The sequence below is a fragment of the Zingiber officinale genome, chromosome 4B (assembly GCF_018446385.1).
Source record: "Zingiber officinale cultivar Zhangliang chromosome 4B, Zo_v1.1, whole genome shotgun sequence".
NCBI classification, from domain to species: Eukaryota; Viridiplantae; Streptophyta; class Magnoliopsida; order Zingiberales; family Zingiberaceae; genus Zingiber; species Zingiber officinale.
The window spans coordinates 3,625,516-3,683,853 of record NC_055993.1 but is presented as its reverse complement, the minus strand read 5'-3'; the positions used below and the strand labels follow the sequence as shown (position 1 = coordinate 3,683,853).

General features: G+C 40.3%; 5 protein-coding genes across 11 annotated transcripts; 3 read left to right on the top strand and 2 right to left on the bottom strand.

Annotated features, from left to right (window-relative positions):
* The first annotated feature begins 8,162 nt into the window (after window positions 1–8,162).
* On the top strand, window positions 8,163–8,705 carry LOC121977256. The gene has a single exon (XM_042529846.1). The coding sequence runs from the start codon at window positions 8,163–8,165 to the stop codon at window positions 8,703–8,705; it is 543 nt and encodes a 180-aa protein (XP_042385780.1).
* A 9,608-nt stretch (window positions 8,706–18,313) lies between these two features.
* LOC121974460 (U11/U12 small nuclear ribonucleoprotein 65 kDa protein-like) lies at window positions 18,314–24,570 on the top strand. Of its 7 annotated transcripts, none has more exons than XM_042525526.1 (13): window positions 18,314–18,616; window positions 19,517–19,588; window positions 19,741–19,953; window positions 20,809–20,890; window positions 21,004–21,189; window positions 21,288–21,449; window positions 21,531–21,701; window positions 22,145–22,232; window positions 22,399–22,457; window positions 23,721–23,786; window positions 23,925–24,024; window positions 24,099–24,217; window positions 24,342–24,570. In XM_042525526.1, the coding sequence occupies exons 1-11, from the start codon at window positions 18,393–18,395 to the stop codon at window positions 24,006–24,008; spliced, it is 1,407 nt and encodes a 468-aa protein (XP_042381460.1). In that variant the 5' UTR covers window positions 18,314–18,392; the 3' UTR covers window positions 24,009–24,024; window positions 24,099–24,217; window positions 24,342–24,570. The 7 variants fall into 7 exon arrangements, with proteins under 7 accessions (XP_042381460.1, XP_042381462.1, XP_042381459.1 ...); XM_042525528.1 differs by having other exon boundaries at window positions 24,339–24,570; XM_042525525.1 differs by having other exon boundaries at window positions 24,309–24,570.
* A 303-nt stretch (window positions 24,571–24,873) lies between these two features.
* Window positions 24,874–33,840, top strand: LOC121977255 (mediator of RNA polymerase II transcription subunit 27-like). The gene is made up of 8 exons (XM_042529844.1): window positions 24,874–25,177; window positions 26,334–26,414; window positions 28,339–28,796; window positions 30,217–30,276; window positions 30,417–30,485; window positions 32,334–32,377; window positions 32,458–32,673; window positions 33,520–33,840. The coding sequence occupies exons 1-7, from the start codon at window positions 24,874–24,876 to the stop codon at window positions 32,618–32,620; spliced, it is 1,179 nt and encodes a 392-aa protein (XP_042385778.1). The 3' UTR covers window positions 32,621–32,673; window positions 33,520–33,840.
* A 5,029-nt stretch (window positions 33,841–38,869) lies between these two features.
* Window positions 38,870–39,307, bottom strand: LOC121977254. The gene is made up of 2 exons (XM_042529843.1): window positions 39,149–39,307; window positions 38,870–39,076 (listed from the first exon to the last, which is right to left on the bottom strand). Exons 1-2 carry the CDS (start codon window positions 39,305–39,307, stop codon window positions 38,870–38,872), a joined length of 366 nt encoding a protein of 121 aa, XP_042385777.1.
* Window positions 39,308–52,996: 13,689 nt separating this feature from the next.
* LOC121977253 (probable calcium-binding protein CML46) lies at window positions 52,997–53,509 on the bottom strand. The gene has a single exon (XM_042529842.1). It carries the CDS (start codon window positions 53,507–53,509, stop codon window positions 52,997–52,999), a length of 513 nt encoding a protein of 170 aa, XP_042385776.1.
* Window positions 53,510–58,338: the final 4,829 nt, after the last annotated feature.

Sequence of the window (58,338 nt, the reverse complement as noted above, 5' to 3'; positions counted from 1 at the left end):
AGAGCTCTGTCAACGTGTTGTTCAGGACTGCTTTTGAAGAAATACAGATCGACACCAGCGAGCTCCAGCCGGTGGCTACTTCTTCATATGACTTTACTGGTAATGAAGTAAAGCCCATGGGCCACATCAAATTGGCCATATCTTTGGGGAGCGAGCCATTAGTAAGAACCAGGAGGAGCACCTTCCTTGTAGTAGATTTGCCCTCTTCCTACAACGTTATTTTGGACCGACCAACTCTACATGAGTTCCGAGCTACTGTCTCTACTTTCCATCAGAAAATTAAGTTCCCCGTGGGAGAGCAGGTCGGGGAAGTTAGAGGAGAGTAGCGGGTTTCTCGGCGATGCTATATTGACATGATCAAAGTGGAGGCTCGCAAGGCACAGAGGACTCAGGACGGGGTCGTTCATGCCATTCAGGGGGAGTCTATGCCTATATCGGAAGAGTCCATTCCTTATGAAGAGGTCCAATTATATCCCGAACGTCGAGAAAGTCTTACTCGTGTAGCCGGTGACTTACCTCCCGAGCTCAAAGAAGAATTGATCCAGTGCTTGACCCGCAACAGAGATGTCTTCACCTGGTCCACTGAAGAATTACTAGGGGTCAAGCCTGAAGTAGCGGAGCACAAGCTACATCTCCTGTCTGACTCCCGGCCGGTCAAGCAAAAGATGAGAAACTTCTCAGCCGATCAGAATAAAATTATCTGATCTGAAGTGGACCAACTCCGAAAAGCGGGCCACGTTAGGAAAGTACAATTCCCATCCTGGCTCTTTAACGTGGTCTTGGTGGCGAAACTCAATAATAAGTGGAGGGTCTACATAGACTTCCGGGATCTCAATCGCGCTAGCCCTAAAGATTGTTATCCCTTGCCCAGAATTGATCAGCTGGTAGATTCAACCGTCGACCGTGAGAGAATTTGCATGCTGGATGCTTATCAGGGGTACCATCAAATCCCCTTGGCCTTGGAGGATCAGGAGAATGTCAGTTTTATTACGGCTGATGGTACCTTTGCTACACTGTCATGCCCTTCGGACTCAGGAATGCTGGAGCTACTTACCAAAGGATGATGGAAAAAATCTTCCAGGAGTAAGTCGAGCGTAATGTGGAAGTTTATGTGGACGACATACTCATCAAATCCCCCTTAGCTGTAAATCTGATAGCTGATGTGGAGGAGACCTGCGACACCCTCCGACAGTACGGGTTAAAATTAAATCCCCTAAAATATTTGTTTGGAGCTAAAGGTGGGAAGTTCTTGGTGTTAGAGTGTATACTAAAAGCCTAGCTTTTGTAAACGTTTATTTTTGAAATAAAAGAATCACATTGGTCAAATGTCTACATTTATTTGTTAAGTGTAGTTGTTCAATTAATTTATATTGTAGATAACATGGTGTATGGTGTCACACACAGAAGATCGTGTTATCAGTTCTTTATAAATTATAAACATCTGCTCACGACTAAGATGGAAATGAACAAAATGTTGGAATAGTCGTAGTGTAATTAGGTATTAGTTTATCTTGACTAATAAATTACATTAATACACTCTAAGTGTATTGAGTAGGACTATTTAAGATAAGTTCTATTTATACTGACTTAATAAAAGAACTAAACCTTAGTTATTATGGAAGTGTGTGCTCTTAATCCTAATATAATAACAAGCACATATATTTAATATTTATTTCTTTGACCTATCAAAGGGTGAGATTTATCTCGATAAATCAATAGGCCCGATAAGTTGGGAAATGATATTACTTATAGCGTGTGTTGTTGATTATAGAAGGAAGTTGTGTCCTTGTAATCTAGGTTGAGAATGTCCCCAAGAGGAGCTCATAAGAATTGTCATGTTAAACCCTGCAGGTGGACTTAGTTCGACATGATAATGAAGTTGAGTGGTACTACTTTTGGACTAAGACATTAATTAAAGTGAGTTGTCAATAACTCAATTAAATTAATGGACATTCGATATCTTAAACAAGGGAGACTAACACACTCATGATAAGAATGAGCCCAAAATGTAATTTGGGATTGGTGCGGTAGTGCAATAATAACTCTCTAGTGGAATGAATTATTATTGATGAACTTGAGTTGTGTGTTCGGGGCGAACACAGGATACTCAAGCTTGTCGGAAGGCCAAAACCAATTTTTCCTCTAGGTCCCTGTCGTAGTCTCAATGAAGCCTCAAATCCATCCATATAAAGCCCATCTTGGTGTCCAAGAGGGGGCCGACCCAAGGCTTGGTGACCAAGCCAAGGGTCGACCACTATCTTCTCAAAAGGGGCCGGCCACTAACAAAATTAAGAGGGTCGGCCACATAATTCAAACTAGGAGAGGTGTTTTAAATTTTTAAAATCTTCTCTTTGTAGATATCTATAAGTTTTAAAAGAGAGATTTTAAAATAAAACTTTTCTTATTTGAATTAGGCCACATGGTTTAAAATAAAGTTTAAAAGTTTTAAAACTTTCCTTTTTTAACCATCCTCATGGTTTTAGAAAAAAGGAAGAGAGTTTTAAGTTTGAAACTTTCTATTTTTGTAATCATGTTAAAAAAAGAAAATTTTAGAAGAGAAGTTTAAAATTTTAAAATTTGGTTTTAATTTTTAAAACTTTCCTTTTTTAACATCTTCATTAGGAAATTAAAAGAGAGCTTGTAAAATTTTATAATAGCTTTCCTTTTTTGCTTATAAAAATTTTTACAAGATTATTTCCTTCCTTTAAAGGGTTGGCCACCCTTGCTTGGTGCCCAAGCAAGGGGCCGGCCAATCATCCAATCAATAATTCAATCAATGATTGAATCAATCAAGGGAAACAAAAGGAAAAATAAAAGGGGAAAAGAAAAAACAAGAGGAAAATTTTTAATTTTTGTAAAACATTTCCTTATTTGCCTTGGGCAAGTAATATAAAAGAAGGAGAGGGGAGACTTCATGAGATATCAATTCTTATTCTCTTGCTTGTGCTCCCTGTAACGCCCCGGCCCGGGCGGGTCCCACCCGGACCAAACCAGGAACGACACCATAATTACCTATCGATTTGATGACTAGCTCCACAGACCACCGGAGGTCTTTTTAGCGTGCTTTGTCCTCACTCGCACGCACCCTGGAAAACTTCCCAGGAGGTCACTCATCCTCAGATTTTTCCAAGCCAAGCACGCTTAACTTTAGAGTTCTTAAGTTTGGGCTTCCGAAAAAAAAGGTGCACCTTGGTGATATGGATAGTACCATCTAACTTTTTAAGTCATACTTAACCAGAATCTCAGAACCGGGGTATTACAATCACCCCCACTTAAAGACACAACGTTCTCGTTGTGTAACCACAAATCACACCACAAACAAATCCCAGAATCTCCCTCGCTAGGTGGTGCCCTGGGTGCTCCTATCACAGGCGCACTCACGGTCGCAAGGTCGCTCTGATACCATCTGTAACGCCCCGGCCCGGGCGGGCCCCACCCGGACCAAACCAGGAACGACACCATAATTACCTATCGATTTGATGACTAGCTCCACAGACCACCGGAGGTCCTTTCAGCTTGCTTTGTCCTCACTCGCACGCACCCTGGAAAACTTCCTAGGAGGTCACCCATCCTCAGATTTTTCCAAGCCAAGCACGCTTAACTTTGGAGTTCTTAAGTTTGGGCTTCCGAAAAGGAAGGTGCACCTTGGTGATATGGATAGTACCATCTAACCTTTTAAGTCATACTTAACCAGAATCTCAGAACCGGGGTATTACACTCCCTCTTGTGGCCGACCCTCTCTTTTCCCCTTGCTCTCTTATTTCTTTGTGGTAGTGGTGGCCGGATTTTAGAGAATGAGGAAGAAGACTTTGGGTGGTATTCATCTTGGAGGATCGTCGCCCACACGACGTCCAAGAGGAGGCGAGGAATACGGTAGAAGATCTTGAGGTTACTAGCATACAAAGAAGAGGTATAACTAGTAATTATTTTCCGCATCATGCTAGTTCTTCTTTGTATGAATTCTAAACACAATAGCCATATGATTCTAGAGTTTCAGATTTGTTTCGAAGTTGTGTTTCTTTTGTTTTGTTTTTCGGATTTGTGATTCGATTGTTCTTTTCGGTTAAACCTAATGTTATTTTAGGAAATTAAATATTAAATTTCTATTAAAGACTTTGTCGAGGCAGTGGTGGATGATCTCATACCCAAGAAGGCCTAGTGCCTCGCCATGTTTGACCTGGGAGCCGATTTTAGAAATAAATATTTAATCAACTTTATAACATAGGTGGGTTTGGATCAATAGTGTTAAGTTCCGCTTGCGATCCAAATCTAAACCATTAAGAATAGATAAGTTAAATTTGGAATCAATAATGTTAAGTTCCGTTTGCGATTCCTAATTTAATTTCTAAAGAACACAATAGGTTGTTTAGGAAAGGTTCTACACTTGTATAAATTTTTTGTATAGTGGAACCGATACGATCTTCCTAGGACCAACCAACACTTGGGATACCTGGTAACTAAGTGGGAATTGAAGTCAATCCTGAGAAGGTCCAAGCACTCCAGGACATGAAGGCTCCCCAGAACTTGAAGGAGGCTCAGAAGTTGGTAGGCAGGATAACAATCCTGTCTCGGTTTATCTCCAGATCAGCAGACAAAGCAGCGCCCTTCTTCAAAGTGCTCTGAAAAGCCTCCAAATTTTAGTGGGATGAAGAATGTACGCGAGCTTTTGAAGAGCTAAAAAAATATTTGGAGACTTTGCCTTCTTTATTCAAGCCTATTACAGGAGAGCCGTTCTGGGTCTACCTGTCAGCCACCCCTAAGGCCGTGGGGGTGGTATTAGTGAAAAAGCAGGACAATTTACAACGACTGGTGTACTTTTTTAGTCATCTATTGAAGGGGGTTGAGTCTAAATAAACATCCCTGGAAAAGTTAATCTATGGATTGGTGCTCATGGCTCGACGCCTAAGGCCTTATTTTCTTGCACATCCCATCACAGTCCTGACCAATAGCTCCATGGGTAAAGCCCTTACCAATGTAGAAGTTGCGGGCTGGCTTATCAAGTGGGCGACATAATTGGGAGAGTATAATATAGCTTATCAACCTCGCACGACTATTAAAGTGTAGGCCTTGCTGATTTCCTGACTGAGATTCATCAAACTAATTCGGAAGAAACTTGGAAGGTATATGTGGATGGGTCATCCACACAGCAAGGAAGTGGTGTCGGAGTTCTTCTGATATCTCCTCAAGAAGGCATCTTGCAGCTAGCCGTGCGATTAAATTTCAGAGTCACTAATAATAAGGCAGAGTATGAAGTTTTATTGGCAGAGTTGCAAGTAGCCCGACATGTGGGAGCTACCCGAGTAATCATATACTCGGATTCTCAATTAGTAACCTGTTAGAGTGTATACTAAAAGCCTAGCTTTTGGTATAAATATTTATCTAGAAATAAGAATCACATTGGTCAAATGTCTACATTTATGATAAATGTAGTTGTTCAATTAATTTATATTGTAGATAACATGGTGTGTGGTGTCACACACAGAGGATCATGTTATCAGTACCTTATAAATTATAAACAGTAGCTCACGACCATAATGGAAAGGAACAAACCATTGAAAGGTCGTAGTGTAATTAGGTATTAGTTTATCTTAACTATATAATTACACTAGTACACTTAGAGTGTATTGAGTAGGACCATTAGAGGTCGTTTCTTTTATACTGACTTTATAAAGAAACAAAGACCTCAGTTATTATGGAAGTGTGTGCTCTTAATCCTAATATAATAACAAGCACATATATTTGATATTTATTTCTTTAATTTATCAATGGGTGAGATTTAGTTCGATGAATCAATAAGCCCGATAAGTTGGGAAATGATATCACTTATAGTGTGTGTTGTTGATTATAGAAAGAAACTGTGTCCTAGTGATCTAGGTTGAGAATGTCCCCAAGAGGAGCTCATAAGAATTGTCATGTTAAACCCTGCAGGTGGACTTAGTCCGACATGACGATGAAGTTGAGTGGTACTACTCTTGGAGCTAGATATTAATTAAGTGAGTTGTCAGTAACTTACTTAATTAGTGGACATTTGTTATCTTAAACACAGGGAGACTAACACACTCATAATGAGAAGGAGCCCAAAATGTAATTTGGGATTGGTGCGGTAGTTCAATAATAGTTTTCTAGTGGAATGAATTATTATTGATAAAATTAAGTTGTGTGTTCGGGGCGAACACGGGATGCTTAATTTTATCGGGAGACCAAAACCAATTCCTCCTCTCGGTCCCTATCGTAGCCTCTAGTATATAGAGATTTATACCCACCGCATACCCACCTTCTTACCCATCCAATGGGGCCGGCCAAGCTAGCTTGGAACCCAAGCTAGGGCCGGCCAAGACCAAGTGGATGAGCCATGAAGGTGGCCGGCCAAAAGCTTGGGTCCCAAGCTTAGGTGGCCGGCCACTAGAATATTAAAAAGGATTTTTATTAAAATTATTTCTTATGTGGATATCATGATTTTAAAAGAGAGTTAAAAAATTAAAATTTCCTTTTATAACTTTCTACAAAAGATTAAGAGAAGAGATTAATCTCTTTCCTTATTTGTAGTTTAAAAGGATGGTTTTAATTTTTGGTAAAAACTTTCCTTATTTGTAAATCATCTACATGTTTAAAAGAGAGTTTAAAATTTGAAATCTTTCCTTATTTGTTGATTAAAGGAGGATTTTAAATTTTAAGAAAACTTTCCTTTTTAATTATGTTCATGATTTAAAAGAGAGTTTAAAATTAAATATTCTCTTTATAAGTTTCTACAAAAGATTAAGAAAAGATTTGATATCTTTCCTTATTTGTAGATTAAAAGAGATTTTAATTTATAGAGATAACTTTCTTTTTATCCACATGTTTAAAAGAAAGATTTTAATTTATTAAATTTCCTTTTTATAAACCAATCATGAAGGGATAAAATTATTAGAGAAATTTTTTATAAATTTCCGGAAACAAATTAGGAAGTTTTAATTCTTGTTTAATTAAAACTCTCCTTGATTTGGGGAAATAAAGTGGCCGGCCATGTTTCAATGAGAAGAAAAATTATTTTAATTAAAATAAAATTTTCCTTTTCATGGCAAAAGAATTAAGGAAATTTTTATTAAAATTTCCTTATTTGCCAAGACCAAGGATTATAAAAGAGGAGGTAGAGGAGCCTTCATGGGTGAACAACCTCTATTATTTTCTCCCTCTTTTCTTCCTTGGTGTGGCCGGCCTCCTTCCTTTCTCTTCTCTCCATCTTGTGGCCGGACCTCTCTTCCTCATTGAAGATCAAGTGGTGGCCGGATTTTAGCTTGGAGAAGAAGGAGAGAAAGCTTACATCCCTTGGAGCTTGATTGGTGGAAAAAGATCTTCATCTCTTGGAAGCATAGTGCTTGGCCGAAACTTGAAGAAAGGAGAAGAAGGTGCTTTGGTGGTTTCTCATCTCGGAAGATCGTTGCCCACACAACGTCCGAGGTTAGAAGAGGAATACGGTAGAAGATCAAGAGGTCTTTCTAAAAGGTATAACTAGTAATTTTTCTTTCCGCATCATACTAGTTATTTTTGGAAATAATACCAAATACAAGAGGCATGCGATTCTAGTATTTCGAATATGTTTTCGATGTTGTGTTCTTTTGTTTTCTTTTTCCTTGTGATTTGATTGTTCTTTTCGGTTAACCTAAAGTTATTTTAGGAAATTAAATATTAGCTTTCCATAAAAGGTTTTGTCTAGTCGGTGGTGGTTGCTCCCATATCCAAGAAGGCCATGTGCCTCGCCACGTCAGTACTGGGAACCAATTATGGAAATTAATATTTAATGGAATTAATAACTTAAGGTGATTTGGGTTGAACGTGTTAAGTTCCGCGGGAGACCCAAGTCAAAACCTAAAAGAACGAATAGATTAAGTTTTGGATCAAACATGTTAAGTTCCGCAGGCGATCCAAAATTTAATTTAAAAGAACACATGGTAGCTAGGAAAAGGTTCAGACCTTTGTACAAAATTTTTGTACAGTGGAACCTCTAGGCTTTCCGAGTAGCAACCAACATAACCCAGCAAGTAGCAGGCAACTTTGGGATCAATAGTGATAAGCTGCAGGTATAAGGAGAGGCTTATGAGAAAATGAAAGAATAATTCAAGCAGGTCACGGTGAGCAAGATTCCGAGAACAGATAATGGCCGAGCTGACGAGTTAGCCAAAATGGCCAGTTCTCTAACCACATGGGTTTTGGACCAGTCAATAGCGCAGACCTTCCTCATAGCTCAGATAGATTTTCAGAATAACATGGACGAGCCTATTGATTGGAGAGCGCCAATGATCAATTATCTTCAACGAGGTATCCTGCCAACCGACCTTGAGGAAGCACGGCTGGTCAGGAAAAAGGCTCATGCTTACACCATGATAGAAGATCAGTTATATAAGCGAGCGTTTTCCAGGCCTTTACTCAAGTGTTTAAACATAGAAGAGGCGAGACATGCCTTACAAGAAATATATCAAGGGTGTTGTGGCAGTCAAGCTAGAGGCAGAACATTAGCTCGTCGGGTGTTGCTAGCTGGCTATTTCTGGCCTACCTTACAGAAGGATGCTCTGCAGCTGGTGAACACTTGCTTATCTTGCCAGAAACATCAGAATCTGACACATATGCCCACCTCAATGCTAAAGACGTCCATAGTTTCTTGTCCATTTGATCAGTGGGGTATGGATATTGTGGGACCATTCCCTATGGCACTCGGTCAGAAATGATTTCTGCTTGTGGCAGTGGACTACTTTTCTAAATGGGTAGAAGCCGAAGCCCTGGCCAGAATTACAAAAGGAGCGATTATTAAGTTTTTGTGGAAAAATATTTTGTGTAGATTCGGCATACCTCATAAGCTGGCATCGGATAACGGAAGACAATTTCAAGGTTGGAAGATCCAGACCTGGTGTCAAGGGTTCGACATTACCCAGGCCTTCACATCCGTAGCATACCCACAAAGTAATGGGCAAACAGAGGTTATCAACCGAGAAATTGTGCAAGGATTGAAAGTTAAGCTAGATCACGTTGAAGGAGATTGGGTAGACGAAATGTAAAGTATTCTATGGACCTACCGTACAACACCTCGGGAGAGCACAGACCTCACTCCCTTTCATCTAGTCTACGACAATGAAGCAATGGTGCCTATAGAGATCGGGATGCCTTCCACTAGAAGGATGTTGTACGACGAAGAGAATGCCGAACGGAGACTGGCAGAGCTGGATCTCATTAGTGAAATCCATGAACAGACGGTGGACAGGCTAGAAGCCTATCGACAAAGGATGAAGTAGAGTTATGATAGGAGGGTGGTTCCTCGTTTCTTCGGATAAGGGGACCTGGTCTGGAAGCGAGTGAAACTTGTGGGGGGCGTGGCCAAGTTGGCACCCCAATGGGATGAATCCTATAAAGTTATTAGAAAGTTGGCATCAGGTGCTTACTACTTGCAGGACGGCCGGGGTAGGAATCTAGACCGGCCCTACAATGCTAACTATCTGCGGTCTTACCGCACATAACCTTATCTTTTGTAAAACCCGGCCCTGATAAGTGTAAGTCTGAGGGAGGTATGATAGATCAGGTCCGGAATACTTACTCGATCGGTCAGTAAGAATGTCTACCTATTCAGGATTGTTATCTTCTTACTCTTTGAAAATCATCAAACTCATTGCGGACTCATACTCAGAGAGCGGATAACAAAAAGTGAGATAGAACATTAACAAAGTAAGATAGAACATCAAACATGGAGTAGTTCGGTTTACACAATGCACAAATACAAATTAATGAAAAGCAGAAAAGACTTCGTCAGGTATTTTGTTCAAAATACGACGATGATCTAAGAAATTTTCGGGAGGAGCAACGGTAAGATACCCTTGCTCATATAATTGCCGAAGAGCCCCTGCTGCGCCATAAGCTACGTTCATTTTCTCCTGCCCTATATATTTCTAGAGCTGAGGTAACTCTAGCCAGGCCAAAACGGGCTTGCGACAGTTCAATTTTCATGGCGAGCTGTAACGACCCGGCCTCTCGGCCGGCCCCTTGGTGGTCCCTTAGGCGGCCCACTGGCGACCTCTTATGTCGTCGACCGACGACCCTCGGCCGTGCCGTTACTTACAAGATCTTCTCACCCCTGGCCAGTGGATTTTTGCCTTCCCCAAGATTCAAACTCTAGACCTCCAGGCTAAGTACTAAATTTTATGAATCCTTGTAATCAAGTGAGCGCCATAAAAAAACATCTTTTTATTGTAACGACCCGACCCCTCTACCCCTTGGGTGGCCCAATTGGCAGCCCATTTGGCGGTCCCTTGGGCGACCCAACTGACGGCCCAACTGGCGAATAAAAGAACATAAAAAACTGGTAAGCAGAAATAAGCAGAGTAACTGAATTCTACTAAGCACAAGTACAACTAGACTAGGAAATGAAAGTGTCTGTGTCCAAAATCCAAGGTACAATGCATGAAATGATAGCGTCAAAGAGTAGGATCATCAGCTGGAGGGTCGTCAGCTGGAGGTGGTGCAAGGGGTTGCTCGGGTGCAGGCTGTCCCTGCCGACATATCTCATCCCGGAGAGAGGCAAATCCGGCAGCTATCTCAGATCGGAGGGATCGGAGGGAGCGATGGCTATCTAGAACAACCTGTCGCGTCTGAATGGACTGAACCTCGAGATGAGCGAGTCTGTCCTCGACGGAAAGTGGTGTTGAAGTCGAAGGCCCGGCTGAAGTGGAAGGCTCGGCGGAGGTGGAAGGTAATGGATCTCCGAAAAATTCCTCGGCTAAGAAGTCAGGCCACTCCTCTCCCTCGTCCGGGACAATGTCGGGAGGTGCATCCTCGACCTCTGGACCAATCGGAGCAACGACGGGCTATGGTCGACCCCTCCAGGCTAGAATCCCCTCATCGGTGATGTGAACACAGGCTAATCTAAGATTGTGCTGCCCAAACTCGTCATATAGGATAAGAGGGATCACTGTCCCTCTGGTCGTGTCTATCCTAAGGGTCGAAAAGATGTATGTCAAAATATGACAGTAGGGCATATGGACTACATGGGATGCGACTGTACTAGATGCATAAATAATGTTCTAGAACATATGTAATACTATGTCTATGTCTAAACGGTGACTCAAGGCATACAAAAGGAATGAATGCCATGGTCGCATCTTCGGGACATCCCGAGATGAGATCGGCAAGATACAGGCTATCAGGTCTCTATACATCACATACTCCTGAACCCTAAGAGAGATTGACTTGAACTCAGTCAAGCCAAGTGGTCTCTCCTCCCCGAAAAAGTACATATAGATGGTATCTAATGTAATATGGGAGTAGAGATTGCCAAATGGCATATCCCTACTAGGGTAGCATAGAAAGGGACATGTAGATGCCCTAAGCTCTAAACTAGTGCGGATGAGTGAGGGGGTAAACTGGATGTCTGTCCCACCAACTCTGGTAGAATAGGTACTATCATCAACCCTCTCGAGGTTGTGATAGAACTGTGCATTATTTGCTTGGGGAAGAAGTAGAGAAAGGAGGCAATGTTTCCTAGCATCCCTTGGAGCTTGGTTGGTGGCTGAAGTTCTTCAACTCAAGGAGTTTGTTGTTGGCTGAAACTTACTTGGAGAAGAAGGAGGCTTGGGTGGATTCTCGTCTCGGTAGATCGTCGCCAGTTATAAGTGAGCATGCTCTCACGCCCAACGACCTTTCCAGGTCGGTGTCCCAGACTCTCGCCTCAGTGCGAGTTATAAGTGAGCATGCTTTCACGCCCAACGACCTTCCAGGTCGGATCCCAGACTCTCGTCTCAGTGCGAGTTATAAGTGAGCTTGCTCTCACGGCTAATGACTGTCTCGGTCAATACTTCCTACTCTAGCCTCAATGTGAAGCCGCAAGGTATACTTTCATGCTCAATAGATCTGCAGTTATACTTTTATCGCCAATAGGAGATGCAAACAGGCGGGTCCATATGAACCACGACTTCCCACCCCTTATGGTAAGAAAAAGGCGTGGTAAGTAAATTATCCTTTCTAAATTATCATTTCTAGCAAATTCTCTTAGGGGCATGTGCATATAGAACATGATAATAGGAGAGACAAGGAAATACAGACTCACGCCCTAATAGGCAGATAATGCAGAAAACAAGGTTTATTTAATAAGAGTTGGGCAACATTTATCAAGGGTTCACACTATTACAAGAACAAGACGCCTGGTTCCTCTTCATTAGATGAGCCTGTGCTTGAGTCAGTTCTTCCTTGATGTGTTGGATGCTGCTTTGCAGATGAGTGATGGTTTCATCCTTGATCCAATTTTCCTCTTGCAGGAGGGTTACAGTATCCTCATGCTTCAGTTTCAGATAGGCAATAAAATGAGTCTGACTCCTCATGTCTGAATGACCCTTATGCTTGAGAGCTACCTCGGTTCAAGTTCTGGATTTAGCCGCCAGCCAGAGTTCTTCCATTTCCCGACGGAGAGAGGACTGAAGATCCCTACTCTGCATCATTTCAAGCAGAGCCTCATCTCTGTGATTTAGCAACTGGGTCAAATGAGTGAGTTGATAGCGTAGAGAAGATACCTCATCTGATTCCATGAATACAGAAGAAGGTAGCCTGAGGAAAGTAAGGGCAGCAGTATACGCGGCCCCTCTTTTAAAGGAGGGGGAATGTGAAGAGCTAACCTCGGAACATGTGAAGATATTTGGGAAATAGTGTAGCATTGATGGGAAAATAACAGGATCGAGGATAGCGGAGTAAACGCGCGGGCAATAAAGACTCACGTAGGAAGGGTGATAAATTCTGAGTGGGATATCGGGAAAAGGGCCAACAGCCAAAGAGACACAACGACAAGGTCAGGTGAGAACGAGACTTGGGTCTAGTCGAAGGAGGTCAGTCAGACTGGAGCCTCCTTCGACTAGACTTGAGGGGGAGACTTGTGATACGGTGCATGATAGTGGGGTTGGACAACGGACGTGGTCGGAAGTCAAGCCCACGGGGCAGTCAGAAGTCAAGCCCACGAGGCAGTCAAAAGTCAAGCTCACGTGGCGGTCAAAAGTCAAGCCTACGTGGTGGTCAAAAGTCCACCCTACGTGGAGGTTAAAAGTTCGGCCTACATGGGGTTCAAAGGGCCAGGTTATAGGATGGTCCTGGTCGGACACAAGTGACATTTCGGAGTTATGCTTACATGTCAAGTAGGAACTCGGAAGGTATGACATACAGGTCAGGACTTATAGACTTGTGACATAGGATACACGGACCAAAGCGTATAGATTGGAATGTGTAAACCAAGGATTACAGGTCAGGACTTATAGACTTGCGGCACAGGATACACGGATTAGGACGTACAGGTTGGGATATACGAATTAGGATGGACAGGATAGGATAGGCGGCTTAAGGTTTGCAGGTCAGGAACTCACAGGATAAGACAGGCAAAACAGGAGACACAGGTCAAGACGGACAGGACAGGAAACACGGATCAGGACGTACAGGTTGGGATATGCAAACTAAGGATTATACGTCAGGACAAGATACAGAACATGGCCGTGCATACAGGACGAGACTTGAGGAACGATAAACGAAGGCCTCAAATAGCAGGGCGGTAGGCGCAAGTCTGGATCTATCGGGATAGATCGAATGACAAATGCAGGGCGAGACATACAGATCTAGATTTGCGGGACAACAAACAAGCCAGGGAATGCACCAAGAAAAGGCAGGTCAGTGCATACAGGTCGAGACTTGAAGGTACGAGGACCCAGTCGAGGGTTAACAGACCAGGGCGAGCTTACACTATACGACAAGCAAGGTAGGGAATCGTAACAATCCGTCAGAGAATAATCACTGCATGTCAGAGAATATGCTAATGGTCTAGGGTTCATCGTCCATCGATTCCTTCTTAAACCTATAGGAATATGCCATGTGTCATTCACCGTTAGACAAATCCTGACACCCGACATTCTCTAACACCCGTCAGACTCCGGAAGTACGCATAGCTATATAAAAAGGGGAGCTTTGTCTCTACGCAGGTACGCTCACTCATGTTTTCACACTTGTCTTTTACTTTTCGTCCTTTCACTGTACTTTTGGGGAAAAAGTATCTGACTTGAGCGTCGGAGGGTCTGACCCGGAGACTTTTTTCCTGGTTCTTAGTCTTTAACGTAGAGACGACTTGTCTAAATGTGCGCAGAACCCTCGCGTCGTCGTCTCCGTCATCACCCCCCGTTATCCGCTCGTGAGAACGCTTCCGGTAGGTGCCAGATCAACCAGGCGCTTCCACGACTTTCCGTCAACACCAACGACAGCACAGTCAGCCTCTGCCCGACTCAGCTTCCGGACGGGATCAAATAATATACAAATACTAATTAATGGCCCTAAGTTTGATGGTAAGAATAGCTAATTCACTCAAAATTTGATTATACACGTGACACTTATCTTTTTTTTTTTTGGTAAATTAACTATAAGAAAGAAAAAAAATGAAGACTATAACAACAACCAAATCTTATTCCACTGGACGAGATATGCTGTAAAGAAAAAAAAAATACATCCTTAGAAAAACAATCCTAGAAGTACCTGACAATAAGAAGATCGAGATGACTTAGGGGGAGAGTGAAAAATCTTCATCTGATCTATATTTGATACTCCAATCTTGGCCATAAAGTCCGCACAAAAATTCTCTTCCCTTAAAGTATGTTCTAACAAAATTGTTCAATCTTTGTGTCAAATATCATACACAATATATAACGGTAAACTTATATATGCATGAGAGGCATCTCCTCTTTAATCAAAGATATAACATTGCTTGAATCTAAATAGCAAACGATGTGTGCAAATCCCAGGGACCAAGATAACGAGAGACCATGTAAAATATCTACTACGAAGGACATTAGAAAAATCGATGCAACCAACAAACCCTTAATCCAAGCACCATGAGAATTGTGAATAACACCTTCAAAACCTACTATACTCGGGTTGCCTTTGTAACTACCATCCACGTTAAGAACCATGTACTCAATGTCAAGAGAATGTCAATGTACCCATTGCTCTCGCATAATATCAGTTCTACTATTCAATTAATAAGCTTGAAGAGTGGTAGCAAAGCTATAACAGTTGATAAAAGAGTGTATACATGGATATATTTTCCTTACTAATACAAAATAATGTTTTGGACCCTCCAAGCTCACCACACACCAACCATGAAAATAAATGTACCAGGACCATGCGAATTATCTCTCAGCCAAGCAACCATATCTTGTTACGGGTTAAAATTATCACGTGACCCACACGTCATCCGAGTTAATATGTGGTGGGATGTTTACCACATGAGGTCGCGGGATCGAAACTCAGGGTAGTCGGGGCGTAAATCCCTGGTCCCTGTGCAACTCACCCCACCTGTCACATGCTAGCTCAGGATGCTGTGATTTATCTCTCTCGTGATGGCCTTAGGTCGGGTGCGGCGGGGGCGCTGGGGGCGAGCGATTTCGCCTTTTGCGATATGTTAAAATTATCACGTCCCCTCAGATGGGTCTAGTGACTAGCGCATGAAGTGTTGTCATAATGAACTCTGGGGTTCGAATCTCGATAAAGCCGAGGTAAATACCTCCTTTATGTGCTAGTCACTATTCCAAAGGTTAGTAGTCGCCCGTGATTTACCTCCTCCGTATTGACATTGGGACAAATTGACAAAAACACTAAGGACAAACGTATTCACTTTTTTGTCAAATGTTAAAATTATCACGGTAAAGATAAGGAGCAATCTATAGATTTTTTGATATTGAGCAGTCTCCTCTGATGCAGAAATTTGAACGTTGGGACAACATCATGGCAAGCTAGCCGAAAAAAAATTTCACTCGGACGCTTTTAGCTAGCTTCCAAATGATCAGCTCCACACCCCTTGGTTTATAAAGGGCATAACATTAAAATATTTTAAAAGTCAAGCATAACCTGCTTTAGTTTAACATATAAGAATCATTAATTAATGTTTTCCTCCCACGATAATACATTAGAACTCGACTTTTAAAATGAACCCACGTGTTATGAGTAACCCCCTTTATCTCTGTGAGTCATAGTGTTGTGTAAAAAGATAATCATGTATCTTTATAATAGTATAATATTATTCATTTTAATCTAGATCCTCATGATTTTACTCGAGCTCTTTTCAAAATATCTTATATCAATAAAGATATCATGCATTATTTTAACCCCATGATCTTTATCAAATATTTCTAATGTGAGACTTTGATTGAACCTTAACAATTCTTCCCTCACGAATGACTTATGGTTTGGGCCTCCCCGCGAGTATTTGGTTACTCTGACCTGCTTTGGGTCTCCCCGCAAGCATCCGTACCCGGTCATCTTGACCTACAGTCGGTCTCCCCATGAGCATTCGGTCACCTTGACCTGCTTCAAGCCTCCCTGCGAGTAGGGATGAGCAGTCAATCCGCCAAACCGACCAACCCGCTTATACCGACTCGAACCGAACCGAAAAAAATGATCCGCCGGATATAGGGCCGGATGTAGGGTCCTAATATTGCATTATCTGATCTAGTAGGGCCGGATAGTTTTTTATCCCAATAACCGAACCAACCCGATCCGATCACCCTTACTTGTAGCAACTAATGTTGATAAGCTGTTACACGTTGTAGCAACTATTGCCGATAAGCTGCTACACGTTATAATAGTTATTTCCAATTAACTGCTATAACGTGTAATGAGTGATGTCTATTATCATTTTAATTTTTTTTATTTTTTTATTATATTTATATTTATATTTTATATTTCATTGGATATAGGGTCGGATATCCAAATAACTGACAACCCGTCGGATATCTGAAACATAAGAACCGCCGGATATAGGGCCGGATGTAGGTCCCGATTTTGCATTATCTGATCTAGTAGGGCCGGATAGTTTTTTACCCTAATAACCGAACCAACCCGATCCGTGATCACCCCTACCTGCGAGCATCCGGTCACCTTGACCTATTCACCTCCCATCGAACATCTGGTCACCCCCTGACCTGCTTCAGGGCCTTTCTCACAAGTATTCGGTCATCCTGATCTGCTCCGGGTCTCCCCACGAGTATCCGGTCATCCTGCCCTGCTTCGGGGCCTTTCCCTCAAGCATCCGATCATCCTGACCTGTTTCGGGCCTCCTTGTAAGTAGCTGAATTCAGTTAATCTTGACCTGCTTCGGGTCTATCCGTGAGCATCCGGTCACCCTGATCTACTTCGAGTCTCGCCACGAATATTCAGTCACTCTGACTTGCTCCGGACCTCCTAGCAAGTATCTGATCACCCTGACCTACTCCGGGCCCACCCTCAACTTCGTTCAAAGCCCCCACATGACATCTGGTCTGGACCATGACTCTGATACCAATTGTTGTGCAAAAGGATATCTAAATATCTCCACAATAATATGATATTATTCACTTTAGCTTTAGACCCTTATGACTTTATTTTTGGGTTCTCCCTAAAAGACCTCATACTAATGAAGATATTATGTATCCTTTTAATCCTATAATTTTTATTAAATCTTTTTAATATAAAACTTTAATTGAAGTCCAATAATAGGAGTCATCATTTTATCCAAATCTCAGCCATCATTAGACTGTTCATAACCTTGAGATTAACATCCTGGATATCAACATATGACACCAAATCATACGATGGTTCAAGCGGTATCTACAGATAGTACTAGAAGAGAGTCATCTACTCGTACTGAGGGTAGATAATTTAATCCACTAAAAAAAAATAGATCGGAGATGAATCATTTATAATTATAATTGAATTATAATTATAATCCGTTCATAATTAATTATGATTCTTCTATGAATTTATCATCTCTAATTTATAATTTGAGTCAAGATAGATGATCAAATGCCACTCGGAGACCGCCCACAATGGGCAAGTGGCTAGCAGCCTAGCCCCGAGCAAGAGCCGTCTCCAATGACTTTTGTCTACTCGTCTCGATCCAAATTATAATATAAAAATAATCATAATTAATCATAATTATGATAGAATCATGACTATTATCTAACCATAATTATAAATCATCTATCCCTAACCTATGTTTCCTTATGGATAAAGCATCTAACCTCTTATTTCAATAGACCTATTATATTCCTCTCTATGAACAAATTTGACTTTTAAAAAAAGATACATTCGTTACCATAGCGCCCCATAGCCTTGATCACGGAAACCATTATAGACGTATTTACTAATTAATATTAATATGTGTAATTTCTGCCTTATATAATTGGTATATATTTTTTTATACATTTGAATTTAAAGTCGCATTATACTAAATAGTTTGTTTTGTTAATTTGGGCCGATCTGTATAAGATCGGCTCCATCAAATGAGGTCTATCTCCAGACACCACCCGTTGACGTCACCTTCAACCCTCTTTTCCTGCGCCTCTCCGTGTAGCCGAGCAGAGGCGAAGGAATACCTAATGTCGATCTTCTTCCCTCCTGCTCCGATGCCTACGATACCGGAGACAGCACCACCGCCGCCGCCTTCAAACTTAGTGCCTGAATCCGAGGAGTCATCTTCCGGCGCTGAAGCAGCGGCGACGCTCCTGGTTCGACATCTGCCGGAAGGAATGCCTCACGACCTACTATCTCGTCTGTTCTCTCACTATGGTGCCTCCAGTGTCCGGCCCTGCGCCGGTGGAAGGTCTGCTACGTGTCGCTCTGTTTGTTTCTTCTCTTTGATCTGCTTACTCCATTGCTTTGATGCCCATGGCGTGCGTGTTGTTCTTGACGCTTGTCAACTATCTATGATGGTCTGAAATAGTGTCGTCTCAGTACAGGAGGGTCTTTTTGTCTATTCTAGGGAACAACAGTGAACTATGCACAAGAAAGTTTCTCCGTGTGGATTTTGCACTTGTTCTGCTAACCTCTTGATAAATTTTGTTTGAAAAGGTCTTCGATTGTGGATTGTTTAGTTTGTTGAACACCGGGAGCATAGTTGCAGGCCAAGTAGTTTAGGTCGCGGGCTTAGTGAATAAGTATATTCGGAGCAACGCATGACATAGTGTTAGCGTCCATGATATTATCTATTTGCTCTGAAGATAGCAATACTGATCAAGTAGGGAGTTTAATGGTCTAGCTAATATATATTACAGTAGATGTCAGCAGAGGGGTCTCATGTTGTCTCATTATATATATCTTGCATGCAGTGGGACTTGGTTAATAATAACTACCTCATAATCTTTTTAACACTGAACAAGGATTTCTGGAGTGAAAATGAGAGTATCTGTTCCTGAAATACATTACTTTTCCGAATGAGGAATAACAAAAAAAAATAGTTAAGGGAATAAATGAGTCAATTTATATATATATATATATATATATATATATATATATTACATGAATGCTAGTAGGCATGTTTTCCTTCTAAAACTGAACTATTTTCATCAGTTGGGCTAGTTTGGATGAGCTGATGACTAAAGTTAAAGAATACAAGTCCTATTAACTGTGCTAAAACTCTTCTTTTGTTTGTTATGATATTCGATTCTCTTTGCTTTAGCACTATTTTACTTTCTAGTCAATGAACACTTTCTCTTTACTCTAGACTAAGGAATTGTGCCTTTGTGGATTTCAAGGATGAAGTTCTAGCCACTCAAGCACAAACTCAGTTGAACAGGTAGATGATTTAACTAATTTTTAACTGATGATACTAGTTCATGTCAAAATGATACCTTTTACAATTTGTGCCCTGCTTTCCACTGTAGTTTATGCGATCAAACTCAAGATTGTCATGGTCTCTTATTATTATTTTTTTGGAGGATTATTTAGGTTGAGATTTCTGGGAAAAGTCTTAAAAGTAGAGAGAGCCAGCAAGCCCAATTTGAAGTCTGCAGATCAGAAAAGTGATTCTCAATCAAAGAAGGATTCCACTGCAAATTCATCACATCTCAAGGAATCTTTTACAAACCAAAAGAACTTGACGACTGGTGAACCCATTGCTCCAAGGCTGGGTGTGGACTATCCTTTTCCACCACATCTCGAGTATGTTGTCCATGACAATGATTTCTCAATTATTCTCTTATTTATTAGTTGATCAATGTGTTTTTTTTTGGGAGGGGGGTTTGACAATTCAAAATTTAGTAGTTATCTTTTTTTATTAGGAATTCTAAGACTTGATGAAGAATGTGGGAGCGTAAATTATAAGCTTGGGAGGGTGAAATTATAAGTACTTACCTGATTAGACATATATAGAGAACTAGTGTGGACCATGTCCATGTTCATTGACAGCTTGCACATCCTATTCTTATCAGTTATGTAATAATATTAAAGATGTATTCTGGCTATGCATTATATTTGCTGACTGAAATATAGGTTGAATTTTCCTTGAACAGTCACTTTGTTTTCCCATGAGTTTTCTTTTCTGGGCTTGTGCTAAGAGGCCCAAGATAGTTTCAGGCTTCCAGCAACAGTCAATAAATCCAGTCCTGCTACTTTCTTGATAAGAGTATATTCGGATTACAATTTATTTTTTTATCATTATTGCAAATGATAGATATATTTGAATCCAGTAACTTACCTTATACTTCCACGTAATTACTAAAGCCATCAGTCAGAAAGCGAGTTCTCCTTTCTTTAAACATCATGGTAATACATAACTACCACCCATTGGTTACCTGTTGATTTGAGGCATGGTTGTCTGTGACGATATTTCTTCTTAAAAAGTATTTCTATATTATAGAATCACCTCTCTGTCATTGATGGATACTAGTTTAGTAATTTAAAATAAAATTAACAAGAATCTGGAAGCTAGACTAATTCTTCTGCAATTCAATTTTCTTTTAATAGATTATATGTTCTCATCAAACTATACTACTGAACTGTAAACTTCTTTTATAGGTATGCATATCCTCCTCCTGATGGAAATATATTGACCAACATTGTGAATGCACTAATTGCTGTCCCTCGATTTTATACACAGGTTGAATTGGTTTCAGCACTGTTATTTTCCACGTCATCTGTTCTATCAAAGTTAACATAGAATGGTAGACTCTTGGAATTACTGTAATGTGTAACAACATAATGTCTTTCCAGGTTTTGCATTTAATGAACAAAATGAATATTCCAGCACCATTTCGCATGGCATTGCCAACTCCACCATTACCACCCCCAATACCTGCTGCTCCACCTCCATCACCTCCTCGGCCTCCTACTACAACAGCAATGAAGTCAAATTTGAATGATTTATCCAGTGAAGAGTCTGAGATGGAATCATCAGAAGTACTTATTTACTTATAGTTCTTCCTTGATTGTAGTATTAAAATTCAACTTGTTCAAAGACTAGCTTTTTTATCCTAACTAGAAATTAACCTTTGCAGGAAGATGCTGAGAGTAGTCATCGTCAAAAGCGTAGGAGGCAAGAAGCAATTGTTGGTCCTGCAGTTGATAGAGGTGTAGCACATGAAGATGTTGGATTGAAACCTGTTTCCTTGGTTCCAAAAGAAATTCCAGTTATTAGAAAGAAAAATCCTGTATTGCAGGTTCTCATTTTCTTCACAAGCTTAATATTCTTATATGTGTTTGCACTTTGCTGGACATGATGCACCTTATTTTGATATTAGATTAAAGTTGCTCCTAAACCAGTTCTCAAGGAAACTATGGAAAAAGATATGTGTGTAAAAGAACCAGCTTTAGATAATGAGCATTTTGAGCATTCACTTATCGCTACACCACAAGAAATTGAAAGTGGAAAATTGCCTCCCGAGGAAATCCTGTCTCTTCCCATGTTCAAGGTATCATTCCTCTTTGTTTTTTGTATACAGGCTTCTTGCATCAAATTTACTAACTTTTGAAAAGGAAAAAAAATATGAATGCATGTAAGTCTATTTTGAATCTTGATGATACTGCATTTATCTGTTTACTTCATCCTTGTCCACAGTTTATTGCATATTTCCCTTGGATACAAAGAACTTGTTTTGTATTTGATTTCTTGTCCTTTTTACTTTATGCTTACTATATCTCTTAAAAACAGTATTTTGAATCTTTATGCTTAATATGTGAATTCTTTTTGGATTACTATGTTCTTCCTCTTTTTCTTTATTCCATTTCTTTAAAACTGAAGTTCACATTGGCAAATCATTTAATGGTAGTTTGGATCAGTGTATCTTATCATTATGTCCAGGCCAATATTCATGCATACTTGGTTTGATGGAATAAAAACACTTCAACCTTGCAGAATTATTCTCCTGGAGACCCTGCAAGTGTCTTGTACATTAAAAACTTGGCAAAAGATGTGGTTGTTGATGACTTCTACTTCATATTTGGTAAGTTCTCTAGAAATCAAAATGAGTTAAATATTGGGAGAGATTTCTCTTTTCTTTTGAAGTCTGATAACTGTAACTCTGTAAGTACACATACAGATTTAACTAGCTGCTCACTTTTCGTTGTGAATCCTTGTTTACTGTGCTTGTATGGGCAATCACATATCAGGGTCACTTTTTGGAAGCATTGAAGCTGCTAGAGTTGGACTCACTATTAAGTTGATGCAGGTGAGATATGTTGATTATCATGCATACTTCTTTTGATGAGAAAGTAAATTTGGATATTTTCTTTGCTGATTTCAACTGCTGTATGACTACTTTATTTTATTTTATTTTATTTTATTGTGTTTTGTGTATTTCTTATTCATGTAGATCTTGTTGATTCATTGACTGATGATAGTAGTGTTCTAACGAAACCAACCACATAATGTGGTAAGAATGTGCATAGAATGGACCCTTTCCTATCACATTTGTGCTTTTTGAGAAAGGCAGTCAAGCCAATCACTTAATATCAAAGTAGGTCTTATGACCTTGGATATAGTTCCATATAGGCATCCTAAATAGTTGGGACTAACATGCCCTCCTAATGATAGTATTCCCTTCAAATTGTGGTAATTGCCAATGTCAATATTGACACGTTAGAGTGTTAAGAATATAAATGTAACAATGATTCCTTTCCTAACAGCTCAAACTAAATGATGGTTGGTGTTCGCAACAAACAAGGTGATACTTCATCTTGTGGTCTAAAAAATGATGGCCCTGTTTGAATTTAGTGTCCAGTACGTATTATTCTTGTTTTTTAGTTAATTTGATCCAACTACTTGCCACATATGCCAACTTGTATGCCATCCAATTTCCCAAATATCATTTATGTTTCTGTGTGAGATGTTAATGGGTTCTAAAAATCTATTTAGAATTAGTAAATCAAGGTATAGTTTTAGGTGCTAATTGTTGGAGCAGAAACTCCCTTGTTGTTAAGCCTGGCACTATATCCTCATTAAGGGGCCTTTTAATATATTGATAGCCTTCATTAATCTCATCTCACTTGTATGGCTGCATAATTTGCTTGAGCTGTTAATTGTTTGTTATCTCAAACTTCAAGGAGCTGAATACGTGGTTACGTTTACATTCGGACTTGTATGAATGCTGAAATAAAACTATAGCATCAAATCTATCAATTTGGATTTATCGTTTGGAATAGTTGAGGTATCAAAACATTTTGTTGTTTTCTCAGTGTTGCTTCAGTGTCGGTGGCGTATTCATATTTACTGACAACCTTTCTTAATCTCATGCCACTTGTTTGGCTATATAACCAGGTTGAGCATATAATTATTTGACATCTTACATGAATATACTTTGATGCTTTAGCATATGCACCTAACATAATTGCTGCAATAAAATTGTATTCGATTTGGTATCTGTTGTGTCTTTACATTAATACATCGTTATAACGTCAATCTTTTTTTGTTCCTCATGTTAATTGTACATCAGGAAGGCCGCATGAGGGGTCAAGCATTCGTGACATTTCCATCTGTAGATCTTGCTCAGCATGCACTGGTGTGTGTTGAACAATAGCCTGACGTATCTGCCTCTTCTCATAGTGTTCCTCCTGGATTTACATCTTCTGTGGATACTCCCTGGGGTTTCTTCTTTTATGTAAGATTTTGATTGTTAATTTATTTTACCTTTGTGCAGAATCTAGTCAATGGATACGTCTTCAAAGGGAAGCCAATCATTATTCAATTTGGCCGTAACTCCGGTGCCGCTAAAGCAAACTGAGTCATGTTTTGTTATTGTAAGTGCAAGTGTATATATTGGATCGTCTCTTACTCACAACTCATTTTTAAATTCCTTGGATCCTTCTTTCAGAGGATAGAGTTTCATTTTACATGGTTGGACGTTTCACTAAAGTCAGGTACTCTGGAAGACCGAAATGAAAATCTCTACTGCGTCGCCGTCGCAATGTATAGTTGGACGACAGTTTTGAGGTTGGCTATATGATAATGCCCTTAGCTGGTTTATGTGAATATCATTTTTTTTTTTTATCTCTATTTCATTCCTTAAGCTTCCCACTAGCAGGTATTTTAACAACAGAGTTGTCTCAACTAGCAGGCATCTTAATCTGTGGAAGCCACAGAAGTAACAACTAGACTGCAGTGCAGTCTAAACAACTCAAACCACTTGCAGTCCGAAGAATGCAGTGTTCAGCACCGACATCAGGATGGAAAACATCACTAGCTATTCTATTATACATGAACCTTCCATTCTTGCATCAACTTCGTGTGGGACAATGTATCTTTTACTCAAAACCTTATAGAGGATTGAATTTGCTATTTAGAAAGGCCTTTTCATTTTCTACTATACAATATCATCTAACTTTAGCGCTGAGATGATTTACTGAAACATAGTTTTAATTTCAATAAATTTATGGTTACACGTAGGATAAACAATCGCACTAAATATATTTTATAAATATATTTTTATTTAAAAATGATCAACAGCTATTATTAAAACGATTTTTAAAAATAAAATATTTTTAAAAGTTTGCTTTAAATGGCATCGAGGGGAAATATATTCGCTTTCTTTACCTTGGCGAATTAATCTGCCTTATTAAGGGCTCTCAGGCAGGAGTAGGGGCGATATGATGGCGCAATTTCAGCAGTCAATCACCGCTGGGACGGCGGTTGCGACGACGCAGTCTCAGGATCTGATGGAATCGAATGGCGAAGTTTCTTCGCAGGCTCCTCCGAAGCAGGTGGCTCTGGCCATGGAGCGGCTGGCTTCCGCCGCCCGAATCATAGCCGACATTCGGCTTGGTGCCGACCGCTTGCTGGAGGCGCTGTTATTATCGGCCGACGATCCTCAGCAGTCGATTGACAGGGTCGCCCAGCTTCTCCGCAAGGAGGACACCTCGATGCGCCAGCACTTCAACGATCTCCGCGGACTCGGTGCTCTCTCCTCCCCATTCTCTTTCGTCGATCTTTTTTTTCCAGTTTATTATCCATATAGAACTTCGTGGTTTATCTCTCCCTGATCTACTGAGATCACTATACGATAAAGGCCGCGATTCTGCCAAGTACAATTCAAATTGCTTCATTTTGTTTCCTTAGGGTTTGAATCATTATCTTGATTTTTGGTTGCATTCAAACTGTTTGATTTTTTTCTCTTAGGATTTGAATCTTATTATTGATCTTTATCTGGTCACTTTTTTTTGTTGTTGTTGTATTCAAACTGTTTTTGTCATAGGCTTAGAATCTTGTTCTTGTTTTTTTTTTTCTAGTCCTTTTTTGTTCAATGTTACATCTGATTTCTTTTGTTTCTTGGTTATGATGTTGCTTCGTGGTTTCGGTAGGTTGACCTGTCAAGGATCGTTGTTGGTCCAAAATATAAGCATCTATCATCTCACATTGTTGTTGATTTAATTGTTGAATCCCTAGCCCATAGGTTTGGAACAAAATACATAATTCAGTGTGAACCTGCTCAGAGTATTATAACCATCCAGCATATTGTCTAGGAAATTGACATTCAAAAGAAAATTCAAGCTTTTTCCAGGTATATGAGTTATTAACAGTAGTAGTATATCACTCTTCTGTGAGTGAATGTCATGAGAATAAAACTATCACGCTTAAAGCTCTAGGTTTGGCTTATAAATGAAGAATTTTGCCAGTTTAATTTTGATTTGCAATACCACTTGTCCTACATTTACCGTTTTGAAAATAAACAGAAGTCTTCTGAGAAAGAGAAAAGAAAACTATAAGATCTTTGTTGTCTGCATCATCATCAACCTCTGTTAGTCCCAATTATTTGGGGTCAGTTACATAGATCTTATTCTTATATTGAATGTTGTGCAAGACTACACACTGATAATAATCAGATCTCTTAACTACAATTTATTTGTCTCCTCACACTCAATTAGACTCTTCGCTTCAACCTGTTTAGCTATAGTAAGTAGAAAGTTTATTATATTTTTTAACATTGCTGAACAAGTATTTCCATTATTTCAAACATTTTTCAGTATAAATTAATTTGTATTCTCTTCCTTTCTTAGGAAACCAACTGGAAGCTTCTGGGGTATTGAATGGGTCTACCAAGCTACGAGGTAATTCTTGGGGATTGCACATGCCCCTTGTTTGCCCGGATGGTGCAGTTGTTGCATATGCATGGAAACGACAACTTGCAGGACAGGCTGGTGCATCTGCTGTTGATAGGACTAGGTAGGATTTAATTGCAATGTTAGTTTACAATGAAGTATTTTCTCAGTGATTCTAGTACTTATTGTCTTTTCATAAATTTTGGTTTTAACTTTTATTTTTGACTCTTCATCTTTGTCAAGTTCAAGCTTCTGGTTTCATGTAGGTTACTATTTTTTACCATTAACAATTCGGATTTTTACTTTAAAAATATAAGAGTTAGTCATTTTCTCTATTTCTGTTGTTCCTTGGATATAAATATGATTGTCAACGTACTAGTCTTGTTACATTAAAATTGTCCTAAATCTTGTCTTGCTATTGGCTCTCAATGCAATGTACTACTCTGGTGCCTGCTATTTCAAGATACTTCATTGGTTGTAGGATGTCTTACCAATACACAATATTTCTAGTGCAGCAAACTACGGATAAAATATATGAATGAGTTTCAGTATCTTGATATTCTGGCAGGGTATTGTTCCCCATTTTGTTAAAAGATTTGACCTGGTAAATGCATTTGAATTGGCTTGTATCTGGGCCATAGTTGATATAATATAAAAGATCATGAATTTAAATGACTGAACATTGTCTGGTCATTTAAATTCTGATAGCTTATTGTGAAACTTCTGATGAAAAGATCAGTAGTTGAATAATTAATTGCCCTACCATGTATTGTACCAACAATTACTTCAACGCTCAGAAATTTTAGCAGATGTTGGAAATGGTATGGCGTAGCCCTACCTACTTTGTTGAAGCTATGAAAAAGTTTCATTATTTGTATTGCATTTCTAAGCACTTGCACTTCCATCTTCCATTCTGCCTATAGCTATCACTGCAATTAAGATTGAGAGGAGGATTAACAAAGAGAAATAAGGGAGGGGGAAATAAACAAATAAAGAAGCAATAGATGGATAGAGGTGAAAAGAAAGAAAAAAAAATTGTGAGAAGAAAATAATGACAGAACAAGTAGAGAGCCGCCTCAAACAGTACACTTTAGTTCATATTGGTGAATAATTGGACTGACATGCACCCAATTACCAATGTTATATATCCTGTTTCAATGTCAGGTTTGGTGGTTGGCTGGCACAACATCATTTTGGTGTCAATCAATGTATTGACTGTTAAGCACAGGAAGTGTTTGTCAGTATTGATTTGGTGGAAGGGGGGAGGAAGAGGAAGATGAAAGTGAGAATGAAGAAGGGGAGGAGGAAGAGAAAGATGAAGATGAGAATGAAAAAGGAGAGGAGGAAGATAATGATTAAGAGACGAACAAAAGAGGGAAGAGGAAGAGGAAAGAGAAAAGAAACAAGAGGTAATTCGTTACTTTACAATAGCTAGCTAGAGTTTCCTATTTACTAGACAATAGCTTCCATTTGGTCGTCCTTGTTTCAACACTAGTTTAACCGTATCCGACCTGCTCTCTTGTTTCAACACTAGTTTCAACGTTTCAGAATATTTTACTACCAATCTCTTAAATGAATATCTTCCTATGGAAACTTTCCATACCATTTACCTTGTCCTTTGTTACCCAGTTTTCATCATAGTTTCTCAATGCTGTGGCTGCTCCAGATGCCGGTTTTCAAGTGTGATAATTAAGATAATTCTTATGGCTACTATGAGGAATACAGGTTGATTTTCCTTGTTGATCCACATGGTTTATCTTCTCACCCTTCTTAGAGGAATACAGGTTAGACAAAAGGGGTAGCTTAGAGTCCCAAAACTTCCTTCTTATTCATGTGATGGAACAAGAAGCTACTGTTGCATCCAGACTGTTTTATCCATGATAATTGGAATTTGCTCTTAATGGAAGGGTTCTTAGAATTTTTTTGGAGTAAAAAGTCCACTGATATTGTCCTTACTTTAAAAGTTAAAATGGGAATGCCAGTAGAAATTTTATGATTCATTAATTATTTCCAGATTAGCTCTCAAGGCATTCACTGATCAGAAAAAGCGATTTTTCCCTCACCTAGAAGATGAAGTATCAGGAGATGGAGAGCCTGAAAATGCCAAAAAATGGTTAGACTCCCAAGGTTCTGTCAGGACTCGAAAAGCTGACCATAAGGAGAAGATGTCATTATTTGAGGTTCTCAAAGATTTGGAGTGTGAGTTCCCAAATATAAGAATCTTCACTTATCAGCGTCTAGATTGGTCAAAAAGAGCTTCTTCATTGTCCTCTATTGTAAGTGAAAATTCAGACTCATTTAAGAATCAGAGTTTGAATCACTCAAGCTACACAAGCGCTGGGGTATCTAATGTTGCTGTAGTAGATCAAGCAGCTGTGATTGAATTGCTGGTTCCTTTTATCTTCAGAGCTGTGGTATCATTGCATCCGGCAGGCTCCATAACCCCTGATGCCCTGGCATTTTTTTCTACTGATGAGGTACAATTAACGGGCTGTTTAATATTATCAATTAAGTTTACTTTTTGCTTCTTTCTTCTCTCAGACTCCCCTCAAGAGGCCTTTCTGCTCTTTTTTTCTCATCAATCTAATTTCCCTTAAACTTCAGTTTCCTTGGTTGGAAATCATTTGGTAGCTGTAGTTAATTTTTACTTTTCTCCAAACTTAATATTTGTTCAGGTTAATCAAGTTGAATATTATATTGCTGACCATCTTTATTTAGGCTTGGTTTAGAGAATCATTTCCCAAAGTGTTTCGGCCTTCAAAAGCATTTTGAGAGTTGATTAAGATGTGAAGTGAACTCATGTTCAAAGTGTTTTTATTCAAAGCACTGCATTTCTAAATTGCTTTCCAATGTTTCTTTTCCTAAGCAATTTTTGGATAGTAAAAAAAAATTAAATACTATAAATATAATTTTAAAATATAGTGAAAGACAATATTTTTAATATTTAAAAGTTAATGTTTAAATATTATTTAAATAATACAAAATAATCAAGTTTAAATTAGAATAAAATTAATATGTTAATAATGCATTAAATGATATTAAAATAAAATTAGAAAACATTTTAAAATATAATTTAATAAATAAAATAAAATGTTATTATTTAATAATTAATATTATAAGAATAACTCGTCAAAATAATAATTCAAATAACTAAGTAATATCATTATGATTAGTTTACTCTTTAAAATATATTATGATAATAAAGTATTACAAATATCAAAATCATTACCCTATTGAATAAACAAAAATTTAATATTATATGGAAATTTAAAATATTATATTAATGATTGAATATTTTTAATAAATAATTGGCTAAAAACATTTTAACATATAGGTGAACACTAACCTGGACAAAAAAATTAGTATTTTATAAACTATAATTAATATAATGGAAAGATCAATTCAATCAAAGAAATATTTGTTTTAAAATGGTGATATTACATAAATATTATTTTATATTTAAAATTAATAAAAAAAAATAAAAATGATGTGTATATAATTTATTTTAAGTTTTAATTGTTCATGTTTATTTTAATCATTTTGTTATACTGTCATTTTTATTTTAAAGCAAAAACTGTTTTCTAAAATATATTTTTACCAATCTAGATTGTAAGATTGTTTTTTCAAGCGATTTTGAGATTTAGGTCAACAAACACTTAACTACTATGCCAAATCCAGCCTTATTCACTTTGTGAGCCCACTCACTACTTTTTAATTGATTAAATTTTTGATTCAATGATTGCCATAATTTACATAGTGCTTGCGGATCAATATTTATTAGGAGGCCTGTTTCTAATCAATTCAACCATATCAAGCATGCATGCAATTGACATTTCAAGTAATCATCTCTTCTCTTTCATTTTTTCTTCTGTAATAATTGTGATTAAACTTTTCTAGGGTGGCAACTACATGCATTCAAGGGGTGTATCAGTACATCATGTGTTTAGACATGTCACAGTAAGTTTTCCATAGATTGATTTTTTTTCCTTGTGCTTAATTAACCTTTAAAATCCAGTTGGCAGAGTGAAATATGTTAACTCCTTCAGTTCTGTGAAGTGTTACAAATACATCATGCATTCAACTTTGTTCCTATGCAGGAGAATGCTGATAGAGCATTGCAGTACTTTCTCAGTGTGGAAAGTAATCATTCACTTACTCTACTTCTGGTATGTCTAACCCTCTTAGTAGGTGTCTAGGTATAGCTTTTGTAGTATGAGAATAGTGCCACATTTAGACCTTGTTTGTTTTAAAAAATTTCTTTTTGGAAAATAAATATTTTATAAATTATTTTCTTAACACATTTATATTTATTAGAGGTGAATGATGTGATAAATATATTTTTAATTTTTAAAGACTTTATTTTATTTTCTGAAAACTGCAAATTGAAAATAGATAAGGCCTTAATTTTTTATAAGATTCTCTAAATCTGCCTCTTTCGTGTCCGGACTCCATCAAGGATGTGTTTTCCTCCTTTAACTATGCTCCCGGTTGTAACATCACATGCATTATAACCTTGATTTTAAGATTGCATGAAAATGGTATAAGACAAGGTTACTGTAATACACAGAATGGTGTGGGTGCCTATGCTGTTTCAATTAGTCCTTGCTAAAAAAAATCCTAAAACTAAGCTAGTTTAGGTTGTTATTAAGAAAATCAATTTAAACAATTCAAAAAGATTGTATAATTGATATGTCCCACCTAATCAACGAGAAACACATTATCTAAACTGACCAATAAGCAAAATGTTCTCCTTGATGCAACATTCCAAAGTTTGTTATGTAAATTTTTTATCTATCAAGATTACTAATCCTGTCTGAAAGCGGTGAAAGCGGTGAAGGCGGTGAACTAGGGACGTGGCTCTGCGGTTGACCAAATGAAGATTTCACGCTGTCTTGCAACACAGAGAGCGTTAGTGTCGGGCCAGGGAAGGTGCCCTCGGCATTGGTCCTTCGACGTTGAAGTCAATGATCGGTTTGTGAGGAAGAAATAATGAAGACGAACAATAGCAAATTAGCGTGTAAAATTATAGAGCATCGCATACCTTCACTAGTGAATGGAAACTGCCTTTTATAGGGTCATTGCTGTATTTACGCATGCATCTCAAAACATTTGCACACTTCCCAAGTGTTTCTAAGAAAGGGCATGCCATAAAGTGCTTTTGTTACATTTCCTTAAATGAGCGCGCAAATCTTTGTGATTTGATATGCTAGAAGCTTCTAAAGTACGATTTGCTTACAATATATTTTCTGTCCTTTATGGCACAAACTTCCAAAATAGTAAGATATAGCGGGAACATGGGACCAGTGTTAGGTCGATCGGCCGTCACTTAGGGAGACCGCCGACTCGATCCTATGGGTTGTCATCGTTGACCCAGTCTTCACTCGGCCCCTTCCTTGACCGTAAAGGAATAGAGTGTCCGATCAGCTTACATCCCCGATCGACTGAAGCCGTCGGTTGGGTTACTCAATGATCCGCAACGAAGCTAGCCCGCCTGACCCGGGTTGAGATGCTAAGTCCAGTCGGACATTCACGTCCAACCGGCTACTTGGCCAACTCAGGCACGCCGCTTCAATTACTCCTTAACTTTGACCTCCACGTCAGCCGATCTTCACTCATTTTTTGGGGGTCCACCTTTTTCACCGTATCAATTACTGTATAAATTTTTAATCTCTTCTATCATTTTGTTGATTATTTTTTGATTCATCATATATATGATATGTTTTTTTTTTTCAATTGCTGTGGTTTTAATATTTGGTGAGCCATATTAGTTCTCCTTTTACATTTTTGAAAATAATCTTTTTTAGAAAACAAATATTCTCTTCTCATTTTATTTATTCTTAGATTTTCATTAATTCAAAAATAACTTAAATTAATCATTTTCTTCTCAATGCAAAGCTAATTGAATATTAAGGTTATATCAATCTCAAATGCATTGCGTAGTTTCACTAGGTTGATTTGTTGTTATACTTAATGGGTAAAGGCTTCTTTCATATTTAGCATTATATTTCTTGCAGCGTTGGATCTGCAGCCATCAAACATTATTTTCAAAAACATGCAGGTAATATAATGATATTTTTTTATACTATCCAATATCATATTAGTTGTTTCAGAAATTAACTGAAATCTTTTTATGCACAGTAAATGTGGTCGTCTTTTAAGGATGGACAAGTCACTAGCTTTGCTTTTGCCTCCTGTTCATCGTGCCTTTTGGGAAATGTCTGCATCCAATTCTAGCCAAATGAAATTGGCTCCAGATTCTGTTTCTGCTTATCATATTGGGTGTTCTGCTGATGAATTCTGATGAAATTAACACCTATTGTTGTCAGCTTAAAACGTCCTAAAATAGTGCTACTGGTAAGCATTTTGGAGACTTTCCTTTTACATCTGTACATGTTTTTGATTTTGGATCTTTTGCAGTTGTAGAAACTCAAGCACGATAACAGATTTGTATAAAGTTTTCCATTTATTTTATACTGTTTGTTTATTGGTGTTGTATTGACATATTACTTAATTGTAGTAAGCATGAGCATGCAATGAGAATTTCTTAGGTCTATGTAAGATAGATCATAATCAAGATCATAGTTGAAGTAGCACAGAGACAAAACTCTCACATTGACTGAGAACAACACTTATGAAGAGAGGAACGTTATTAAATTAATGGTTGGGGGATTATGGTCCCTTTTAGAGATTCTAACAAAAAAAAATCCAATAAATTTAAATATTATAGGGAAAATAAGTTTTTACCTAACTGGACTCAATCAAACTTGGAACAAATCTAGTGTGGATCCCTGTATCGACATCAATATATCCCCTGTAGATTCCTGTATTCTTCACTTCATTGACATCAATAAGATCCTTTGCAAACACAGATGAAGAGAAGAGTAGGCTTATGGCTATTTACTGTCTTTAACTCTTTCTCTCACAAACTAGTCTTAGGATTGAGCTTCTCCCAGGATGGCATATTCTTTTGTTCTCCCTACCTATCTCTTCCTAATTTTCTGTATCGATTTGCTCAGAATGATTATTCGTCACTAATAGACCATGTTAAATTTCCAGGAGTTGGTTGTTGTAGGCAATCAAACTTTATTCTTCTAACTACTGCCCAGCTACCTACTTATTTTTCAATCATTTATGTTAACACAACACTTCAACCAACTGTATTCATTGATAATTCCTTTTACTATTTTCTTTTGGCAACAGATGAAATCTGGCTAAATCTATCGACATCTTCGAGGAGACAATATCAAGTCATCCATAGGCTTCTTGAAGGCACATAATTAAGCTGAACCAACCAATAGGAAGAGGGAAGTCAGATTTAACTAGTGTTTTTCCTCTCTCCAAACAATTTTTTGAGTATTTAGTTTGCTGAGGTGAGATCAAAGTTGTCATTTCCTTTTTGTGTGGCAACTCTGAGTAGTTGTTGCCCAATCTAGTTTCCATGACAGATGAGACTTAACATGTGACCTAGACGTTCTGTAAATCCCTCTCTCTCTTCATTGATCTATGAACATTGAATGGCAATCGTATCTTCGCAGAATTGTATAATATTTTTGTAAAAACGTCTTTATGGTGGTTTATATATAGAGTTCAGATCCTTTGTCCTAAACTCTCGTATCTCCTCATTGATCGGATGGTTATGACATCCTTGAGGTGTGTGTGGCATTTTCGTGGTGTGCATGACATCCTTGAGATGTGATTTAGCTCATCTGATTAGTCAGCGGGATAGAGGGGACACGGGAGTTTGGGACAACGGATACGAACTTTATATATAATGGATGTTTATTGAATTTTTTTTAAGAAGATTATGTATTTTTTAAAAAAATTGAAAAGAACTGTTTTAAATTAAAATTAGCCATGTAAGATATTTTTAATGTACCAAAAATATTAATTTGGACTAAAAAAAAATATGCTAAGGGTCTTATTGAGAATTTTAAGAAGAATATGCTGTTTTTAATTTTAAAAGATAAATTTTGTGTTAAAATTACGCATTAATCTGCAACAACTATAGAATTCATTTTGACAGATAAAAATATTTTATTTTTTTAATATAACATAAAATATATAAGGATGCTTTTTTGTAGATCCACGAAAAATATGTTGATACAAAATAAAATAATAACAGATGCGGCTATATATATATATATATTTTTTGTTTCTATCCAAGTGCGAGTAGAAGGACGTTGGAAAATTGATGTTTATGTTGATTGGATGTTGACTGAAGGTGATACAGATCTCCAACGAGCTAAGCTTGTAATCACAGAGTCGTTAATGCCGAGTCGAGGAGGGGTTCCCCGACGATAGCCCTCCGACGCTCAAGTTAGCTACCGGCGACAAGCAAATGAAGTAGAGAAGAAATGAGCAGCAGTGTGACTGTAGCTACTGTAATGAAAAACATACCTCCGATGAAGCTTTAGGGCTTTTAATATAGAGCTCCCGGGAGGCGCGCGCGCTTCCCGAAGTGTGCACACTTCCCAAAGCATACATGGAAAGACCGTGTCAGAAAAGCGTATCTGACGCCATACCTTAACAGCCCGGGCATATCCCTGACGTGACAGTGGAAGCTTTCATCGTACGATTTTCTATCTGACCACGTCGCCGACCATGCCGCCTGTCGATGACACTGATCCCTAGGAAGATATTGTCAACTGCTCCTTTGTCTGTTATTGGGATGAGCGGGAGGGTCGCTCGGCCAGTCTGCCGTCTGGGTGATGCAACAACTGGGTCGAGCGTCCCGAGCGGGAGAGTCACTCGGCTAGTCTGTCGTCCGGGTGATACAATAGTCGGGTCGAGCGTCCGCTCGGCCAATATCTTGCTAGTTGGCTCCCTCCATCAGGCGAGGGAGCCCTGTCTACCAAGTCGAGGTTGCATCCACTGTTTGGCCGAGCGAGATGGATGCTCGGCCTTCGTGCCCCCCTGGTTGAGCCTCATGAGCGTCGGAAGCTCGGTGTCTGACAGAGCTATCGGACCGTCTACTCTTCCTGCTGACCACGGAGGTAATTCGCCCCATCGGATGGCCGCCTAACATTGACCACTTTGACCTCCTGTCGGGCCCTAACTTACCACTGGATTACGTGTCTCCCTATCAAGTCTAGTCGAAGGAGACTGCAAGTCCGACTGACTGGACAAGTGGTCTGGTGACCCATTAGCCGATCAGCCAATGGGTTGGTTGGATCTCGATCGGCCCGTGTAGGACTAATCTTTCTCAGCCGATCAGCACTTTGAGCCTTCATACTTGGATTTTTTTCCTCATCGCCCCCGGAGGGGCGCGAGCCGGGCGGTCAATGCTGACGTTGCCCAAATCTCCTCGGAATACGCGTAAATCACTCCCATTAAGGCCGAGCACGCGCCCACACCCATTAAATGCTGCCCTGTGGGAGGACGCCACGTGTCGTCGGCGCAACCACTGCACGTCCAAGGTGACAGCTGCTGATGTGACGTTTAGCAGTTCGAATTCAACAGTCGGATGTACGCTCCGAGTCTCGTGCCCTATATCAGACGGCTCTGGTCCGCCGTGCCCCTCTTTATAAAGCCTCAGCGTCGCCATTTCTTCCTCTGCGTTTTCTTCATGCTCTCCGACGATTTTGCCCTGGCGGTTCTTCTGTGTCCAGTGCTTTGGTGATCCTCGTCTCTTTGCTGCGGAGATTCCTTGCACCCTGTGGTGGTCCTCTCCTTCTCGTAAGCTTTCCCTCTTCATTGTTGCTTTCCCGTTGCTTCTTTTCTACCACCGTATTTTCCAGCTTTCTATGTTTTCCGGCCATCTTTTCCTTCGAGCCTTCTGCTTTTTCATTTCTCGGCCATGGCAAGTTCCTCACAGCCGTCCGACCCCGCTCCCGGTCTCTGGTATACTACCATGGAGACCCGGTTCGATGCGGGCGACGCCGCAAGTTTGATAAACACTTTCGACCTTCCTTCCGACCATGAAATAGTTCTAGCCTCTCTGTCCAATCGACCCAATGACCCGTCGGTCGACACAGTCTGTTTCTTCCGAGACCAATTTATGGTCGGTCTTCGGTTTCCCATCCACCCTTTCATAACCGAGGTCTACAACTACTTTTGTGTCCCCCTCACCCAGCTCGTCCCCAATTCCTTCCGTTTGCTGTGTGGCGTGGCAGTGTTGTTCCGAATGCACAGCATTCCACTGACCCCTCAGGTCTTCCACTACTTTTATTACCCCAAACAGTCCGAGCTGGGCACTTACTTGTTCCAATCTCGCATCGGTCTGGTCTTCTTTGATAAAATGTCCTCCTCCAACAAACACGGGAAGGAGTATTTCTTCTTTCTGAGACTCCCCGAGTGGCCAAGCTTCCGGACCAAATGGCAGGTCGGGCTTCCTTTTCAACCTGATTTGAAGAGGTACAAGACCCGGCCGGACTACCTCCATGCTGCTAATATGTTGGCCGGCCTGAAGTTCGACATTCATAAGTTGCTACTAGAGGGTGTGATGTACACGTTCGGGCTAAGTCCGATCCGAACGAAGCTCCCGAGCAGCCTAGGTATAAAATTCCTCAACCTTCTTCTTTTGAGTCTAACTGATTCTGTTCTTCTTTTATAGCCGACATCATGATGCACGGCCTGGCGGCCGGCATAATGAAGGCTAAGCAAGCTGAGATTGAAGCAACGACTGCCAAGGAGATGGAGCGGCTTGGATTAACCCCTATCGACTCACAAGAGGGCATGATTGGGGAGACCACAACTGTGGGTGACGGGACTGCCGAGCGGACTCCCAGCACAGGAGGGGCGACCGGCCCAGGATCGGTCCGAGAAGCACCACCCGTCATCCCTGTTGAGGGTTCGGGGTCCTCGGGTAATAAAGTACCGCTCTCCCGCAAGAAGCGCCGAACGAACACACCTTCCCGTTCCGCCACCTCAGCCGTCCAAGCTTCTGGAAGGGGAGGCACCCCGTCTCCAGCCGCTCCCCGTAACATTGGAGGTCACTTCCTCCAAGCAGACTCTATCTTTGGCTGAGCTATTGGAGTCGCTCGTCGTTCAGTCGATCACTTCTTTGTCGCCAGCTAGGCGGAAGGTGACACGGTCCGCTATCCTGCCAGTCCCTCCTGCTCAAGCTTCCGGCCCGTCGACCTCCGCTCAATCGGCGCCGAGCAGGAGACAATCCATCATTGCCATGCTTCACCTTCCGACGGAGGACCTTCTGGCGCCGGGCGACCAACCCAGCTCTCCTCAGCATCAAGTCTACATTCGCGGTCGGCTCGCCCGCATCTGGGAGGAAGCAAGGGCATGAGCGGCTATGAAACCCCCCGGCGCGCTTACCGATAGTCACCTGGAGATGTCCACCGGGGTTAGTATTCTCAACTATCAACTCATGATTTACCTCCGATCGGCACTAATGCTTGCTTGTAGTTCTGGGTGGAGAACATCGTCATGTGCCAGCGGTTGGCTCAGGTGGAAGATGAGCTGAAGAGGCTCAAGATTTCTGGAGCTTCCTCCTCCTAGGGGCCACCGACCGCACGCCTGCAAGCTGACCTGAAAAAGGCCCAACAACTTCTTGCGGAGGAGCAGCAGAAATCGACCGAGCAGGCCAGCAGACTGGGCCAGATCGAGGCACAATTGAAGACCTACGATCATAAACTCGAGTTGGCTTCCAAAAGGAAACAACGAGCCATCGTCGATCTAGAGCGGAAAAACCAGGATGTTCGGCAGTTGGCCGAGAAGCTGAAGAAGGCCGAGGACTCCCTGGTTGCCGAGTGGGAGAGCCGCTCAGCTAAGGAGGGGGAGCTTCAGGGTCAAGTGAAGCGCCTTAAAGAGGATCTGGGGGCCTCCCGGACGGCGTTGACAGCCTACCAGGAGGCTGAACCGGGCCACTTCGCGGTTCTGAGGCAGCAGTACCTTTGCTCGGACCAATTTCTGGAGAAGGCGACCAATCAGATTGTCCACTCGTTCGAGCTGGCCATCGACGCTACGCTCATCTAGCTGAAGACGAACGACCATATTTCTGAAGCTCTGTCTGACAAGGATGTCGATCGCGTCCAACTCCTCGAGTCCATTCCCGATGAAACCTTTGATTATATTGAGTGAGCGAGGGACTTGTAGAGAGCATATTTTTGCAAGCTTTAAATGTACTCCTACCGTTCGGCAGTGTTTAACCTATTATCACTGAAATCTTTTTGTGCCCTTTCTTCGTATGTTATCTTTCTGCTTGTATTCGGCTATGTAGTTTCGATCGATTATTACGACCGTACTTTCAGTATTGAAAGATTCGCTAGGATCATACCTCCGGGGTTTATAGTCGCCACTCGACTTTGGGGTTTAACGTCACCGCTCGACGATTTGGTGAAGACCGGGGTTTAAGGTCGCCGCTCGACCGTCGATGGAGACATGGGTTTAACGTCTCCGCTCGACGATTTGGTGGAGACCGGGGTTTAAGGTCGCCGCTCGACCGTCGATGGAGACATGAGTTTAACGTCGCCACTCGATGATTTGGTGGAGACATGGGTTTAACGTCGCCGCTCGACAAGAATTTTGATAACCTTATTCTTTTTTCATTCCAATCCTGCGCTTAAAGGAAACAAGCAAAAAGGAGAGTACACATCAATTACATTGGCGCACCTTTCATCCAACACGGTACGGCTAGAGATGGTTCGCGCTCCAAGGATGTTCTAGTTGCCGTCCCGTCTTCATCCTCTAGGTAGTAGGCTCCGGAGTAGAGCTTCTCCACGACTTTGAATGGTTCAGCCCATGGAGCTTCTAGTTTAGTGATATCGCCGACCGGCTTCACCTTATTCCACACGAGGTCGTCGACCTGGAACGACCTCAGGATCACTCGTCGATTGTAGTTCTACCTCATCCTTTGCCTATAAGCCATCAGCCAAACGATTGCTTTATCGCGAGTCTCATCCACGAAGTCCAGCTCCAGAAGCCTCCGCTCAGCGTTATCTTCGCTATAGTATTGTACCCAATTGGATTCGACCCCGACTTCAACCGGGTCGACCGCTTCACCGCCGTATACAAGGTGGAACGGGGTTACACCCATGCCTTCCTTAATGGTCGTGTGGATTGCCCATAACATGCCAGGGAGCTCGTCCACCCAGCTCCCTCCGATATGGTCCAGCCGAACTCGCAAAATCCATAAGATCTCCCGATTGGCGACTTCAGTCTATCCGTTGCTCTGCGGGTATGCCACAGAGGTGAAGGCCTGTTGGATGCCATACTCCTCGCACCACTCCTTGAGTTTCCGTCCGACGAACTGTCTTCCATTATCAAAGACGAGTCGACGCGGAATGCTGAATCGACAGATGATATGCTTCCAGATGAACTTTTGGACCATCTGCTCGGTTATTTTCGCCAACGGCTCGGCTTCAATCCACTTGGAGAAGTAGTCTACCGCGACAAGTAAACATTTTTGCTGCCCGGTCGCCATGGGGAAGGGTACCACAATATCATGCCTCATTGGTCAAAAGGGCACGACACAGTGTAAGCATTCATCTCTTCGGTCGGTCGGTGGGAGACATGGTGGTACTTCTAGCAGGACAAGCAGTTAGCTACTGTCCGAGCGTCATCCTCCTGTAGAGTCGGCCAGAAGTACCCTGCCAACAGAATCTTCCTTGCTAGCATCCGACCGCCCGGATGCCCCCTACAGGAGCCTTGGTGTACCTCCCATAGTATATAGTCGGCGTCCTCTGATCTGATACATTTAAGCAATGGCCTGGAGAAGACCTTCTTATAGAGCTGGTCCCCGACGATGGTGAAACGACCGACTCTTCTTCTCAATAAGTGGGCTTCCTCCCGATCGGACGATGTAGCTCCAGATTTCAGAAACTCTGTTATGGTCATTCTCCAATCTCCAGGGAAAGTGAGCCCCTCCATCCGATCGACGTGCGCCACCAGGATACTTGCTCAATCGGCTGAGTAATGACGATCGGCGAGAGTGAGCTCGCCAATTTGGTCAGCTCGTCCGTCGCTTGGTTCTCCGCTCGGGGGATCTTCTGGAATATTACCTCCTGAAAGTTTACCTTCAACTTTTCGAAGGCTTCGGCGTACAACTTGAGTCGTGTATTACTAATCTCGAATGCTCCCACCAGATGTTGTGCGGCTAATTGAGAATCAGAATGGATAAGCACCCTGCCAGTGCCGACGTGCCGAGCGGCTTGTAGGTCAGCCGGCGATAAGAGCCTCATACTCGGCTTCGTTGTTAGTTGCCCGGTACTCTAATCGAACGAACAACTGCACCCGCTCTTCTTGTGGGGAGATAAGCAGTATGTCAATCCCACTACCCTGCCGGGTGGATGACCCATCCACATATATTTTCCAGATCGAGTCGGGTTCAGGGTTTTGTACCTCCGTGACAAAGTCGGCCAAGGACTACGCTTTGATGGTCGTTCTAGGCTGATATTGGATATCGAACTCGTTGAGCTCCGTTGTCCATTTGATCAGCCAACCGGATGCCTCTAGGTTAAGCAGGATTCTTCCCAGAAGGTTGTTGGTCATTACCACGATAGTGTGAGTGAGGAAATAAGAACGAAGCCTCCGAGCGGCGAGTACCAATGTAAAAGCGAGCTTCTCAAGATCGGTGTAGCGAGATTCAGCATCCTTTAATATATGACTCAAGAAGTACACTGGTTATTCCTCGCCGTTCTGCCGAACCAACGCCGAGCCGACAGCGTGCTCGGTCGAGGACAAATAGATCCGGAGCGGTTCACTGGCAATAGGCTTAGCTAATACAGGTAGTGAGTTCAGATATGCTTTAAGTTCCTCGAAGGCTTGGTCACACTCCTTGTCCCACTGAAACTTGGTGGCTCGACGCAGAATCTTGAAGAAAGGAAGGTTTCGGTCGGACGACTTGGAGATGAATCGTGATAATGCTGTTATCCGATCGGTGAGGCGCTGAGCTTCCCTCAAGTTTCTTGGTGGTGGCATATCTTGGAGTGTTTTTACCTTGCTGGGGTTTGTCTCAATGCCCCGCTCGGTGACGATATACCCCAGGAAGCGTCCACTTTTAGTGCTGAACAAACACTTCTGAGGATTTAACTTTATTTCATATGTCCGGAGGGTCTTGCAGGTCTCCTTGATATCTGCACAGAGATCGGCAGCTCGGAGGGATTTAATTAATATATCGTCGACATATACCTCCATGTTGCGGTCGATCTGTCGCCGGAAGACTTTATTCATCATCTTCTGGTAGGTGGCTCCTGCATTCTTCAAGCCGAACGATATTACGTTGTAGTAGTAGGTACCATCGGCGGTGATGAAGCTGACTTTCTCTTGGTCTTCGCGGGGCGAGCGACACTTGATGATATCCCTGATATGCGTCCAGCATGCATATCAGCTCGCACCCGACCGTGGAGTCTACCATCTGATCGATCTTGGGCAAGGGATAGAAGTCCTTCAGGCACACCTTGTTAAGATCCCGGAAGTCGATGCAGACCCTCCATTTATTGCCCGGCTTGGAGACCAGCACCACATTGGCGAGCTAGCTCGGAAACTAAACTTCGCGTATGTGGCCGACCACCAGTAGCTTCTCAATCTCCGTTCGGATAATCAGGTTCTGTTCAACACTGAAGTCTCTCTTTCTCTGCTTCACCGGTCGAGCGTCCGATCAGACGTGGAGCTCATGCTGCGCAACGCTCGGGGAAATGCTGGGCAACTCATGTGTTGACCATGCGAAGATATCATGGTTCTTCTGAAGACATCTTATTAGCTCGACCTCCAAATCAGACGCTATGAAGGTCGTCGCCTCTGCTCGGCCTGGATGTATCTGTATTTCTTCTTTCTCCTCATAAAGCAAAGTAGGGGGCTTCTCAGTTATGGCGCTTACCTCCATCCGGGGTGTTTTCCGAGCGGACTTTGCCTTGGTCTTGACCATCTCGACATAGCATCTCTGAGCGGCCAGCTGATCCCCCTTTACTTCTCCCACTCGATCTTCTACCGGGAACTTAATCTTCTGGCAGAAGGTTGAGACGACCGCTCGGAATTCATTGAGAGTCGATCGGCCCAAAATGACATTGTAGGCTGACTGGGCATCTACTGCGATGAAGTTGGTGGCCCTTGTCCTCCAAAGTGGTTCCTCCCTGAGCGAAATGACCATCTTGATCTGGCCGATCGGCAAGACTTCATTGCTAGTGAACCCGTATAGAGGGGTAGTCTTGGGCAACAACTCGCCTCGGTCAATTTGAAGGTGGTCGAATGCTTTCTTGAAAATGATGTTAACCGAGCTGCCTGTGTCAACGAATATACGATGAATAGTGTAATTGGCGATTACCGCTCGAATAATGAGTGCATCGTCGTGCAGCACTTCAACACCTTCGAGGTCACGGGGGTCGAAGCTGATCTCGGGCCCACTGGCCTGCTCCCGACTGCAGCCCACCGTATGGATTTCCAACCGCCGAGCGTGTGACTTCCTAGCTCGGTTGGAATCCCCGTCGGTCGGCCCGCCAGCTATGTTGTTGATCTCCCCTCGAGCAGCATTGCTCCTGTTCTCCCCCTCCCAAGAGGACGACCTGTTTTGCTCCCGCCCGGCTCTCGTCGGCTCTGGGCTCCTCCGGTGAGGCTGCCTTGGGGATCGCCTTGCTTCCTCTCGCCGATCGGAATGATGATACTCGTGTCGCCGGCCAGGAGAGGGGGATCGACGACGATAACTCCTAGGCGTCGGTTGAGCGACCGGGTTGAATCCGCGACAGTCGCGGGTGTTGTGAGTTGCAGACTGATGAAACGAGCAAAACAAAGGGGTCCATACCTTCCCCTTTGGTTTCGGACGCTTAGCGGCAACATGTTGGACGACGTGTGACCTTGCTTCCTGGTGTGGGCGTACTCCTTCGGCTTGGGGCCCTCTCGGAGGTTGATGGTTGACCGGCGGCCTTCGTTCGATCCCCGAGGGCGGCTCGGATGGCGCCTCCTTCCTTCTTGCTGCTTGAGCTTCCTCTACATTGATATACTCGTTGGCCTTCTTCAGCATGTGATCGTAGTCGCAGGGCGGCTTCCGGACGAGCGATCGGAAGAAGTCACCATCCACGAGCCCTTGCGTGAACGCATTCATCATGGTTTGGGACGAGACTGAGGGAATATCCATCGCCACTTGGTTGAAGCGCTGGATGTAGGCTTAGAGAGTCTCTCTCCAACCCTACTTCATGGAGAACAGGCTGACGTTGGTTTTCTGATAGCGTCTGTTGCTCGCGAAGTGGTGGAGGAATGTCGTTCGGAAGTCTTTAAAGCTTCTAATCGACCCGTCCGGCAACCTCCGAAACCACCGTTGCGCCGAGCCGGAGAGAGTGGCGAGAAAAACTCGACACTTGACTCCATCTGTGTACTGATGAAGGGTAGAAGCGTTATCGAACTTACCGAGATGGTCGTCCGGGTCAGTCGACCCGTTATACTCTCCGATTGTCAAGGGAGCGTAGTGTCTCGGCAGTGGATCCTACAGAATGGCCTCGAAGAATTGTCGGTTGATCCTTTCGGGCGAAGAATCAGCTCGAGGCGCTTTGCCCCTTCTTGCCTCCCGAACGGGAGCCTCGTCTGAAGAACCCCTGTCTTGATTGGCCTGAGCAATCTTCGAGGGCGTCTGAAATAACGCCCGGTGAAATGGAATGGGCGCCGGCGGAATTTCTCCTGGAGTGCCAGTCGGCATCTTGTTCTGTCCCTATACGGAGAGTGGCTTTGGTCGGTCCTCATGTGCTGCTCGGCCTCCCGAGGCCGACGGCGCTTGCTGCGCCAAACGATCGGCTATTGCCTTTTGCTACTGCTGTTCGACTATCTTTGTCGCCCGCACTTGAATGAGCGCATCGAGCTCCTCTTGAGTGAGCGCCACGATGTGGAGGCGTACGTCTAGCTTCTTCCATTTCCTCAGCTCGGATTCAGGTGCGTTCCCACAGATGATACCAAATTTGTTCCTGTCTGAGTGTGAGTAGAAGGACGCTGGAAAGATGACGCTTACGTTGACAGAGTGTTGACTGAAGGTGATGTGGACCTCCAACGAGCTAAGCCTGCAACAACAGAGTCGTTAGTGCCGAGCCGAGGAGGGGTTCCCCGGCGATGGCCCTTCGACGCTCAAATCAGCTACCGGCGACAAGCAAATGAAGTAGAGAAGAAAGGAGCAGCAGCGTGACTGTATCTATAGTGATGAAAAACATACTTCCGATGAAGCTTTGGGGCTTCTTATATAGAGCTCTCGGGAGCCGCGCGCACGCTTCCCGAAATGTGCACGCTTCTCAAAGCATACCTGGAAAGGTCGTGTCGGATCGTCTACTCTTCCTGCTGACCACGGAGGTAATTCGCCCGATCGGACACTCGCCTAACATTGATCACTTTGACCTCCTGCCGATCGGGCTCTACTTTACCGCCGGATCATATATATCCAAAATTTAAGGAACTTATCAGTTTAAGGACGAAAAAGATAATTTTGTTCACCCGATGCTCTTAAACAAATTATATATCGAACGAACTTCACATGTGAGAGGATGTTTAATTAACAAGGAAATGAATATTGCAGAAATCAATCTTTATTTAATGAAATAATTTTATGATCTAAGTGTTGGGGATTGGACGGCCAGCTTGAAGGGGGGTTGGATAGACGGCGCCCCCAAATACTCGCTTCTTTCTACAACGTTAGTGCACAAGCGGAAATGCAAACAAAGCAAGTAGAAAGCTAAATACTAAAGGAAAGAATGCAAACCAAGCTACACGATCATTTACGTAGTTCGGAGATAAGACTCCTACTCCACGGCTGTCCGTAAGGTGGACAATCCCTATCCGTCGGTGGATTACTCCCCGGAAGACCTCCAGCTAGCTCACGTAGCTCCTTGTGGGTGGAGAAATCTCACCACAACTCTTACCAAGGACTTTTGAGAAGTTAGAGCACTGGTAGACTACTAATAAGGGTTAACCATCTCTATTTCGTCAACTATAACCAAGCTCCCAAGCTCTGGTTATATAGGTCGCGGGTTGAAAACCCCGCCTACTAATCGACTGCCAAAACATGCAGTCGACTGTCCTCTGTGGAAATTCGACCGTTACATCCCAACGGTTCGATACCAGTCGACTGCTAAAACTTGCAGTCGACTGGTGCAGTCGACTGCTAAAACATGCAGTCGACTGATCCCCACTGACCGAATGAACAGAACAATTCTGTTCGCACCCAGTCGACTATGCGGTCGACTGCACCAATCGACTGCTAAAACATGCAGTCGACTGCTACAGTGCTGTTATAGTAACGCTACAGTACTACTACAGTAAAACCCTAAAACTAAAATTTTACTCCGAGTGCAATCTCTCGTGCACTCGTACCCTCACCCTTATGACTCACTTGACGCTTCTTTGCAGCCTTGACCTCTTGCCTTCAAGCTTACTTCCTTTGGCTCTCGTCCCTCGGATGCATTCAAGCCCGTGGCTTGTCCCCAATGTTATCTTTTGCGTATGCCTTGAAGTCGCTTCCCTCGGCCTTTGTCCTCACTACCTTGTCTACGGTCCCTCGGATGCTCCATCCTTCACCGGACCCGAAGCCATCAGCCTGAGTCACATGTGTATCCTGTAAACTTGCACAACTCAAATACACATATCAAATACAAGGGTGAACCTAACTTAAACCCTTTGCTCAAACACCAAAACACATGGTCGCACGGACCATTGGGATTGCTCTAACAATCTCCCCCTTTTTGATGTTTGGCAATACGTTTAAGTTAGGGAAAACAATAGCAAATAAATATGCTAAAACAAATGACTTACGTTGCCAAGACTACACACTTGGACTTACACCGCCGAATGGACTTACAATGCCAAGGCTACACACTTGGACTTACAACGCCGAAACAATGCATCATGCATTTGAACCTATCCCAAGGCTCCCCCTACACCTACGCTCCCCCAATGAGCTAGGATTTTTACAATGGGCTTTTTAAGAACCTATCCCAAGGCTCCCCCTAAGCAAAGGCACTTTCAGGTTTTCCCAACTAAACCTTATTTCTCCCCCTTTGCCTAACATCCAAAAAGTTCTCCAACAATATCCCAATTATTGAAAACTTGTCATCCAAATTGACCCTAAACTCATGTATTAATCCCCCATGGATTTCATACACATATAAGAGCTGACCCGGTCAAAATCCAGTGCTGAAAACACTTTCAGACTGGTATCAGTCGACTGCCAGAAGTACCAGTTGACTGCCCCCATGAAAATGAGCTTACAGAGACATTCTGTTATTCATGAAAAAAATCAGCTTTTTCTGGCCAACTTCATAAATGCGCCAGAAATTCCATAGACCTCCAAAAAATCCCAAATTTTGTGGAGAGGTCTATTATATCAATGTCTACTTGGGAAAAATATATATAAAAATATATCTATCACCAATCTCAAGATTAACACAAAACATAAAACTAGCTAAAAGGTTCAATTGAACCTTGACCTAAAGTCCTAGTTTTGACTTCCTTTTGATGTATTTGCTCATACTAACCCATAATACATTCCTAGCATTGGTTTATATGTCATCTATACATCCAAAACCAATTATCATGCTATATGACCCCAATGTCATATTTCTAAGCATGAAACATAAACCAATTGTGCCAAAAACCCTAGGTTTGAGACTCAAGTCCGTCTCCAAACCACTTGGCACATTCCATGGCTTGTCTAGACTCCCAAGTAAACCCCCCTTGAGATCCATTGGACATGGGTCCCAAATTGACTTTTTGAGCTCCCCCTAGAGCTCTTAACCTTAGTCACCTCCCTAGGTGACTCATCCACAATGGCTAGGCCACATTGGTGCACCTCCGGTGACACTTGGCCTACAAATTTAACCTTTTTAACCTTATTTAGTTTCTCTTTACCTTTAAATGACTTTCCCTTTCCATTTATTGGCTTCTCCTTGCTATAGTCATATGCAACCCTAGCATAAGACTTTCCCTTAGCTTTGGAGGACTCTCCCTTGCCTTGATCATTTGCCACCCTAGCATATGATCTCTCATTAGCCTTGGAGGGATTAGATCGGTATCCCAAGCCTGATCTATCATGGTTTGGTCTTTGGCTACCCAACACCATATTTAATTCCTTAGATCCAACATTGAATCTCTTAAGGATTTGTTCTAACTTATCAAACTTTCCCCTTAAGGCTTGATTCTCCTTCTCTAGGTTCATAACCCTAGAGTTAATTTGTCCAAATTGGACATTCCTAGACCTACCATTTCTAGGCATATGTCTCCCCTTCTTGGGATTAATACCTTGGGTCTCCTTAGGTCTACCATTTCTAGATTTTTCATGAGTGGGTCTCCTAGGGGTTTGATCTACAATTACCCTACTCCTATCATGATATTTGAAATCAAAATTTTGCATGGGCATATAATGATTAACATTATTTTTCTTAACATGCATGGAGGAATTTAAATTTGACTTCAAATTTAAATTAGGATTTACCTTACCCTTTACCTTTGGAGCTCCCCCTTGACATGAGGCTCCATTCTTCCTCCACTTTTTCTCCTCCTTCTTCAAATGCGCCAACTTCTTGATTTCTTTCTTCTTTGGGCATTTGGTGTGGTAATGACCCCGCTCACCACACGTGAAGCACACTATGTGCCATTTCTTCTTATTGGCACCATTATTCCTACAACCCACATTAGTGTTCAAATTAATTTGAATGGGTTTAGGAGTTACTTCTTTCTTACCCATTGGACACCTACTCTTGTAGTGTCCCTTCTCATTGCATCCGAAGCACACAATATGGTCCTTTAATTTTGCTTCAGTGGAGGTGCTTGCTAGATTGACCACTTCCAAGACCTCTTCTTCTTCTTCACTTGCCTTGGAATTTTCTTCAATTCTTGAGGATATAGATGATGCCTCATCTTCCTTCTCCTCCTCGGATGTTGAGCATGACTCAACTTCCGTTTGCTCCTCCTCAACTTGAGCAATTAAACCCATCTCTTTGGGTTTTTCTTCTTCTTGTGTAGGTTTAGGTTCTTCCCGTAGAACCATCTTCACCTTGCTCCACAAGTTGTGGGCGTTCTCATATTTTCCTACACGGCTCATCATGTCATTAGGAAAAATATCAATCAAAATAGATATTATCTTATCATTTGCCTTTGATCGTGAGACTTGCTCCTCCGTCCAATGACGCGGTCGGAGTTTCTTCCCTTTCTTGTCCTTCGGAACTTCAAACGGCTCTTCGACCACCATCATGGTGTCCCAATCCGTGTTGAAGAAGACCTCCATCTTCATCATCCAATATGTGAAGTCCCCAAGGTTTCCTCCTTCAAACTTTGGAGGTTCAATCAAGCCGGTCATCTTCTTGTATTTGCTCTTCTTGCCGATTAGTCCAGTGAAGTGCGACCTTTGCTCTAATACCACTTGTTGGGGATTGGACGGCCGGCTTGAAGGGGGGTTGGATAGACGGCGCCCCCAAATACTCGCTTCTTTCTACAACGTTAGTGCGCAAGCGGAAATGCAAACAAAGCAAGTAGAAAGCTAAATACTAAAGGAAAGAATGCAAACCAAGCTACACGATCATTTACGTGGTTCGGAGATAAGACTCCTACTCCACGGCTGTCCGTAAGGTGGACGATCCCTATCCGTCGGTGGATTACTCCCCGGAAGACCTCCAGCTAGCTCACGTAGCTCCTGGTGGGTGGAGAAACCTCACCACAACTCTTACCAAGGACTCTTGAGAAGCTAGGGCACTGGTAGACTACTAATAGGGGTTAACCACCTCTATTTCGTCAACTATAACCAAGCTCCCAAGCTCTGGTTATATAGGCCACGGGTTGAAAACCCCGCCTACTAGTCGACTGCCAAAACATGCAGTCGACTGCCCTCTGTGGAAATTCGACCGTTATATCCCAACGGCTCGATACCAGTCGACTGCTAAAACTTGCAGTCGACTGGTGCAGTCGACTACTAAAACATGCAGTCGACTGATCCCCACTGACCGAATGAACAGAACCATTCTGTTCGCACCCAGTTGACTGTGCGGTCGACTGCACCAGTCGACTGCTAAAACATGTAGTCGACTGCTACAGTGCTGTTATAGTAACGCTACAGTACTGCTACAGTAAAACCCTAAAACTAATATTTTACTCCGAGTGCAATCTCTCGTGCACTCGTACCCTCACCCTTATGACTCACTTGACGCTTCTTTGCAGCCTTGACCTCTTGCCTTCAAGCTTACTTCCTTTGGCTCTCGTCCCTCGGATGCATTCAAGCCCGTGGCTCGTCCCCAATGTTATCTTTCGCGTATGCCTCGAAGTCGCTTCCCTCGACCCTTATCCTCACTGCCTTGTCTACGGTCCCTCGGATGCTCCATCCTTCACCGGACCCGAAGCCATCAACCTGAGTCACATGTGTATCCTGTAAACATGCACAACTCAAATACACATATCAAATACAAGAGTGAACCAAACTTAAACTCTTTGCCCAAACACCAAAACACATGGTCGTACGGACCATTGAGATTGCTCCAACACTAAGTACCAACAAAACTATACCACAGGAAACAAATAGTTACAAATAAATTTTCAATAAAAAGCTTTATCTCATTTCAATTTACTAAGCCTTTGAATATATTGTATAGATGTTATATTTAACTTCGCATATAAATTTAAACTTTCACATATCAGTAAATTTTATTCGGATTTGAATTAGGCTCCATCATGCTACAAGTAAATTTTCAATAAAAAGTCATTCCAATTTACTAAGCCTTTGAATATATTGTACATCTTGTATTTTGCTTTGCATATAAATTTAAACTTTCCCATATCAATAAATTTTATTCGCAGTTGAATTAGATTTGATCATGATTTAAAATGAACAGTTAAAACATTTAAAATTATTGGTTCAGTTCCTAAATATCAATACTTAAATGGTCAAGATAATCACAATTTATTATTCGGAACCATTTAAGATTCATTACTCTGATTATTATTTAATAATATATTAAAAAAAATTCATTCTCCCAGAATTTCTCACCCTTACACCCCTATTTAATTTTTTGTTAAAGTCAATCAAACAAGCATTTTGTTGTTGCAACTAGGGGTGGGGTGATTCGAAACCATATATCGAATTATAAATTATATACCATATAAAAAATTTGGTATAAAAAAATTTATATTGATATAGTTTAAAAATTTTAATATGATATAAATTTTGTATCGTTTATATTAAAATTTTAATATTATACTAAAAAATACTAAATTTCATTTCAATACAGTACTAAAAAAAATTTAATATGGTATAATATTATATCGAAATTTTGATATATCGATCATGTTTATATGGTTCAATATATTTTGATACAGTAAAATATATCAAAAATTTAATATTTTTCTCACCCTAACTCAAACAACCCTTCTCTTCTACACTATTTCCACCACAAGAGCAACCCTCTCCTTTCATTCTTTTTGTATTTTTTTCTTGTTTTGTAGGATTTTATAATTTGCTCCATTTTACCTTTCCTTCTTTTGTTGTTGTTGCTGAGTTCACTGGAACTATCTAAGGTTGCTAACAAAGATCAACGCCTTCTTCAAGCCCTGGATGACTTCCTCTTTCCTCGATCGATGGGTGCTTCTTCTTTCAATTTTTTATCCACCTAACCCATTCCATTACTAATTAGGTTCTTGTAGCGATTGTGCGGGGATCGAATATATAAAGATGGAAGAGAAGCAGAAACGAAGGTGTCGAGTGTAAAGGTTCACAATTAATTTCAAGCTCGAATTGGAATCGGCCCAACCCCCAGATGTTAGTTCCGGCCTGTTTGACTAGATTAATGGGTAATAGGTTCATTGATCCGGTTACGAGTTTGAGTCGGATCCAAAATTTGAATTACACTTACTTCGTAATTAATATACCTCGATATATCCATCCGAAACATCAACCGTGAAGCATAGGAAGTGCACACCATCCTTGATCGGGCATATGCCCAGAGGAGATAGCTCAGCAGCATATCACATAGGATGCTTATTGTGTACTCACTTTAGTAATATCTTAAAAAGGACATAAGACTTTAACCATGAATTCACTTTGGGAACAAATATTCTAACCGAGAATATTTCAAAACTTCTTCCAAGTACTTATTTTGAAAACAATCTCGATCATGAACATCCCTGAAAAGATCACATAGGATTAGTCATGCAATCACTTTGGTAAACTCTCCAACCATAAAACATCCTCGAAAGGAAAGGATTACAAAGTATTTGTATCGTGCATTCACTTTAGGAATCCTTTGTATCGTGCATTCACTTTAGGAATATCTCTGACCATGGAGTATCCTTGACTGAGAACATGAGAATGAAAATATTCTCGATGGAGAATATTATTACAAGCATTTGCTGTTGCAACTAGGGGTGGGGTGATTCGATACGACATATCAAATTTTAAATTATATACCATATAAAAAATTTATATGTATATCATTTCAAAATTTTAATATGATATAAATTTTATATCGTTGATATTAAAATTTTAATATTGTACTGAAAAATACTAAATCTCATTCGATACTATACTAAAAAATTTAATATGGTATAATATCGTATCAAAATATTTGACATACCGATCAATCTATATAGTTCGATATATTTTAATATAGTATATAAAGTATATTAAAATTTTAATATTTTTATCCACCTTAAGCCGCAACAGCAAAGGACATTATTTCCACCACAACAGCAACCCTCTCCCTTTTTTTTCTCTTTTTTTTGTGTGTGTTTTTTTTCTAGTTTTGTAGGTTTTTAAAATTTGCTCCATTTTATCAGTTTTGTTTTGTTTTTTTTTTTGTTTTTTTTAGTTGTTAAGCTCAGTGGAGCTAGCTAAGGTTGCTAACAAAGATTCATACTTCTTATGACTTCCTCTTTCTTCAATCAGAGGTGCTTCTTCTCCCAATTTCCATTCCATTGCTAATTAGGTTCTTCAGCGATTGCACGGGGATTGAATATACAAAGATGGAAGAGAAGTGGAAATCAAGGTGCCGGGTGTGAAGGTTCACAATTAATTTTGAGCTCGAATTGGAACGCGACCCAACCTCATATGTTAGTTCCGGCACGTTTAACTGGATCAATAGGTAACAGGTTTATTGACCCGGTTACAAGTCTGAGTCAGGTCCAAAATTTGAATTACATGTACTTGGTAATTAATATACCTTGATATATCCATCCAAAACATCAACCGTGTGGGAAGCATATCGGCATATGCCCAAAGGAGATTGCTCAGCTAGTAACGGATCTACAAATTATTGATGGACTAGGAGCTGCCAGCTGTCACTAACAAGCTGACTCAGGATGATTTTATCGCGGCGTCAAGTACTGTATGACGTCAACGCCACACCTTTGCCACTTCATCCATGCCCCTGAAGCCACAGGCGGGCGTGGCTCCATGCAATCCCACCTTTCTGGCAATTTTCAGGCGAACGTGACGGTCCAGGTGGACATCGAGATTCGACAGTATAAAAGGATGGGCGATGATGGTGGAAGATAAGCTAAGCTTTTACTCGTGCTCTTCCGCTTTCTTCCTTCTCAGCCCAATGCCGACTTAATCGTCGAAGGGATCACGCCGGCCACCTTGGTGTCCGTTGACGTGTATTGACGTGCAAGTCGTCCGGGTTCAAACTCAATCAGTTTAAATCATCGATCGGCATCACCAATTTGACTAATTAATCACCAACCCGATAACAAACTTGTTTCGAACATCTCTAAAAAAACACACTTTGTTTTAGTCAAACACGTACAAAAGATATATTTAGCGACAAACTACGAATTAATTAAGCTAAGAGTTCATTAGCATGTTCTTGAACTCCCTGAAACTGATCGCGCCGTCACCGTCCTCATCGTAAACCGCGATCATCCTCTCGCACTCCTCCACCCTCGCCCCCTCTTCCAACCCCAACCTCTCCATCACCCCCATCAGCTCCTCCGCGCCGACCTTCCCGTCGCCATTCCCGTCGAACACCGCGAAGGCCTCCTCCAGCTCCTCCACACTCGCCTCCTTCTCCTGCAGCACCCGGCAGGCCTCCTCCATCAGGCCGAGGCCGTCCTCCTCTCCCGAGTTCCACAAGAGAAGCCTCCTCATAACCACCTCCACGTCATGGTCGGTCGTCGTCGCGACAGTCTTCCGACACTTCCTGCTGCCGGAACTGCACGAGACCACCGGCTGCTTAGCTGCTCCGGCGAGCTGTGCGTGGCCACGAACCTCCTGAGTCATCAGGAAAAAGCTGGAGACTTCGAAACGGCAATGCAATGCATTAAAGAGATGGCTGATGAGGTGAAGAAGGTGCTCCATTATTGAAGTGTGAGTGGTTGCAGTGGTCGATCTGATCAGCTATTTATAGACAAAGTAGTTGAGAGAAGATAGACAGAACTTTCTCTCCTTTATGCTTGCACGTCACAAGTAGTCTTGCTGATATTTTTTTTTTTCTGTTTCACTTTCCTTAGAAAAACGTACCGGAAGAAGGAGACAGGAACGAGTTGACTCGTTGACTCATTGACTCGCTGACTTTCTAAAGGACTACACAAGTAAATGGAGTTTGTTCAGTAAGTAACGAGGCACTTGCTGCTCATGCATTATTGATTGGGAAGTTGTCGAATCATTTTCTTTGCGTGGAGTAGACGGTTGGTGCCAAGAACTTTTGTAATTTATGGACCCGGATTATCTTCAGCACGCTTTGTGCTTAAAATGAATTAAACGATTAAAATAATTATTCAAATTTGATTTGAGCTTGATTCATTGAGGTGTGTTGAGTGGTGGAATCGATCGATTGAGTGAACTAGACCTAAATTAACCTTATCGTTCAAAAGAAAATTGCAGTGGAAAATTTTCTCAGGAAGCACTTTCGTGGGCCTCGTGAGATTTCATTCGTTCGTAATTGTTTTAGGTCCATTTCGAAGCCCATTAAATGGTTATTCTGGGCTCTTTTAATAATTTAATTTTAAAAATAAAAATAGGCATTGAAAGAAAATGAATATTAAGGAATTTTGCGTTGGGTGAATTATCCTAAACTATGCAAACTCAACTTCCTCCTCGAGGCTTACATTAGAAAGTTTTTTTTACGTTTACTGTATATAAATTTTTCTTTATTTTAATTCTCAAATGTACATTAATTTACCTAATTATTCTTATTTATTTAGATAAAAAAGTCCAAAATAAAATATAATTTTTTCTAAATTCAACACATTTTAATTAAAATCTAGTATATTTTCAATCAAATTGAGGATGACTCTTTTTTTGCCTAATCAATTGATTGATATACTCGATCCTAGTTAAATGATGTTAAATTTAGAAAAAATTATATCATTATTTTTCTAGAATAGAATTTCTCATTATTTTTTATAGGTAAAAAAAATTTAAAATGAGATATAATTCCTCCTAAATCAGCATCATTTAACTATAATCGAGTACATCAATCGATTGATTAGATGGGGAAAAAGTCATATTCAATTTGATAGAAAATATATTAAATTTTAATTTAAATAAACTATATTTTGGAGGAATTATATTTCATTATAGATTTTTTTATCAAAAAAACTAATAAGGGCAATTAGGTAAAACTATGTGTATTAGGGAGTTTAAGTAAAAAAAAAAATTATACATGCAAAGGGAGAATAAATTTTTTCTAGTACAAGTTGAGTTTGCTATTAGAGGATAATTTATCGTTTTGCGTTTCTTATTTTAAAGAGTTCGAGCACATTTTTTTCACGACAGAAAAATAATAATTGATCAATTAAAAATATAGCTATGGAGCTGACTGATTAAACGTGGAATTATTCCCATCAACCCGGAATCCACGATTTAGTAGGTAGCTACGTGGCATGAACAACGTATTAGATAAATTATATAGTAAATTATTTTTCATATTTTATAAATATCCAATTATTCTATGCAAAATCCGATTATATCTATTTTTTTTTAATAAATATCCAATTTTTACAAGAATAATTACCGATTTTCTTTTTCGTTAAATTTATAATTGATACTCCCCAAAACAAAATCAATCTCGAGCATTTTCATTTTTGGGAACATTGATTGTATTTTGAAGGTGTGGACAAGGAAATTTCTAATGGTCAACTGCGTGTTTTCTAGACCATTTCAATTTGATTGAAATTAATAAACAGCATCTAATTTTAGAAAATTCTTGCTCTACAAATTACTCAATTTTAACTGAAATAATTTTAAAATGCCACCTTTTTATTATATTTATAAAACTATTTTAGTCTTCGGACTGCTAAAACAAGCTGTTTAGTTTATTATCATAATGGGGCACTGTATTCTCCGGGATTATGATATTACTGTAAAATATTCAGGATTATGTTTTTTGATTTATCCTAGTGATCAATGATAAATTTTCGTGGACTAATCGATCACTTCAGAAATAATTAATGAAATTAATTAGAATTATTATTTTTTTTATAATAGGACATTGTAACCCCAAGATAAAAAAACAAGATAAGCAATTAAAATTTATTTTCATACTTAGAGATTGAATTACAGATGAAACTAATTGACACATTATGAATTATCATATTTTTCTTTCGTTCTTTTTATAATCAGACATCTAACTTTTCGAATCAATTAATTTTAAAGATGATCAATTTGTTTCCACACAAATTTATATTAACTATTAGGATAAATTAGGAAATGCTCATGAAGGCCCTTCCAAATATCTAATATTCTTAGATTCACTTTGGCCTTTAAGACCCTAGGCCTAAAAAAAAAAAAAAAATCTTTGACCTTTTTTAAAAAAAAATCCTTTACTTGTTTTTCATTTAAAGATCGATAAATTAAAATATTAATTTTAAAAATATATTTTTAAAAAATTATTAATTAAATTTTTATATTTAAGTTTTGATAACAATTTAGTATAAATTTTTATGATATTAAATAGAGTATTATTATTAGATATAATAATATATCAATAATAAGTTTATAATTCACCTAGCTAAAAATAAGTATATTCAAATTGTTTAAAAATGAAGAAAGATAAAAATTAAACATGTATAATTTCTTAAGTAAAAGATGGAGAGAACAACTCTTAAAAATAAAATAAAATAGACGAAATAAAAATAATGAAATAGGATAACAATAAAAATAATCATGCCCCAGGCTCAATTCGATCGTATCGATGAAATATAAAAAATAAATAATATATATATATATATATATATATATATATATATAATGACAAATTCAATATCATTCTTGGAAAATAAAGAGTATAACGAGTACAAACCAGCCATTATTAATTATAAAAAACTAAATGGGAGCTTTTTTAGGCACATAGCAAAAAAAAAACAAACCATATTTTTCACCTAAACCAGTTATTAATGATAGAATGGAGACTAATGGAAAATAGAAAAATTTATGACTATAAATATATCTAAATAAAAGTTAAACTTAATATCTATCAAGGAAGTGAAATTGTAGCGGTATCTAACTTTCTATTGCTTAAAAAATAATAAAATCTTCCATTCAATCAGAAACAATATAGATGAATGCATCAATATTTGAATTTAATCAAGCAAGAAGTATAGTAATACTAATTGGATTAGCGTGTTAGTGTTAAGTGCAGTTTTTTTTTTCAATTTCAATGAGTAAAATAAGCACATAGAGAGGGAGTTAGAAAAGAGAAAAAGGGGAACTAAAAAAAACTAGAGTAGGATAAAATTGAGAGATATTGAATAGGACTATATTAGATTTTATAAAATAACACTCATAATTAAAATTAAATTTAATTTGTTAAAAAAGATTTTTATGATTTTATTCATTAGAACCATAATGAGATATTTTCAAAATCATAAACTTTGATCACAGATTGAGATAATGTAAATATTTAATCACGTGGGCTCTATTCATTTCCATTCTTTTTAAAAAAAAAAATACATACAAATATATTTAATATATTAAAAATAATGATTAAATTTTTTATACAAATATATTTAATATATTAAAAATAATGATTAAAATTTTTAGATAATGAGATTGTGTAATTTTTTATAAAGATACCTATTCTTTTATATATTTTAAAAAATATATTTAATATATTAAAAACAGTGAGTCATAATAAAAACTAAGGGTCCTAACACGTAGACTGTAATCACCTATATCTAAAACCGATCTTATTTTTCACTGGGAAAAAAAGTCTCCCACCAACTTAAACTCGAACTTTATATTCCTTAGATATCCATTAAAAAGTTTCAGCAATGTGCCATTGCCCTAGATTTTTCTTTTTTTATTTTTAATTAGATAGAGAAATGAGGATGACTGTGGATTAATTATTAAGATTTAGATATCTGATAAAAGATGAATATATTCATACCCCCATTAATTCATCCAAAGATCAACACCGATTTAAATATTTTATATATTAAAAAAAAGGGGTACGCCGTGGAGATAATTTTGTTGTTGTATTCAACGAGGAAACCGTGTTGATTTGGGCCAAATGATTGATGGAACTGGAAAAGATTTAGACTTCTAATTATAAAATTTTAATGAATTGACCACCCAAAGCCACCGCGTCCTCCTCCATTTGACTTGGCTTTGACTTTGAATCTGCGAGGAAATTGCCTCATTCAAACAAATTATATTGAAAAGTCAAAATCTTTATTGTAAATCCATTTGTGTAAGTTAATCGGAAAACATAATGCGTTCCGATGACATTTAATGAAACCGAGTAATATTAATTCTCTTGGACGAAGTAGTAATTAGCGTATGAAATATTATTATTATGAAATTTAGGGTTTAAATATCGATAAAGTCAAACTAAATGTATTTCTTATGTGCTAGTCAAAAAGTTAATAGTTGTTTATGATTTTATCTCCTCCGTTTTAACTTTGGGATAAATTGACGGAGGTACCAGGGATAAGCGTATTCATTTTTTACTATCATGAAACAAAGTAATATTTTGTTAAATTGACTAAGGGGGCGTTTTGTTCTCTCATAGGAATCGTAATGGGAATGAGTATCATAGTATTATGGAATGAGAATGGGTATGAGTTTGGATATCATTCTTAAAAATGATGTTTGGTTAGTTAAATATTTTCAATCAGAATGAATTTAAATTTCCTTTTTTACCCTTATATGAAAATAAGAGAAAAAATTAGATGAGAAAGAAAGTT

What these genes read in the sequence shown, in the direction of transcription:
- LOC121974460 (XM_042525526.1), top strand. Translation starts at nt 18,393, where the DNA reads ATGTCGATCTTCTTCCCTCCTGCTCCGATGCCTACGATACCGGAGACA. An exon ending in AGAAAAATCCTGTATTGCAG is followed by an intron (nt 21,450 to 21,530) that starts GTTCTCATTTTC and finishes TTTTGATATTAG; the next exon opens with ATTAAAGTTGCTCCTAAACC. An exon ending in TGTCTCTTCCCATGTTCAAG is followed by an intron (nt 21,702 to 22,144) that starts GTATCATTCCTC and finishes TCAACCTTGCAG; the next exon opens with AATTATTCTCCTGGAGACCC.
- LOC121977253 (XM_042529842.1), bottom strand. Translation starts at nt 53,509, where the DNA reads ATGGAGCACCTTCTTCACCTCATCAGCCATCTCTTTAATGCATTGCAT.
- LOC121977255 (XM_042529844.1), top strand. Translation starts at nt 24,874, where the DNA reads ATGGCGCAATTTCAGCAGTCAATCACCGCTGGGACGGCGGTTGCGACG. An exon ending in AACGACAACTTGCAGGACAG is followed by an intron (nt 26,415 to 28,338) that starts GCTGGTGCATCT and finishes TTTCCAGATTAG; the next exon opens with CTCTCAAGGCATTCACTGAT. An exon ending in CATTTTTTTCTACTGATGAG is followed by an intron (nt 28,797 to 30,216) that starts GTACAATTAACG and finishes AAACTTTTCTAG; the next exon opens with GGTGGCAACTACATGCATTC.
- LOC121977254 (XM_042529843.1), bottom strand. Translation starts at nt 39,307, where the DNA reads ATGGGTGTAACCCCGTTCCACCTTGTATACGGCGGTGAAGCGGTCGAC. An exon ending in AGACTCGCGATAAAGCAATC is followed by an intron (nt 39,077 to 39,148) that starts GTTTGGCTGATG and finishes AGGTCGTTCCAG; the next exon opens with GTCGACGACCTCGTGTGGAA.
- LOC121977256 (XM_042529846.1), top strand. Translation starts at nt 8,163, where the DNA reads ATGGCCAGTTCTCTAACCACATGGGTTTTGGACCAGTCAATAGCGCAG.